Source organism: Malaclemys terrapin, chromosome 7 (genome assembly GCF_027887155.1).
Source record: "Malaclemys terrapin pileata isolate rMalTer1 chromosome 7, rMalTer1.hap1, whole genome shotgun sequence".
Taxonomy (NCBI): Eukaryota; Metazoa; Chordata; order Testudines; family Emydidae; genus Malaclemys; species Malaclemys terrapin.
This window is the reverse complement of record NC_071511.1, coordinates 58595550-58650201: the sequence shown is the minus strand read 5'-3', so window position 1 is coordinate 58650201 and position 54652 is coordinate 58595550. Positions and strand designations below refer to the sequence as shown.

The following is a 54652-nucleotide window of genomic DNA, read 5'->3' as shown; positions in this document are numbered from 1 at the left end:
GTGAAAGGTGGATAAGGAACTGGTTAAAAGGGAGACTACAAAGGGTCAAACCAAAAGGTGAACTGTCAGGCTGGAGTAGGGCAACCAGAGAGCAAATGTGAAAAATCAGGACTTGGGTGGTGGAGTAACAGATGCCTATATAAGACAAATCCCTGAATATTGGGACTGTCCCTATAAAACCGAGACATCTGGTCACCCTAGGTTGGAGGGAGGGTTACTAGTGGAGTTACTCAGGGATTGGTCCTGGGGCAAATCTTAGTCAAAATTTGTTTTAATGACCTTGTCTCAAAAAGTGTCAGTGCTCTAATAAAATTTGCGGATGACACAAAGTTGGGAGTTATTGCCAGTACAGAGGAGGACTGGAATATCATACAAGAAGATCTGGATGACTTTGAAAACTGAACTAATAGAAATGGGATGAAATTTAACAGTGCAAAATGCTAGGTCATGCATTTAGGGACTAACAACAAGAATTTTTGCTGTAAGTTGGTACTTATCAGTTGGAAGTGACAGAGGAGAAAGACCTGGCTGTATTAGTTGATCGCAGGATGACTATGAGCCATCAATGTGATGTGGCTGCGAAAAAGGCTAATGCAGTCCTAGGATGCATCAGGCAAGGTATTGCCAGTAGAGACAGGGAAGTGTTAGTACTATTATACAAGGCACTGGTGAGACCTCACCTGGAATACTGTGTGTAGTTCTGGATTACCATGTTTAAGAAAGTTGAATTCAAACTAGAACAGGTGCTGAGAATGGCTACAAGGACAATCAGAGGAATGGAAAACCTACCTTATGAGAGGAGACTCAAAGAGCTTGGCCTGTTTAGCCTATCCAAACGAAGGCTGAGGGGAGATATAACTGCTGTCAATAAATACATCAGAGGGATAAATACCAGGGAGAGGAGGTATTTAAGTTAAGTACCACTGTGGACACAAGAACAAATAGGTATAAACTGGCCATCAACAAGTTTAGGCTTGAAATTAAACAAAGGTTTCTAACCATCAGAGGAGTAAAATTCTGAAACAACTTTCCAAGGGGAGCAGTGGGGGCAAAAAAACTAACTGGCTTCAAGACTGAGCTTGATAAGTTTATGGAAGGAATGGTGTGATGGGACTGCCTACATTGGCACGTAGCTGATTTGCGACTGCTAGCAGCAAATATCTCCAACGGCTAGTGATGGGACACTAGAAGGGGAGGGCTCTGAGTTACAACAGGGAATTCTTTCCCAGGTGCCAAAGCTACTGTGCATTGACGTAGTTGTGCATAGGTCTCCCCTTCAAGTTGTCTCCCACTGATGTATATGCACCGTTACGCTGACATAGTAATGCCACCTCCCCGACTGGCATTGAGCCATGGTTCATGTACATATGTCAATTCAGCACGAGTTGACCCTAACAGTCCTCCAGCAACTGTCCCACAATGCCCGACGCTGGCCGCTCTTGTCACAATTGTGAACTCCACTGCCCAGTGGTCATATAGACTGGAAGCCACCCTCTCCCCACACTTAAAACGTCCATGAATTTTTTAAAATGCCTTTTCCTGATTGTCCAACTGAATGAGCACCCCAGCAGCTCTCCAGTGTTGTGTGCAACTTCCCAGCTGACCATGCTGGCTACACACCTGGAGTAGTGAGGAGATACTGGGCCTGTGAGGAGAAGAGGCTGGGCAGGCACAGCTCCAAACCAGCCTGACCCTTCACACCACTGTGGATACCTCAGAGGAGCCGAGGTCACGGGACCCTGCCTTGAACCGAGAGGTGTAGGAGGAGGAGGAGAATGGGGACAGATAACCGGGGAGGGGGGTCCAACTGTGCCACGAGCCAGGATCTGTTTTTGTCTCCACCATAGTCCAGCCAGTCCCAGCAGTCGAGCATGGACAAGCCCAAAGCAGGGGAAGGAACCTTGGGTGTGTAAATACATTTCCCATGACAGTTATGACTCCCCCAATTTATCAGGACACAGCTATCAAATTTTCATTAATTGATTCATACTAGCAGAGATAGACAAACAACAAATAGCAGTAGAGTTATCTGTGTTTCATTCCCCTATGCGGAGGTGGGAGGGAGGCAACGTGGAGCAGTTTCTTTACGTACACAGGGATGTCCCTTGAATCTTCATGAGACATCTTGATGACACTTCCCTGGAGGTACTTTTCTAGGGATGCCAGCCTTATCTCTTCCTCCTGGTAGTACGCTTTCCCATGCCAGTTGGTGATAACTTCAGCTGGCAACATTGCAGTACACAGGCTAGCAGCACATGGGCCTGGGCAACACTGGGACACCACTAGCACCGTTGTTACCCTCAGGAATGAGATATCAGGTAAACCCACCACCTCATGGAGAATGGTGCCAGTATTCAGTGCCATTGCCTATGCTCAATTTCCTACATCCCAGCAATTCCCTCCTCATTTCCCTCCCCACTGGCAGGCCATACTCCCCATGGATGGTGCTGTGAGTGGCACTGCGGTCAAACACTCCAAAGGAAAAGTGCCAACTAGTGTGTCTTGTTTAATGCTTTCAGGGAACAAGGGAAGGGGGGAACTCTGAATCTTAAGTTTTGCTTTCCCTTCCTACTATACTGGCAATGGTACATCTGTGTGTTTTATCTGCAGCGGGGGCCATTGTGGCCTTGAGGACTTCCCCCTCCACACCCATGGAATGACCAATCCAGATGAGGAGAAAAAAGAGGAAGTGGGAGGAGATGTTCTGTGAGATCCTGCAAGCCAGCGCTGCATCACACCTTGAATAGAGGGCATGGAGGATGAACGTTGCAGGAAGCCTAGAGAAGAAATGCATGGAGAGGAGAAAGGACCACCAGGAAAAGAAGAGGAAGATGCACCAGGACATAATGGGACTTCTCCGGCAGCAAACACAGATGCGTCAGACTCTTGTGGACTGCCAGGTCCAACAATCCCAGAATTGATTCCCATTGCAGTCAGTGGAGAACTGCAGCATAGCACCTCCCTAAATCCACCCCTCAAGCATTCCACATGGCCTCAGGGCCCACACGCCTACCCCTCACCACTCCACCCCAGGGGAAAGCATGGACAGCCACAGCTTCACATACACTGACCGGAGAGAGCTACGGATGATGTTATGTGTAGCTACAATGGACATGGATGTTCCTTTCTCTTGTTTATTTATTAAGGTTCCTAATTTTTTTTTAATTAAAACGTATTTACTTTTAAGTTCTTCAGATTGTTCATTAGGTGCTTTTTTTTGTAACTGACTAAAACTCTTTAATTTTGAAAGTGATGCATCTTTTTTAGTTTACAACTCATGGCTTATAATGCCTGCTGGCAGTGAAAGTAGTGGTCTTGTACATTCACAACTGATAAGACCAGTGGCAAACGGTGTAGCAAAATGTACAGCAAGTATCCCAACATTGTTAGCTGAACTGGCAGTGATGTAGGCACAGATGTGCAGCAAGCATCACACACTTCCTAACTGGCCCCCAAACTGCAGTGCCAGGTTGAGCACAGTGCACCACAGCACTTTACTCTGGTTTGCTGTTAAAGTGCCCTTTCAAAGCCTCCCTAAGCTGTGTAACTCTGCATTGAGCTCGTCTGATAGTTCTTGTGTCCGGCTGTTCAAACTCAGCAAACAGCTGCTCCACCTCCACCCCGAGGCAAGTTCTCCCCCTTTGCTTCAGAGATGTTATGCAGGACACAACAGGCAGCTATAACCATTGGGATATTTTTTGCGCTGAGATCCAACCCGATAAGTAAACAACACCAGCGCCCTTTCAATCTACCAAATACACATTCAGCTGTCATTCTGCACCTGCTGAGCCTGTTGAGGCTCTCATGGAACCAGGGGAGTAAGAGGTAGACTGGATCCCCCAGGATCATTATTGCCATTTCAACATTGTCAATGGTAATCAGCTCGTCAGGACAGAATGTCCCTGCTTGTAGCTTTCTGAATAGTCCTGTGTTCTTAAACATGTGAGCATCACTCATCTTCCCTGACTAGCCAACACAGATGTCAATGAAGCATCCCCAGTGATCCACCAGCACTTGCATAACCATGGAAAAGAAGCCCTTTCTGTTGATGCACTCTGTGGCAAGGTGCTCTGGGGCCAAAATAGGGATATGTGTGCTGTCTATTGCTCCACTGCAGTTCAATAGCTGCAAAGCCATCCACTATGTCCTGCACATTGCGGAGAGTCACAGTCCTGCATAGCAGAACACAATTAATGGTCCTGCACTCTTGCATGACAACTGCCCCCACAGTGTATTTTCCCACTCCAAAATGACTTCCCAGTGACTGGTAGCAATTCAGTGTTGCAAGTTTCCACAGCGTGCTTACCACTCGCTTCTCCACTGGGTAAGGCTCTCGGTTTGGTGTCCCTGTGTTGGATTGCTGGGGCAAGCTCGGCATACAGATCCAGGAATGTGGCCTTGCACATCCGAAAGCTCTGCAGCCACTGCTTGTCATCCCAAACCTTCATTGCCATGCAATCCCACCAGCTAGTGTTCGCTGCTTGGGCCCAAAAGTGGTGCGCCACCGTCTGCAGCTGCTCCATGAACAGCAACAATCATCGTGAATTAGTTCTCCCTATGTCTCACCGCAAACTGACTCCCTGAAAATCGTCATGTTCCCCATAGTACTTCACGCAGCTCTTCAAATACCGGAGGATTGTGTGTCCTGTGCTTGCAACGCTCATGACAATCGTGCAGAACTGTGTAGGCTCCATGCTTCTGTCAGCGATGGTGGACAGCAACCAGTCCCACATGGGGTTTGTGGGAAATTGAAACTAGGCATGAAAATTATAGGGATAAGGATGATATTACGGGATGGAGATCACTGCATTATGGGACGTTGTCGCCTTGCACCCAGTCACCTGTATATGACTTGTTTATGCCCCACCATGCATTGCCAAAACTACCCAAACAACAGTGCGCTGAACAGTGGCAGGTTGCTTAGTGGGAGACCTCCATATAGCTCATCACCCTGTGCATTGGCACAAGCACTCTTGGCTAGTACTCACGGTGCTGACACAGGAAGCCCAGTATGCACACGCATAATCAACGTACTAACTCCCGCAGCTGTACACCAATGTAACTCACATTGGCAAAACTTTGTAGTGGAGACATGGCCACAGTCTACACAAGCCAGTGCTAACATGAGGCATACTGCCTCTCTCAAGGTACACATGCACTGCTTTGCTTTGATCACACCCATGTGGGGCTTGCACGTCCCCCTCCATTCACTTCATATCACAATCACAGCTCTGGCCAGCTGCTCCAACTAACTCTTCCACCATTCCATACAGTTAGCCCCACCTCAGTGAATGCAGCTGGAGTGAATACAGATGATTCCCAGCCCCAGGGAGGCAGTTACCATTGTGTGGGTGATACCTTAAGTCTAAATTGCCTGGTTTTCACAAATTTGCATTAAAAATACCTTAACCCTTCAGTGCCTGGTTTTTGAGAAGTTTAAGTTTCCCTGAACTCAGTGTTCTAGAAGGACATAATTGTTCTCCAGTTCTTTTCCCCACTATCCAGCCCGCACAGGTTCATAGACCGACTCTTGAGCTGAAGAAAGTATGCCATTTATTTGCTGTTTCAGTGAGTGATCAGTCCATGAAATAGGGCATAGCAGAGGGTTAAATGCAAGTGCACCCCCATTTTCAGGTGCGTGCCTTACATACATTGTTACAAAGCTATTCATTATATATTTGTAACCACTTTCTTGCCTAACACTATGATTAGTTTGCTAACTCTGTTTTTTTCCTGATCAAACTGCTGATGCCGGTGGTCACCTCATCAGGTTGCTAGCTCAGCTTTTCACCTGGCTGTTCTCTTTACTTGCAAGACAAGTTGGTATCTTTTCACATGTTCCAACTTCTAAAATATACATGCTACATATTACATAGCCTACAACAATATACTTTGGGACACCCTTAACTATGTGTTAACCAAGTTTTTTGTCAGTATAAGTATGTAATATTTCAGCTAACAGCATGCCTCCATGCAATATTTATCAAAACTGGGGAAGTCCACGGAAGTCTGGACCGCTTTAGAGAGATTCCCTTTATGATTAACTTTTATCCTCTCTGGACAAATACATGGGGAACAAAGGCTGGAGGGGCAAACACACATGATATACAAATAAAGGTTCAAGGGAGTTCATTCCTAGTTTGATATTAGGTCACTTTTGCTGGACAATGACTAATCTAGTTAATCAAGCGGAACTGAGGGAGGCTATAGGCTTGCATGCTCTGCACACTCTGTTCCACCACACAATATATAAAGTGTGGATTCTGAAATACCAGTAAACTCCCTGCTAGAACCCAGAATAATTGCTACACTCTGTAATGGAGCCTCTGGGAGCAACAACTATTTTCCTGGCAATGTGCATCTCTTGCCTTCTTTTCCTTTCAGCATGGAAAAAGATGTCTGGAAGTGGGAATCTGCCACCTGGCCCTGTTGCTTTTCCCATCATAGGAAATGCACTGCAGCTATATAAGAAGAACTTGCCCCAATCAATGCGAGAGGTAAAAGTATTTGTTTCTCATCTATTGTTTGGTTGTAGGTGGGGTTAAGCAGAGCGTAGCTCAAGCAGAACTCTGTGAAATGTCTGGCATTTACACAGTGACAATCCCATGTCACTCAACTCCTCATAGTTCAGTCTTAATTCCTCCCCCACCCCCGCAAAAAAAAAAAATCAATCTTGAATGCTAGATATAAACTGTTCATGTTAACGTATGCCTTTTAGTATAGGTGTCTCAGTCACAGGTAATCCAGAATATACCTGCCCAGCTTCACTGCAAGCTGTATAGACAATCACACTGTGGGGGGAGTGGTCTAGTGGGGTCTGTAGAGAAATGGCAGTCAGACCTGGTTTTTATTCCTACCTCTGCAACAGACTCTGGCTCCATCTACACTTGGAGCTTGGGGTCTGATTCCCAGCTCACATGGACAGACTTATGCCATCAAGCTAATGTGCTAAAAATAGTAATAGCTGCAGAAGCGTGGGCTAGCCACTCTAAGCATAAACCTACTTGTACCCCTGGGGTATGTACTCGGGGCAGCTAGCCCATGCCACTCTCTCTGCTACTGTGGCTATGCCACTGTTCTTAGTTCTAGCCCAATGAGAGCTGGCATGAGTAGGTCTGCTCGAGTTGGGAATCAAACCCGTAGCCCCAAGTGCAGATGTAGCCTATGGGTGCATCCAAGTAAGTCACCTAAGCTTCTCTGCCTCAATTTCCCCATCTGTAAAATTGCTGTAATGATATTTGCCTGCTTCACAAGGAGATGGTAAGGTGCCAACTGCAGGTCAGCTATGAAAAAATGGCTTTGTTCTGCCCATGCTATTGTTTCACTATAATTATCATCTCAAATACCATCATCTCACATGCGAATGGCAATCCACAGCCTGGGATCTGACTGCCAAGTTGGTTTCTTTCCTTCTTGCTCACCATCGCAAATAATAAAAGTTAAACAGGAGAAACTCTGCCCCCAGTTACATCTGTTCAACCTCATTCTCATTGAATCCTACCATAAAGAGTTACAGAAATGTAACCCCATTGTGGTTGATTTGCACAGGTGTAATGGATTCGAAATTAGGCAGTAAGTCTATTGGTAATGTAAAAGGGGAAACAGAATTTTACTCCACTCTCTCTCTGGCTCTGCAGGGATGACAGGAATAAGGAAAAACTGTCTTGTCATTATAAAGTCAGCAAATGTTGCTATGAATAAATGGAGGCAGGAGTTCTGTGGCATTAGAAGTGTCATTTGTACAGTCATTTTTCAGAATAGAACTGAATTGTCATTAGTTAAATAATGCAAATTGCTAGAGCTCACAAATGAAAGGACCTGCATTAATTCCAACTGCTATCAGGATGAGATAATTATATAACACAGATAGAATGATTCTTCTTTCACACTCACTCTATCTCTCTAGGATAAACACAGTGTTAACAGAACATTAAGATTAGAAACTGAAGCAAAAGTCAGGCAATTTCCAAGTCAGAATAGTAAACTCTGACTAGTATTATCTTAGCCGCATATGAGCTTTTTTATTAATTTGTAATTTGATCTGATCACATTCTTATTCTTAATTAAGTGGATTTATGTTAAAACGTGCTGGTTTTGTGTGTTGATTTTGACAGCTCAGTGCAAAGTACGGCCCGATTTTCACAATATATTTGGGCTCAGAGCGGGTTGTGGTGCTGTATGGACATGAAGTTGTGAAGGAAGCGCTGATTGATCAAGGGGACGAGTTCAGTGACAGAGGACGTATGCCAGTATTTGAAAGGTTGCCTGACAAAAGAGGTAAATTTCCAGTAACATCAGCATATAGAGCTGATGTTCTCTGTATGTGGGGAACAGAACTGAGACGACACAAGGGGAATGGTGGTAACATCTCACTACAGGTGAGTGAGAGGCAGTGACTAGGCCATTGCATAATAGAAGGGCCAGAATACAGCCAAGAGACCAGAGCTGGAGAGGCCAAGAAGGTCATGAATTCCTATCCTCTTTTTCCCCTGCTCAGTGGTGTAACAAGGCCCAGAGGGCCCTTGTCCAAGAATAGATTAGGTGGCCCCTTTTTCAAATCACAGGCCATAGCCCCCAACCTTCCTCCCTCCCCCACAACATCCCAGCCTACAACTCACCTCATCACCCCCAAAATCCACTATTTCCCCCCACACCTCTCACATCTCACCTCACTTGCCCTCAATCCCTCACCCTGCAGATCACTGATGCTTCCCACTCACCCTATAACACCTCAACAACTGGCCCTCCAGCCCTTCACCTACTGCCCCTGAGACCTTCCTGGCCACTCACTGGGGCCCCCGCAGTTCAGCGCTCCACTGCCATCCCAGGCTAGGGCTGCTCCGCCCAATCCTGGCTGCCCAGTGGTGCCCATCTTCCACCCCACACTCACATGGCCTGAGTCCAACTGGAGTGATGAATGGGGTTGTGACTTGGCGCACAGGGTTGCATCACCACTCAGGTTTCGGCTGGCTACTCCTCTGTCATGACAAAGGGCAGCCAGTCCAAACCTGAGTGCTCAGTTGCAGTGCCACTCAGAGCTGGCCCGGCTGCTCCTCCGTCCGACCCCATGCTCCAGGTGATGTGCTGGAGCACTGCTCCATCTGGTTGAGCCCCCATAAACTTCTGGGCATTGGCAACTGCACCACTTGTGCCATTGTAGCCATGCCACTGCCTGTCCTCACTAGACTAGGTATGTCCCAGGAGGGGTGGAGGATTATTTTTATTATTGTTTCACTTTGTTGCCTGAGCTTTAGATTATGTATTAGTTATATAGATTACTTAAGAATTCCCAGTTATCACTTTGAGGGTTGCCAGGTTCTTGCCCCCAAGATCAGGCCCAGAATTAGTAAAATTATTAAAATCATAGAATCATAGAATATCAGGGTTGGAAGGGACCTCAGGAGGTCATCTAGTCCAACCCCCTGCTCAAAGCAGGACCAATCCCCAACTAAATCATCCCAGCCAGGGCTTTGTCAAGCCTGACCTTAAAAACCTCTAAGGAAGGAGATTCCACCACCTCCTTAGGTAACCCATTCCAGTGCTTCACCACCCTCCTAGTGAAAAAGTTTTTCATATTATCCAACCTAAACCTCTCTCACTGCAACTTGAGACCATTACTTCTTGTTCTGTCATCTGGTACCACTAAGAACAGTCTAATCCATCCTCTTTGGAACCTCCTTTCAGGTAGTTAGACTCATAGACTTTAAGGTCAGAAGGGATCATTATGATCATCTAGTCTGACCTCCCACATGATGCGGGCCACAAAAGCTGACCCACCCACTCCTGGAATAATTCTCTCCCTTGACTCAGCTGTTGAAGTCCCCAAATCATGATTTAAAGACTTCAAGTCGCAGAGAATCCTCCAGCAAGCGACCTATGCCCCATGCTGCGGAGGAAGGCGAAAAATCTCCAGGGCCTCTGCCAATCTACCCTGAAGGAAAATTCCTTCCCGACCCCAAATACGGCGATCAGCTGAACCCCGAGCATACGGGCAAGATTCTCTAGCCAGACCCTCCGGAAAAAGTTCTCTGTAGTAACTTTTAATATCCCATCATTGACCATTGTTACTAATTACCAGCGATGGCATGTTATTGACCTATTGACTAAAATCATTTTATCCCATCAAACCATCCCCTCCATAAACTTATCAAGCTTAATCTTAAAGCCAGAGAGGTCTTTCGCCCCCACTGTTTCCCTTGGAAGGCTGTTCCAAAACTTCACCCCTCCGATGGTTAGAAACCTTCGTCTAATTTCAAGCCTAAACTTCCCGACGGCCAGTTTATATCCATTTGTTCTCATGTCCACATTAGTACTGAGCTGAAATAATTCCTCTCCTTCCCTGGTATTTATCCCTCTGATATATTTAAAGAGAGCAATCATATCCCCCCTCAGCCTTCTTTTGGTTAAGGTAAACAAACCGAGCTCCTCGAGTCTCCTTTCATACGACAGATTTTCCATTTCTTGGATCATCCTAGTGGCCCTTCTCTGTACCCGTTCCAGTTTGAATTCATCCTTTTTAAACATGGGAGACCAGAACTGCACACAGTACTCCAAATGAGGTCTCACCAGTGCCTTGTATAACGGAACCAGCACCTCCTTATCCCTACTAGAAATACCTCACCTAATGCATCCCAAGACCGCATTAGCTTTTTTCACGGCCATGTCACATTGCCGACTCATAGTCATCCTGCGATCAAGCAGGACTCCGAGGTCCTTCTCCTCTTCCGTTACTTCCAACTGATACGTCCCCAGCTTATAACTAAAATTCTTGTTAGTCATCCCTAAATGAATAACCTTACACTTCTCACTATTAAATTTCATCCTATTACTATTACTCCAGTTTATAAGGTCATCCAAATCTCCCTGCAGGATATCCCGATCCTTCTCCGAATTGGCAATACCTCCCAACTTTGTGTCATCCGCAAACTTTATCAGCCCACTCCTACATTTGGTTCCGAGGTCAGTAATAAATAGATTAAATAAAATCGGACCCAAAACCGAACCTTGAGGAACTCCACTGGTAACCTCCCTCCAACCTGACAGTTCACCTTTCAGTATGACCTGCTGCAGTCTCCCCTTTAACCAGTTCTTTATCCACCTCTGGATTTTCATATCAATCCCCATCTTTTCCAATTTAACCAATAATTCCTCATGCAGTACCGTATCAAACGCTTTACTGAAATTGAGGTATATTAGATCCACCGCATTTCCTTTATCTAAAAAATCTGTTACTTTCTCAAAGAAGGAGATCAGGTTGGTTTGGCATGATCTACCTTTCGTAAAACCGTATTGTAATTTGTCCCAATTGGCATTGACCTCAAGGTACTTAACTACTTTCTCCTTCAAAATTTTTTCCAAGACCTTGCATATTACAGATGTTAAACTAACAGGCCTGTAGTTACCCGGGTCACTTTTTTTCCCCTTCTTGAAAATAGGAACCACATTAGCTATTCTCCAGTCAAACGGTACCACCCCCGAGTTTACAGATTCATTAAAAATTATCACTAACGGGCTTGCAATTTCTCGCGCCAGTTCCTTTAATATTCTTGGATGAAGATCATCCGGTCCACCCGATTTAGTCCCGTTAAGCTGTTCGAGTTTGGCTTCTCCCTCGGATACGGTAATGTCAACCCCCCCTCCTTTATTCCCATCCATCACGCTGCCACTATTCCTAAGCCTTCATTAGCACCTATCAGGTAGCTGAAAGCAGCTATCAAATCCCCGCTCATTCTTCTGTTCTGCAGACTAAACAATCCCAGTTCCCTCAGCCTCTCCTCATAAGTCATGTGCTCCAGCCCCCTAATCATTTTTGTTGCCCTCCGCTGGACTCTTTCCAATTTTTCCACATCCTTCTTGTAGTGTGGGGCCCAAAACTGGACACAGTACTCCAGATGAGACCTCACCAATGTCGAATAGAGGGGAATGATCACGTCCCTCAATCTGCTGGCAATGCCCCTACTTATACAGCCCAAAATGTCGTTAGTCTTCTTGGCAACAAGGGCACACTGCTGACTCATATCCAGTTTCTCATCCACTGTAACCCCTAGGTCCTTTTCTGCAGAACTGCTGCCTAGCCATTCGGTCCCTAGTCTGATGCAGTGCATGGGATTCTTCCGTCCTAAGTGCAGGACTCTGCACTTGTCCTTGTTGAACCTCATCAGGTTTCTTTTGGCCCAATCCTCTAATCTGTCTAGGTCCCTCTGTATTCTGTCCCTACCCTCCAGCGTATCTACCACTCCTTCCAGTTTAGTGTCATCGGCATACTTGCTGAGCGTGCAATCCACACCATCCTCCAGATTATACAGTTGGGAACCCTGATGTGCACAGTTGCAACACTCACACTATAGGAACTCTTTTATATTTACAAACATCATTTATTAATACATTTAGTCCTGTCACAAACACCCCAACTCAGTAAGGTAGATAGAGATACTATGGAATGTACATCTGCACATCCATATACTCACACCATCCCTTGCAGAATAACCTGAAATGCTAGCCATCATCTTCCTCATTACCGTCACCTCCCTCATCATCACCAGTGACCATCATTCTGGCACCTCCCAAGGACTACATCTCTCTCTCCTACTGCCCTAGGTTGGGATGCCACTTTTATAGTATCTTACGCTGATGTTGCTATGTTTGATGCATATTCAGTAGGGGATTTCTTCCCTTTTCCTTATTTGTATTTCCTCACCTTACTAATGTTGGAGTGTCTTTTTCCTATAGATTGGTACATCAATGATCTCAACTTATTATCATATACGTCCATTCATTACCATAGCCTTTTGTTGTTAGGTATCACATTTGTTATTTTTGTCCTAACTGGTTATTTTGGTTCTTTCCAAGTTCCAAGTTGTGGTGTACCTGCTAAGTTTAAAAGGGTCTGAACATAGGAAAGCCCCTGTGCCAACCTGCTTTAATGCATCCTCTATGTTAAAGGTCACAGCCCTACATGGACCTTATGCTTTAGCTCATCACCATCTATCTAGGTAAAGGTCCCAAACATATGTATGCTAACTTTGCCTTACCTCAACATACAGGGTGTGGCCTGCAGGCCCCTTGTGTTACAGCCAAAATATACTCTAATATAAACCTGTTATAATAAAACAAATAATCAAACCCATAAGAAAATGAGAAATGTATAAGAAAAGATATATAGGCAAGCAAGCAGGCTCTTAGATGTATCTCGTGTACCTGTTATGTACGTCAGTTCATTGCCAGGACACTTCTGTGGTTGAATTATTTACCTGTGGTCAGAACTTCCCTTTAAACTCTATTTTCAACTCCCCAAATACTTCGGGTTTTCTGTTGGGCCGTTTATCTGTTCAAAATTCATAGGCCTCAAGCTTTATATTCACTTGCTGAAGCTGATATCGTACAGGATACAGGCCTGCAGGTTTCTTGCATTACTGCTGAATATAATGCAAAGCAGAATATAACAAAGGCAAACTAGTCCACTGGGGTACAACTTGGAGCTCGCAGTTTTTTGAGATTCTTTAGCAGTGAGGGAACAATAACTAGGGGAACACCAAGATGGCCTCTTTCGGAAAGTGGTTTGTTTCATTCATGCATTACAGTTACCCGCTCGTGTAGTTACTTTATTACACATTAAAAACTATATTAAAAGAAAGCAGCCTGCAAAGTCAAGTCCTCGAACGTAAGGAAATGCAGAATTAAGGCGCCCTGTGTGACTTTAAATCTGCTGCGTTGTGGCAGAATTATTAACTTCCTCATGGGCTTTTTTTATCAAGTTCATCACCTGAGCAATTCACAAATATTTATTAATTTATCTTCACAACACCGCTGGGAGGTGAGGGGATATTATCATCCCAATTTTACAGCTTGGGAACTGAGGCAGAGAGATTACGGTAAAACCACTAATTTTGGTCTCCCGTTTGAGATGCCCAGGAACAGATTTTTTCAGAGGACTCAGATTTATGTATGTTCAAAGCACAGCTCCCATTGACTTGAGTTGCTGTGGGGGTGCTCAGCACTCCAGGGGCTCAAGTTGGGCACCCAGAAAATGAAGAACACAAGGATAGTGACTACCTGAAAAAAATTTGGTTGAAGGGATTTGTCTAGTTGCATCACATAGGAATGCAGTGGCTGGTAGAAGGGTAGAATCCAGTTCTCCGGGGCAGCATTCTACTGCAAGTTCATGAGACCATCCTTTCTCTTCCTGCAGTTCTCTTCCTCATTCATGGCACTTCTCCCAGCTTCTGCAACAAATAAGGCCAGGTTGCAGAGACAACAGCCTCCTTCACTACAGTACTCCGATTCATTGACAAATCAGGTTCATCCTCTGCACTGAACGAGGCTGGGCACCCTGTAGAAAAAATAATGTGTGGCTCATAGAATTAATGACTGCATCATAAAGGCACAAGATAGGGTTGCCCCCACAATCTTAATTCTGGCATTTCCTAACCTTTGAGTGCTTGTCTTTGCAATGTTAATGTTGTTTTAAAATATTTTTGTGTGTGTAATTTCCTAGCATTTTCAAAAAGCAAAAATTCCATCATCTGGCCTCATATTGACACCCGCATGGTTCGTCACCAAGGTTGGAATCGTTAGATCCCTGGCACAGACCTCTGCCACTTGAACTAATGGAGTAACTGATAGCAATAGTAGGTTGTCCTTTTCTGTATGGAACAGTGGTAGATGGAGATGAGATATAGACTTTGCCAGTAGGTTTCACAGATATTTGTTGACAGCAGACAAGCGGTGAGTCTCAGGAATGTCGGGTTCCATTCCAGTCTCTAAGGGGAGTGTTCTCTAGTAGTTACAGACCCTTCTGCTTGTTCCTCCCAAGCTTGACCACTTTTGCCCTGTCCCCTCCAATCTATATCCCTGCCCCAGTCCTTTCTTGTCCCACCCCTGGCTCCTCTTCCCAGTCCCATTCTCCTTGCCTTCCTTACTCAGATTTCTCATCCCAGCCCCAGTCTCCTTGCCCAGATAATCCTATTTCTCCCCTCTGGGCTCCCTGTCCAAGGCCCAGTCTCCTCCCTGCCCTCATTCTAACTCTGTCTCTTTCTCCCTACCCCCAGAGCCCATCTCCTTGCCCAGTCAGTCCCAATTTTCCCCTCTGGCTTCTCGTCATTCCCATCCATCCAGGTTCCTTCTCCTAGTCTCCCCCTTTGCTGGCTCTTGTCCCAGTTTCTTTGCCAAGCCAGTCCCAGTTCTCCCCCTGCACCCTGCCTCCTTCTCAGATAGGTTGCCCATCTCCCCTTTTCCCCCTCACACTGATTCATGGTCCCAGTTTCCTTGCACAGCACCTGTGTTAAGGCTGTATCCCCACTTTGAACTTTAGGGTACAAATGTAGGGGCCTGCATGAAAACTTGTAAGCTTAACTACCAGCTTAGCTCTGGTCCGCTGCCACCATCCCAAGGCTAATTTCCTTCCCTGGGTAGCCTTGAGAGACCTTCACCAATTCCCTGGTGAATACAGATCCAAACCCCTTGGATCTTAAAACAAGGAGAAATTAACCATCCCCCCTTCTTTCTCCCACCAACTCCTGGTGAATACAGATCCAACCCCCTTGGATCTAAAACAAGGAAAAAATCAATCAGGTTCTTAAAAAGAAGGCTTTTAATTAAAGAAAAAGGTAAAAATCATCTCTGTAAAATCAGTATGGAAATTAACCTTACAGGGTAATCAAACTTAAAGAGCTCAAAGGACTCCCCTCTAGTCTTAGGTTCAAAGTACAGCAAACAAAGATAAACACTCTAGTAAAAGGTACATTTACAAGTTGAGAAAACAAAGGAAAACTAACACGCCTTGCCTGGCTATTTACTTACAAGTTTGAAATAGGAGAGACTTGTTTAGAAAGATGTGGAGAACCTGAATTGATGTCTAGTCCCTCTCAGTCCCGAGAGCGAACACCCTCACAAACAAAGAACACAAACAAAAACCTCCCCCCCCCAAGATTTGAAAGTATCTTGTCCCCTTATTGGTCCTTTGGGTCAGATGCCAGCCAGGTTACCTGAGCTTCTTAACCCTTTACAGGGAAAAGGATTTTGGAGTCTCTGGCCAGGAGGGATTTTATAGTACTGTACACAGGACAGCTGTTACCCTTCCCTTTATAGTTATAACAACCTGCTCATCCCCCAGTTCCTCATCTGATCTGAGTGAGTTCTCCTTCCATCCCTGCCAACTGGGTCCCAATCCCTCCTGTTTTCGTGGCCATTTCCCAGTCCCAGTCACTCCTCCCAGCTCCCTGTCCCAGTCTCCTGGCCCAATCAGACCCAGGCTCCTCTCCCTTCCCTGGCTCTTAGTTCCAGTCTCCTTTACCCCCGCCCCACTCCCAGCTGCAATTAGAGGGACAGTCTGGCTTTCCCCTCTAGTCCTGGAATAGAGCATGCTCAGGTGCTCTGTGAACATGGTGCATGCATAGAATGGTCAACACTAGGAGCTGAGAAGACAGAATGTTATGTTATTTTAGCCACTAAACCAGGAGTGGACAAACTTTTTGGTCCGAGGGCCACATCTGGGTGGGGAAATTGTATGCAGGGCCATGAATGTAGGGCTGGGGCAGAGGGTTGGGGTGCAGGAGAGGGTGCAGAGAGTGGGAGGGGGCTCAAGGTAGAGGGTTAGAGGGCTCAGGGCGGGGGGTTGGGGTGAGGGGTGCAGGAGGGGTTTGGGGTGTGGGCTATAGCCCGGCACAGCTTACCTTGAGTGGCTCCGGGGTGGCAGCAGCATGCAGTGGGGCTAAGGTAGTCTCCCTGCCTGCCTTGGCCCCGCCCCGCTCCCAGAAGTGGCCAGCATGTCTGGCAGTGGCTCCTGGGGGTGGGGTGGGGCAGGCGGCTTTGCCGCACACTGCCCTCGCCTATGGGTACCACCCCCAAAGCTCCCATTGGCCACAGTTCCCCATTCCCAGCCAATGGGAGCTGCAGGGGGCGGTGCCTGCAGGTGAGGGCAGCACATGGAGCCCTCTGCCACCCCCTCTCCCAGGGGCTGCCGGGACATGGTGCCGGCCACTTCCAGGAGCAGCGTGGGGCCTGGGCAGGCAGGGAGCCTGCCTTAGCCCTGCTGTGCCACAGGGCTGGCAATCCCACAGGCCAGATTGAAAGCCTTGACAGGCCGGATCTGGCCTGCAGGCCCTAGTTTGACCTCCCTGCACTAAATCCTCAGGTCTCTACTGAATATGTGCAAATCTTAATGTTCTTTTAACATAGTTTTTGGTGTGTAATTCCCTAGGTTTTTAAAATAGCAAACTGAAAAACCAGAAATTCCATCATGTGGCATCATATTGACACCTACATGGGTCACCAGCAGGGCTGGAACCTTTAGATCCACTGCAAAGACCTTTGCCACTTGAGCTAATGGAGTAACCGATAACAGTAGTGGGTTGTCATCTTTATATGTGGCCCAGCACTAGGAGCTGAGTGGTGCTGGTGTATGTCCAGTGATGACAATATCTTTGGAGACTTTAGTCACTAAACTCTAAGTCTCCACTGACAATATGTGAAATGCGATTTTTCAAGGGCTTATAACTTAGTGACATTTGGGTAGATTTTCATGGGGATGGCAAAGTCACACATTGACACACAGGCCAGCCCCTAGCCAAATTTCAAATCCCAGCTCTGACAAATGGGAGTGCTAGAGTTTCTCAAAGAAAAGGTCCCAGCATTTTTTAACATGGGCGGAACAACATATTTTTCCCTAACCTTGTTCATGGAAATGGCTGAATACTTTGGCTGAAATATTCAAAAAACGTTCAACATGAGGCACACAGAAAAAATTTAGCCCAAATGGTTACAATTTGGCAAACTGTGTTTCCCAGTTTACTTCTAATTTGTAGTTTGTGCCAGTACATATACTTTGCTCTAATTACTGTGACTGGAAGAATTCTCATTACTGTGATGAGCCACGCTCTGTTAGAGAACAAACTACAGGTATTGGACATGTTAATTGTGACAGGGTGCTGGCTAAGAAACTCCAATCAAGAAAGGGGAATTGGAACTGACTGAGTAAGCCCAGGCCTAGCTGGCCTCATTAGCTAGGGGCGACATAAAGGCTGGCAGGAAGGAAGCCAAGGGGAGAAGGAAAGGGGAGGAGCCAGAGAATAGAGGGAGTGGGAACTCATCGCTGCTGTCTGCAAGACTGAAGCTGTTTGTAGCTACAAGGTGGTGGGAAAGTAAACTGTAAATAAAGAGCACCTGTGATTACACCAACACAGAAGTCTCTAGCTGGTTTGTGGGCCCAGCAGGAGCAGAAGCTAGAGGGGCCCAGCTGCACCTTGTTACAGTAATGAATTGAATTATTTTTCTTCCTCATAATTGCTCTGAAACTGCAATGAGTTTAATGTGTAGGATATTGTGGTAAATAAACATATCAAACAGATAAAGTACGGTGTGATGACCATGTAACACAGTCTCCCAAGCAGAACACAGATACAAATAAAATTTGAGTTCAAGGTCATAAACTCAAAAGATTATGAACAGGATTATATGACAGGGTTGACTGCTATAGCAGGGGACTGGACTCAGTGACCCGGAAGGTCCCTTCCAATCTTATGTTCCTATGAAACTTTGAATAAACAATGTTTGGGTGGGTTTGAAAGTCTGGCCCCTCCCTCCTTTCTTTCCCTTTCTCTTCCCTTTTTCAGGTATTTCTATGGCCAGTGGGGTGCCGTGGAAGGAGCTACGCCGATTTACCCTCACCACTTTGAGGGATTTTGGGATGGGGAAGAAGAGCACTGAAGAGCGAATCCTGGAGGAAGCCCATTTCCTGGTGGAAAGACTCAAAAACACTCACGGTGAGGACCAACTTTATGTCTGTTGGAAATTAGAACTGAAGAGTCAGTTAAAGTCTTTCTGCTTTTCATGATATTAACTGTTTGGTTCAAACACCTTCTAACTAAAGCCTTTAGCTGCACATATAAATAACTGTGTTAATATAATATAAAAGTATGTGGGCAAAGGTCTAAAGATGACCTTTTCTGGCTGTTGTTCCCTACCCACTGATCTATGGCCAGTGAGCAAATGGAAAATGTTTGTCTAGAGTTGGCAGAAGCTAAGACAGTGAACCAGGTAAGAGTGGATCCATTTATCTTCAGTCTGCTGCGTTAATGAGACACCCAGGCCTAGAGTTGCTTATTCTGATTTTCATCTCTGCTACACGTCTGATACAAATTTGGCACCTACATTCTATAATGATGGGCTCCCACAGGAATGATTGGAAACCACTGTGTAAACGGACAGTGCTTTATACGTGACCCACTAATTATTACTATTTATATTCCAGTAGTGAGCACAGATCCCAAGATTGGGGCTTTATTGTGTGTATGCTATACAAACAGATAGGAAGGACTGTTCTGTACTGCAAGCAGCATACATTTGAAATAGACATGAAAAATAAAAAGTGGAGGAAGGAAGTGTGATGGATCTGCTAAGCAGGGGACTATATGGATGCCATCCTGGCAGACATGCAGGAAACATCTTGCCTGGTGTATTTTGATGGCATCATCACTGGGAGGTCATTTGAGCAGCACCCGCAGAACTTGGGAGCTGTGCTGGAGTGGCTACTCCAAGCCAACTTAAAGGTGAATTCAGCAAAATGCCATTTTTTTCTATGACAAAGTAAATTACTTGGGGCATATGATCTCAAGGGATGTTGGTGGTGAAGCCATCCAGTCCTGGTCAGTGCCGAGTGCTGTCACTGAGGAGCAGCGTTTCATTGGTCTGATTTCATACTACTGGAGAGTCATTATTTGTTTTGCCACAATTGCACAGCCACTGCTCAAGCTGGCAGAGACGAGGTGGATGTTTGAGTGGACTAGCCCTGCCAAGATGCCTTTCTGGAACTAAAGTGGAGGCTCGTGTCTGTAACAATACGGGCCTACTGAGATCCCCAGCACCATCCATTCTAGATACATGCCAGTGAAGCTCGTATTGGTGCTGTCTTGACTCAACCATATGGAGACAAGGAAAGAGTAGTTGCATATGTCAGCAGGATGCTGAACAAAGCAGAGCAGACCTACTCCGTGGCTAATATAGAGTTGCTGGCAGTGGTGACCTTCACAAAATATGTTTGCCACTTCCTGCTGTGGAAAGGATTCCTGTGAAGAACAGATCATGGTTTCCTCAGGGAGCTTCATAATTTCCATGATGCCCAAGGACAATTGCACTGGTGGCTGGAACAGCTGGCTCAGTTCCAGTACCAGATAAGACACCATCCAGGCTAACAGTACACGAATGTTAATGCTCTGTCCAGGAGACTGAGCCTGGACAGTGCTTGCAAGGAGGGTGGTTGTGAGAGGCAGGTGCCAGCTTGAGATAAGAACAAAAGCCAAAAGCAAGCTCACACCCAACCAACCAACCAACCAACCAAAGGGGGCCGCCTGCCAGACGAAGGTGCTGCCCCGAAAAAAGATTGTGATCGCAGGCATATTGGCCAGAGAAAAGGGGGCACTCGTGAGAGGTGGGTGCTGCCCCGTTACAGGGACATTTGGGGATGGAGAAGCTTAGCCAAAGGGTTTGAAGTTGATGCTACTGGCCTGGATGGTGCAGGTCGTTTAGGGACCATGGACGTCTTGTTATACCTGTAGGGCCCATAAGACAGATCATCCTACACCCAGAGCACCCATGGTTACCACCCAGACAAGCCACCCTCTGGAAATGGTAGCTATGGTTATTCTGGGAGAGTCAGTCAGTACACCCTTGTGAGAGAAGGCTACTTCTCTGAGTGGGCAGAGGCTCATCCACGGCCTGATCGAGAAGCACAAATGGTTGCTAACCTCACTCCTTGCATTCCAATGGCAAAAATTTTGAATCATGCTTATTCTAAGTGGTGTGTGACGTCCTTCAGATAAATAAGACCTGTACTACACCTTACCACCCACGGTCAGACAGGCTGTTGGTGTCAGGAATCAGGGGCTGTCGCAGAGTCCATCTCTGGGCAACCTAACGAGAGCAGCTGGCCTGTGATAGGCTGCCTGATTAGCTACACCACCTGACTGGTGGGAAGAGACAGCGGACCAGCTCTTAAGCCCAGCTGCAGCAACAGTTTGGCGGCTGCTCAAAGCATTTGCCCATGGTTGTGATAGCTCCTGCTCCTGCCTTGCCTCATTCCAAGTAACCTGGCTCTGATCTTTGGCTCCAATTCTTGACTTTTGACTTTGGCTCTGGCACCTGACTTCTGGGTCTGACCCTGGGCTCCTACTCTCCTAATCCTGGCTACCAACTCCTGCTCTGAGCAGAAGGCATGACCAGCCACACCCAGGTCTCTGCCAGGTGGAGCATCTGAACTGTACATTCGCAGCTATGTTGTAGATGCCAGTCAACAGAACTGGGACAGTTTTCTTCCCTAGGTCATGATGGCCTACAGGACTAATGTGCAGTCGTCCCCGGGGTACACACCATATAATATGTTTGGGCATGTGACCACTTTCCTAGCAGAATTGCTGGACAGGGTAGCCATGACAGATGAGTATACTAATCCCACAGAGTACCTAGCACTTGACAGGCTTCCTCAGTCCTGCTGTCCAAGCAATAAAGCCTCACCAGGGCCACCTAGAGAGAAGGAGCCCTAAGATTTATGGGGGACTGCCCAGATGTACCAGGAGGGTGAACTGGTTTGGGTCCACAGAAGGAAAAGGAGTTTGAGTGCTAAGTTGCAGCAAAAATACAGGGGCTCGTACAGGGTGGTCAGTCAGGCGTCAGAGGTATTTTGTGCACAATCCACTTCCTCAATGGAAACAGTCCTACATTACAACAGGCTAAAATCTACTTTGGTCCTTACCCAGCTGAAGATATGATCAACTTGTCACAGCAGGGCCGAGGCAATGACTGAGAAAGCCACAGTCAGCTGAGAGGTTGACTCCCAGAGCACCGGAGAGGACCAGGCCGGGGCGAACACTAGCATGTGTCTCATTGAGTAGCAGCAAACCATCATATGGCACAGCCAGGTGTGGCCTTATCAGAAGGAACCAAAATGGACGACAAAGAGAATCATCAACAGTGGGAGGTGAACCTATAGCAGAGATGGTAGAACCAGTACCGGGGAGGGAATTCTGTAGTCTGGGCTGAGGTGAGCCAATGAGTGAGCAAAACACAAAGGACCCAGCGATACAGGAGAACCTGAGGCCACAGGAAGAGCACAGAGCCCCCTGCTGGCACCAAGACTTCCAAATGGACTAGCACTATGTGTAAGGATGCATCCTTCCGCAGAGAGGAGGGCAGTATGATGAGTCTGCTAAGCAGGGAACTAGAAGTCCCATTGGCCACCTCCCTACTGCACTTGACACTTCCCTTTCCCCTGGTCAGGTACGGGGAGAGATCCTGAACCAGGAAGTAGCCAGACTATGTTGGAAAGCAGAAGCCACATGGCAAGCAAGGAGCTGTGGAGAGGTTGTATGCAGAGAGGAACCTCCAGAAACTGTAGACAGAGTCCCATGTGGAACAAGCTGCCAGACATTACAGTTGGGGGCAAGTCACTGGTAGGGTTGCCAGGCGTCTGGTTTTCAACCGGAACACCCAGTCGAAAAGGGATCCATTAAAAGTCATTAAAAGCCATTAAAAGTAGGAGCCGGCACTAGGGGTGAGGGCAGCGTGCGGAGCCTCCCTGGCCACACATGCACCTAAGGGCCACAAGGACCTGGTGGCTGCTTCCTGGGAGCCACGGTAAGTGCCGCAAGGACCCCGCACTCCGAACCCCCTCCCACATCCCTGCCCCAGCCCTGAGCCCCCTCCTGTACCTCAAACCCCTCATCCCAGAGCCCACACCCCTAGCCAGAGCCCTCACCCACCCTGCATCTCAAACCTCTCGGCCCAAGCCCAGAGCCCACAACCCCAGCCAGAGCCCTCACCCCCCTCCCACACCCCAACCCAGGGTGGGGAAGAGTGAGCGACAGAGTGGGGGATTGGAGCCAGCAGGGGGTCGGACTCGGGGCAGGGGTGTTCAGTTTTGTGTGATTAGAAAGTTGGCAACCCTAGTCGATGAGGGAGCAGCAGCAGCAGCTGGGCAGGGAGCCGTGCAGAGGAACCCCAATGAGAGACACTAATGGAGCTTGGCCTGGAAACCTGAAAGCTCCTATTTGCTTGGACAAAGACTGTGCTGGAGAGGGTGCACTAGGCACAAGCCCTGAAGGACCGTGACTCTCACCTGGACTGCCTCAGGGCCAAACAGCAACCACTAGGCCTCACTGGGAACTGTAACTGTTTAAGCCTCTGTACCTAGGGTATCTGCACCCTTTGCTGCCAGCCCTGACCCCATTCTCTTTCCCTGAGCCGTGTGACTGAGTGACTATTGAGCCCCATTAGGGCTAGTGCCTACAAGACCTAAAGCGCTTGCCTCCGAATCAAGTACACCTGGGGCACTATTGGTACGTTGGTTCTTTGGTGTAGTCCAGCTCCGAGGAGCCCAAATAATTACAGGATTGTTTCCCTTATTTAAGTAATAGAAAGCTGAGAGACAGAGAGATGAAGTGACTTGCTTGAGGTCACATCTGGGATGTCTGCAGTGGAGCTGGGAATTGTTCCCAGATTTCCTGAGACCCAGGCCACTGCCTTAACCACAGACCATCCTGCCTCTTGCAATATTTAATGCAACACTAAGGGCTACACTGAAGTTGGCTCTGCCCATCTGGTGAATTGTGAGTGGGAGAGGAGAATGCACTGAGACCCTTCCCCACCCCGGTACCACATTAGTGCTGCTGCTGCTGCTACTTGTGCACCCTGAGCCAAGGGACAGCTATTGCTGTTCGGAATGAGTCAAAGAAAATCGACGTGTGAGAGACATGAGCAGGGGTCTGGTGCATGAAGAAAATGCTGCTTCTGGATGTTCTCCATGAGCACTATGGTGTCAGGTAAGAGAAGTGAACTCTTGCCGATAATTCCCAGGAATGTTGTGCTGCTCCCTCTGATGCTGCAGCCCCAGGTTAGCTCTCAGTGATCAGCCCCGTGTGTTCCTTGTGTTTATGAGGAAGGGAGAACCTGAAACAGAAGCTAAGATGTCACTCGTGAGCCAGTGGGAAATTCAGCCTTTCCAGCTGCGTTAGCTGAGCTGTGGGGCCTGCTTAGTGCACTCCGAAGGCAGAAAGCAGACCCATCCCCCCTGCTGTTGTGCTGGGAGCCTTTACTCCTTCCCTAGCACAACGACAGTGTATTTACGCTGCACGGCCAGGGCTTGCAGTGCCAAGGGGAGATTGCTGCGCTCTGGGAGTTAGTGATGATGCTACAACAACACGTGCAATGGCTCAGGCAGAGCCCTCTGAGCAGGATCCTGTTGTGAAAGGGTTGGGATCCTTTCTGTGAAATGCGCCCCAAGTCAGACAGGCAGGTGTCACTCAGAGAGGCACTGATGGCCCCTGGTCAGACCAGAGTGTGCCAGGCAGAGAGCAACAGAGCAGATAGAGTGAAAACTGATTGCCAAGAAGAAAAGTTGCAAGTGTTTTTAATTTAGCGTGTGAGAGGTAAGAGTGGGGATTGGGGCAGCCCTAACCCACCCTCCCCAGGGAATATTGCTGTCAGCCCCACCTTGAGTTTTGCCCTGTGGTTGGAGATACATAACACGCCCATGCTGCCCATGACTCTGATGCTGACAATGAAGACACTGAATTAAAATTGATTCTTATTACTTTTGTTTTGCTCCAGGGCGGCCCTTTGACCCCACCCTCTTCCTCAACCATTCTGTCTCCAATGTCATCTGCTCCATCGTCTTTGGGGACCGGTTTGACTATGAAGATAAGAAGTTTGTGACTTTAATAAATCTCATAGAGGAAAGTAACAAGCTCCAGTGCTCTCCCTGGACAGCGGTATGTTCAGGGATTTATTCTATTCTTCTCCTTTGTACTGGGGGAGGGGACAGAAATTTCTTTCTTTAACTATTAATTTTCCATAAACAAGTGTTATTTCAGATTCCCATAATGCTTTCCTTCTCGTTAGGTTGCAGCTACTACCAAACCCAGCTTCAAACTTGTTTCTAAGGGTATGTCTACACTACGGGATTAATCCGAATTTATATAATTCGAATGTTGGAAACAGATTGTATAAAGTCAAATGTATGTGGCCACACTAAGCACATTAATTCAGCGGTGTGCGTCCATGTACCGGGGCTAGCGTCGATTTCCGGAGCGTTGCACTGTGGGTAGTTATCCCATAGCTATCCCATAGTTCCCACAGTCTCCCCCGCCCATTGGAATTCTGGGTTGACATCCCAGTGCTTGATGGGGAAAAAAACATTGTCGCAGGTGGTTCTGGGTACAACCTCATCCCTCCCTCCATGAAAGCAACGGCAGACAACCATTTCGCGCCTTTTTTCCTGGGTGAACACTGCAGACTCCATACCACGGCAAGCATGGAGCCCGCTCAGCTCAAGACAGCAGTCATGAACATTGTAAACACCTCGCGCGTTCTCATGGAGTTTATGCTGAGCCAGGACCAGAAAAACGAGGCGAGGAGGCAGCGGCGGCGGCAGCGCAGCGACAAGCGTGATGAGGACATGGACACGGACACGGACACAGACACACAATTCTGTCAAACCGCGGGCCCTGGTGCTTTGGAGATCATGTTGTTAATGGGGCAGGTTCTATCCATGGAACGCCGATTCTGGGCCCAGGAAACAAGCACAGACTGGTGGGACCGCATAGTGTTGCAGGTGTGGGACGATTCCCAGTGGCTGCAAAACTTTCGCATGCGTAAGGGCACTTTCATGGAACTTTGTGACTTGCTTTCCCCTGCCCTGAAGTGCCAGAATACCAAGATGAGAGCAGCCCTCACAGTTGAGAAGTGAGTGGCGATAGCCCTGTGGAAGCTTGCAATGCCAGACAGCTACCGGTCAGTCGGGAATCAATTTGGAGTGGGCAAATCTACTGTGGGGGCTGCTGTGATCCAAGTAGCCCAAGCAATCACTGAGTTGCTGCTACGAAAGGTAGTGACTCTGGGAAATGTGCAGGTCATAGGGGATGGCTTTGCTGCAATGGGATTCCCTAACTGTGGTGGGGCGATAGATGGAACCCATATCTCTATCTTGGAACCGGAGCACCAGGGTACCCAGTACATAAACCGCAAGGGGTACTTTTCAATGGTGCTGCAAGCACTTGTGGATCACAAGGGACGTTTCACTAACATCAACGTGGGATGGCCGGGAAGGGTTCATGACACTCGCGTCTTCAGGAACACTAATCTGTTTAAATGGCTGCAGCAAGGGACTTACTTCCCGGACCAGAAAATAACTGTTGGGATGTTGAAATGCCAATAGTTATTCTTGGGGACCCAGCCTACCCCTTAATGCCATGGCTCATGAAGCCATACACAGGCAGCCTGGACAGGAGTCAGGAGCTGTTCAACTACAGGCTGAGCAAGTGCAGAATGGTGGTAGAATGTGCATTTGGCCATTTAAAAGGTTGCTGGGGATCGTTACTGACTCGCTCAGACCTTAGCCAAACCAATATCCCCATTGTTATTGCTGCTTACTGTGTGCTCCACAATCTCTGTGAAAGTAAGGGGGAGACCTTTATGGCAGGGTAGAAGGCTGAGGCAAATCGCCTGGCTGCTGATTATGTGAAGCCAGACACCAGGGCGATTAGAAGAGCACACCAGGAAGTGCTGTGCATCACAGAAGTTTTGAAAACCAGTTTCATGACTGGCCAGGCTACAGTGTGAAATTTCTGTTTGTTTCTGCTTCATGAAAACCCGTCCCCTTTATTGACTCATTCTCTGTAAGGAACCCACCCTCCCCCTTCCCCCAGCTTGCTTTCAAAGGAAATAAAGTCACTATCATTTAAAAATCATTTATTCTTTATTAATTGATTATAAAAAGAGGGAGAGAACCCGGGTGGGGTTTGGGAGGAGGATCGGTGGGAAGGAAAAGGCCACTAAAAAAAGGTTAAAAAAATGACAGCCTTTTGCTTGGGCTATCCACTGGGGTGGAATGGGAGGGTGTACGGAGCCTCCCCCCCCCTGCGTTCTTACACGTCTGGGTGAGGAGGCTATGGAACATGGTGAGGGGGGAGGGGGTTATACAGGGGCTGTAGCGGCACTCTGTTATCCTGCTGCCATTCCTGAAGCTCCACCAGACGCCAGAGCATGTCTGTTTGCTCACGCAGCAGCCCCAGCGTTGCATCCTGCCTCTTCTGATCTTCCTGCCGCCACCTCTCATCTCGAGCATCTCTCCTCTCCCCACGTTGGTCCCTCCTGTCCTCACGTTGGTCCCTCATGTCCTCATGTTGGTACCTCCTGTCCTCACGTTCACTGGCTTCTTTCCTATACTTTGAAACCATGTCCTTCCACTCATTCAGATGAGCTCTTTCACTGCGGGTGGATTCCATGATTTCCACGAACATCTCGTCTAGCGTCTTCTTTTTCTGACGCCTTATCTGAGATAGCCTTCGGGACAGACGAGGGAGGCTTGAAAAATTTGCAGCTGCTGGAGGGAGGGAAAAAAGGAGAGAATTTTTTAAAAAGATACATTTTGCAGAACAATGCTTATACTCTTTCACGGTGACCAACACTATTCACATTACATAGCACATGTGATTTCTGTGCAAGGTCGCATTTTGCCTCTTAATATTGAGTGCCTGTGGCTTTGCTGCTAGAGATCACAGACGCAGGTCCGGGCAACAGAATTCGGCTTGCATGCAGCCATGGTAAACCATTGTCTTTCGGCTTCTGCGCCCTCCTTTCCCACATACCAAGCAAAGCCCGTTGAGTGCTGCGGTTTTCCTGTTAACCTTCAGCAGCAGAAAACAAACTAACCCCACCCCCCATCCAATTCTCTGGATGATCGCTTTATCCCTCCCCCCACCACGTGGCAGGTATCAGAGAAGATCCCTGCAGGAACCAAACTAACACTCCCATCCCTGCCATGAATTCTCTGGGATGATCACTTTACTCCTCCCCCCACCACGTGGCTGATATCAGGGAAGATCCCTGCTAGCCAAACGCGAAAAGCTCAGGGCCAATTCCCCCCCCGCGCTTGGCTAACTGCAGGGAAGGATTTCTTTTCAGCCACAGACAAAAAGCCCAGTAGGAACGGCCACCTCTGTCCCCTAATTAAATTCCCGTATTTCAACCAGGTTACCATGAGCTATATCACTCTCCTGAGGATTACACAGCGAGATAAAGAACGGATGTTGCTTGAATGCCAGCAAACACCGGGACCATACGCTGCCAGGTTTTGTCATGCAATGATACCAGATTACTTGCTGCAATCATGGCGTGGTCAAGTGTCCTACCATGGAGGACAGAATAAGGCTGCACTGCCCAAAAACCCTGTGGCAAGGCTTTTGGAGTACATCCAGGAGAGCTTCATAGAGATGTCCCTGGAGGATTTCCGCTCCATCCCCAGACACGTTAACAGACTTTTCCAGTAGCTGTACTGGCTGCGAATGCATCCCAAGTCCTCAGGGCAAAGTAATCATTAAAAAACGCTTGCTTTTAAAACAAGTTTTATATTTTAAAAGGTAAACTCACCTGAGGTCCCTTCCATGGGGTCATGGTCTTGGATACTGGCTTGGGGGAGGGTTGGAAGGATACTTCAGTCAGGCTGAGAAAAAGATCCTGGCTGTTGGGGAGAACGGAGTGCTGTGTGCTCTCCGCAAGCTCGTCCTCCTCCTCCTCCTCCTCCTCCTCCTCCTCCTCCTCCTCCTCTTCCCCGTCCGCAGAATCCTCAGGTGTAACTGATGAGATTACCCCCGCCTCAGAATCCATGGTCAGAGGTGGGGTAGTGGTGGCCAGAACTGCATGCAGCTCGGCGTAGAAGCGGCATGTCCGCGGCTCTGACCCAGAGCGACCGTTTGCCTCCTTTGTTTTTTGATAGGCTTGTCTGAGCTCCTTGACTTTCACGCGGCACTGATCTGAGTCCCTATTGTGGCCTCTCTCCATCATGCCCTTGGAGATTTTTTCAAATGTTTTGGCATTTCGTCTTTTCGAACGAAGTTCTGCTAGCACTGAATCCTCTCCCCATATAGCGATCAGATCCAGTACCTCCCGTACAGTCCATGCTGGTGCTCTTTTTTGATTATCGGCCTGCATGGTTACCTGTGCTGATGAGCTATCTGTGGTCACCTGTGCTTTCCACGCTGGGCAAAAAGGAAATAAAATTCAAATGTTAGCGGGGCTTTTCCTGTCTACCTGGCCAGTGCATCCGAGTTCAGATTGCTGTCCAGAGCGGTCACAATGGTGCACTGTGGGAAAGCTCCCGGAGGCCAATACCATTGAATTGCGGCCACACTAACCCTAATTCGAAATGACAATATCAATTTTGGCGCTACTCCGTTCGTCGGGGTGGAGTACAGAAATGGATTTTAAGAGCCCTTTATTTCAAAATAAATGGCTTCGTTGTGTGGACAGGTGCAGGGTTAATTCGATTTAACGCTGCTAAATCCGAATTAAAGTCATAGTGTAGACCAGGCCTAAGTATTGTTTAAATTCCCACACAAAAACACGTCATTAGCTCAGAATTAAATTTGCTTATGGATATTCACTGTCAACATTTTCGGTAAAGGAAGTTGCCAGTTAAAATGTTAACATCCACACCAATCACGTCACATGCCTTATTACATAAGCAACATGATAGTGAATGTGAACATATTTCTCACCTCCAAAATAAACTCCTTTTCACTTCCAGCTCACAGCCACTTACCTCCACGCCCCCTTCCTGAAAACCTCACTAAATGTACCAAATGAAGGGCCAAACTGTCTGCTGGCATAACTCATTCGAAATCAATGGAGTTACATTGGCAGAGAATGTGGGTCTCTTAAATTCGACCTCAGCACGACTAAAGTAAATTTCCCTTTGAAAATCTATAATGTGCTTTCACTTGGCAAGAAAATCTGTGTTCAGAGTTAAGATAGAGCACTTCAGTGTGATTTTTCAAGAAAAAGATGTGTCTATTGAAGATGGTTTTATTTTGAAAATAATGGAGAGTCTTTTAGCTAATGTAACTGAATGTCACTGAACTTTGTGTGTGGAATATATATGCATTGGGTAATGTGAGTTGGTAACATTTTCAGAGTTCTTTAGAATCCATTTAGAAAATGTGTCACAGAAGAGTCTGTGCTGCTGTAGTCATTTGAGTAAATACTATGAAGGAAGCTTCTCTACCCAGGAAAACCAAGATGTGGGTTTTTTTTTTCCATCTTTACAGCTGTACAATTTTTTCCCGACTCTCATGCATTACATCCCTGGGCCTCACCAGAGAATCTTTAAACACTTTGAGGAGTTGAGAAAGTTTGTTCTGGAGAGAGTGGAGATACACAGAGAGTCCCTGGAGCCCAGCTGCCCTCGAGACTTCATCGATGCTTTCCTCATCAAAATAAAACAGGTAGGTGATAGCCGCAGCCCTTCCCCTTTACTGGGGAGTGGGTTATACATATCAGTGCTATTTATTTGTTAAGGAACAACAGAGTACGTGGCTTTTCAGAAGCCCCTAAAGGGAGACAAGGAAATTATAATATAAAGGGGGAAGCCCTATTCACCTCATTCATGTAAAACCACCTTAGTGAACAGAAATGGCCCAAAGCACTGCAATAATGCTGCTGTAATCTCCAGTACTATGGCCCATTTCTGTAGGATTTGTATAACGATGCCAGGTGGGTCACATTTTGGGTAGAAGATGAGACTTCTTTGGCGTCTGACAATAGATCCAACGCTTTTACAATCAATTATCAACCATCTCTACCAAATCTTTCTGCAGGAGCAACACAACAGCCAGTCGGAATTTACCCCTGAGAACATGTTAAGAAGAACATTAGGCTTATTCTTTGCTGGAACAGGGACAACCAGTGCCACCCTGAAACATGGACTCCTGCTTCTTATGAAATACCCAGAAATAGAAGGTAACAGTCTCACTCTCACACACACACACACACATATACACACACACACAATGTCAAGTCTTGGGGAGATGTGAGGAGTGCCTGGCTCTCTAGATCAGTAAATGTAGGCAGAGCCTCCCCCATTAAATCACCAGATACCATCTGACCTGGGTTGGCAGTGACCCGCGTGACTGCCATGTGGTGGATGTTCTTTGATTCATGTGAAGTGAGTTGAAGATGTGTTGGGGGACTTTCTTACTCCACTCCCCTGCAGGCAGAAGTTCTCATCCAAAAAGCACCAGTACAATGGGCATTACTTGTCCCTATATTGGCCATCTGAGCAGAGGATCCAAAGGCTGAATTCCTCTCTCAAATCCAGATCAGCGTTCAAGTTCTCTGATAAGGGAAGTGTATGTGTATGTCTACACTACAATTAAACATCTGTGGCTGGCCCAGGTCAGCTGGGTCTGGCTCATAGGTCTTGGGCTACGGGGCTGTTTAACTGCAGTATAGATGTTTTGGCTTGGGGATCCTCCCTCTTCGTGGGGTCCCTGAGCCTTGGCTCCAGCCTGAGCCCTAACGTCTAAACAGCCCCGTAGCCTGAGTCCTGCGAGCCTGAGTCAGCTGACATGGCCAGCCACGGGTGTTTAATTGCAGTGTTTGTAAAAGAGAAGCCTGCACTGCCACTAACCAGGCAGTGTCTGTTCTGTGGGTAACAGATGCTTTCACATTCCAGGGCTGTCAAACGGGCCCCTTTCCCCTGAATGAAGGCAAAGGCAAAATGTTTTGCCCTTGGATTTAATGGGCTTGTAGAGGACAGGATCATGTAAGGGCTTAAATCAAAGCTCTGCCAGTGCTAAAAAAACAGCTATATCCAGTGCTAATTCCAACTTCATATTAGCAGGGCCATCCCTAGCTATTTTGGTGCCCTATGGAGCCCCAACGCGGGGGGGAGGGGGGGGCTGTGTGGGGCCCCGCCACAGGCCTCCACGGGAGGGAGGGGGTTAGCTCCAGGCCTCCAGGGGGGAAGGGGGAGAGGGGTGCTGGCCACTTCCTGCAGGAAGTAGAGTGACCTGGCCCCAGCCTGCTCCGCTCCCCTGGTTCCCAGGCTTGGAGGGAGGGGGGAACTGCCCCCCAGCACTCACCGGCGGCACGGCTGGGAGCCAGGGGAGCAGAGCAGGCTGGGGCAGGGTCACTCCACTTACCGGTAGGGTGACCAGACAGCAAATGTGAAAAATCGGGACAGGAGGTGGGGGGTAATAGGAGCCTATTATAAGAAAAAGACCCAAAAATCAGGATTGTCCCTATAAAATCGGGACATCTGGTCACCCTACTTACTGGTGAGTGCAGGCCCGACCACTTCTGGAGTCCTCAGAGGAGTGTGGGTGGGGCTGGGGCAGGAAGAGGTGGGGCGGAGCAGAGGCGGGGGCCCTGGGGAAGAGCCGGAGCAGGGGCTGGAGCAGCATGCAGCTGCACAGGGCACCAGGAAATTTGGTGCCCCAAATTTTCTGGTGCCCTACACAACTGCGTACTTTGCCTATGGGTAAGGACGGCCCTGCATATTAGCAAATGGCCTTGCAGGGGGAGATGCTTTGGGACTCTCTTGCTTAGTAGATATTTAGATGCACTGGTGATAATTTTACATTGTGCTCTAGTTAGTAATAGAACCAGGTATGAACAATATCACTGCCCAGTAATTACATTGTTGGCCCTTTGTCATAGATACGAAGTACAGTAGTTTCTGTAACACAAAATTTGACCTGTTTTGTTATATTCCCAATGTCCATCTGCTGAGACTTGTGTTTTGGGGGCAGAGCAACAGACTGTTGGGCAAATCTATGGGAATCCTGTTCTTTAGTCTTGGTGTTAAACCTCATTAATTTGATGACAGAGAAAGTTCACGAAGAGATTGACCGTGTGATTGGCCGAAGCCGAAGCCCCTGCATGGCGGACCGAAGCCAGATGCCCTATACAGATGCTGTGGTCCATGAGACCCAGAGATTCATCTCTCTTGCCCCTCTTGGTGTCCCACGTGCTGTGACTAGAGACACTCGTTTCAGACAATACATTATCCCCAAGGTCAGTTCTCGGGGAAAGGGCCAGTTCTTCGTTCACAACAGAAATAGTTTGGCCAGTTTTTATGTGGTCGGAGTTTTAAATAATTGCCAGGAATGTACCAATTATATTGAAATTTTCTAAGCCCCTGTATGCAGACTTTCATAGTCTGCAGGTTAGGGTTTCCATCCAGAAGAGGGTTTGAGAGCCTAGTTGCGAAGCAGTAAGCTATGGAATAGAGAATAACTTTAGCAATGATGTGCAGCTAAGATTTTGGTATCACACCAATGCGTGCAATCATTCCCCTCTTTTGGGGAGCCAAAGGGGGGTGTTTCTGGGGAAACTTCTTGACACTGTTAGGTCAAATCAAAACAAAATAGCGCATGCAAATGGGTAATGAATGAATAAATTTAAAAAGGATCAGAGTTCCCCACACCTTTGCCCATTTCTGGAATTGAATGCAAACCAGTACAGATAAATACACAACACAAAACAAACCACGCTTCAAGGCTGAGGTTTCTGTAAAATTGAGTCGGGCTCTTACTGTTAGTCGGATGATGCCAGTTACTGAACTCAGTTCAGCCAGCAAGCCAAAAAAAAAATCAGAAAAAATATTCATTTAGCTTCTGAAAATCTTTGCAATTTGTCAGCAAGTTGGAAAAATCTGGTCTACCTCAGAAATCTTGGTTTGGGTTTTATCCCCCTTCTTTAACGCTTTAGCCCAGTGGATAGGGCACTTTCCTGGGATGTGGGTGACCTAGATTTGTACCTCCACTCTGGAGCCGGGACTTGAACTCAGATTTCCCCAGTGAGTATCCTAAGTACCAGGCTATAGACTATGCTGGGGTGAGTCCTCAATCTCTCTTGCTGAAGCTATTCTGTTTTGTATCAATACTTAAATATTCAGTGAAGCAGGGACTCAAGCACAGTTCTTCCCCCTCCTAGCTGAGTGCCCTAATCACCGGCATTTAGGTTATTCTGTTCTCAAGTCCTCCTGGTCAAGCAGTTCCACTTTGTATTTTCATTAGGCCAAAAACCTGGGAGTTAAGAAATGTGGATTGAAATCTTCCCTCTGCTTGATTCAGAGGAGGGATTTGAATCCACATCTCCTGCCTCCCAGGTGAGTGCCTTTCTCACCAGGCTATAGAGTCATTCTCGCTGGCTCAGTGGATGTTTAAATGTTAATAAAAAGTGGAACAGCTTCCTAAGGACAGATTGAAAGGAGCCTATCCTGGAATATCTGAGATCTTGGAGGTTAGAATCCTCATTTTGGATGGGGGGGGGAAGAGCTGAGTTCAAATTGCTGCTCCAAATTGGGGATTCAAACTTGCATCTCTCACATCCCAAGTACCTTAGCCTCTGGACTAAAAGTTATAGGAAGACACACACCCTGACTCATATGTGTTTTCTGAACTTTTTCCCAGACAAAACTAATTGGGTCAAATTTGCAAATAGTTTCAGATCAGCTGAAACTGCATTTCTGGTGGATAAACTGTATTTGTCTGATAAATTTTACCCAGTTCTAATCTCCACCAAACTCTGAACCTGTTGAGGTGTTAAAATGCACCAGAACTCTCCATACTCGGGGCGGGGTTGCTGAGTTTCACTGTAAAATTGCATGGGGCTTTTAGCTTAATTATGAATTATGGGGAAACTGTTGGTGTGATCAATACAGTATCTTGACCAGGAAACCTCAAATGCTTCAGAGCATCAGCTCAGAGGTGCAAGTGAAATTTCTAGATCTTAGCCAAACTCTCCCCAAACTTTTTGATGTTGAATTCAGGATAATGATCAGATAGGAACAACCTCTCTGAAGAGATTTCAGGATTTCCCTGTGGATGGGACTTCAGTGGGATTAGCTCTTCTCATGGAATTTTAATATTTCTACTTCTGGTTGAAAACATGAAGTTCAGGAGCTGCAAGGAAATAAAGAAAAATCAAGATGGGTCCCACTGTCCAGCTCTGAATTTTGAAGGTTTCTCTGGTTTGGATAGTATCCACTTTAACTCTGTTTATATGTTTACTAATTTAGGGCACCACTATATTCCCTGTACTGCAGTCAGTCCTATATGACAGCAAGGAATTTCCAAAGCCAGAGCAATTTAACCCAGGGCATTTCTTGGATGAAAATGGTGCCTTCAAGAAGAGTGACTTCTTCATGCCTTTTTCTATAGGTAAAGTTATCCATGTTTATTTCAGATCTCAGACTGTCTTCTAGCTTTGCCTTGATGACTCTACTGGCTCACACTGTCTGCAGAGGGTTTTCAGGTGGTCCATGAAGAAGGGTCTCTCACTCTAGTAAAACATCTATCAGTCTTTAAACCGTGTTACTTCCTGCTAGCTGTCTGAAGTGACTTTTCAGACGCACTACACATACTCCTCTCTTTGCTCTGCTTGGTAACTTCATGCTTTTCTGGTGTCTGTCTGGTGTAAATGAGTGCATGATCAATTATTCCTTCATCCATCTACTCATGATCCTGCCCGCACCTCCTTACTTGTTACACAATAACCACCACATTACTTACCCCTTAACACTTATTAGCTAACTTGGGAAGTGCATAAACTATTCCTCAAATCCCACATCTTCCCAACCTGGATTTAAAAAGATCGCTTTATATATGGAACTCAAACCTTAAAACAATCTTTGAATGGCTTCTTAAGCCCCAAATGCTTTCCTACCATCCTGAACTCGGAGTGACTTCCATTATCCTCCGTCCATAGAAACAGCATGTAAAATGCTGCAAAGAAAGATCTCCAGCATCTCTTCAATATTCCTTTTTCATTGCAGGGAAACGGAGTTGCCTGGGAGAAGCTCTGGCTCGGATGGAGCTATTTTTGCTACTGACAATGATTTTGCAGAACTTTACCTTGAAGCCTCTCATTGACCCCAAGGATATTGATATAACTCCGATGACATTAACCTCAAATGCCCCAATGTCCTACCAGCTCATTGTTATTCCTCGGTAAATACCTTGAAAAGTCACCTCCATTTCCTGAGGTGATTAATTTGATTGTCTGTGATCTTGAACTCCTTAATACAGTGACAGAAATTAACTAATTGCCATGAAATGCACAGACAAATTAGTCAACTTTTTAAGTAACTAGGATTTAACAAAATTAAGTGTTATACCATAAAATAACTACATAATTGACTCTAATGGCATGTACAATAATCCTGCAGTGTTCTCAAATGGGCTCAGGTGTGAATCTATTCTCAACATAAGCTGTTTTTAGTTCATTTGTGGTGTAGTTGACACCCATGAAAGCTTCTTTGACAGCTGTAAAGGCTGCTCTGTTCACAAGGAGCTAGTAACAATGTCCAGCATTTTGGGTTTGTTCAGCCAATGCTAGTGAATTATGACGATGACATTCTGCTTCGGTGGGGAGAGTTTCTGTGGCATGGGACTGAACTGGCGTTTGCACTCCCCACTTTACCCAAGCAGGTTCAGATAAATTCAGTAGGATTAATCTTTTACTCTTCATACAGATTCTTTCTATAATTTTTGTAACTCAACTCTGGCGTCTTAAATCTATAAAATAAAATTCCAGGAATGTCCGTCTGTGCGTCACTCTGAAACCTAACATGTCTGCGGAGTCAGTGGGAAGGGAGGGAAGTGACAACAAGCGTGGTTGAGCTCCTTTTGTTCAGAGTATCACCCGGTGGAAAAATCATTAGGTTTTGTGGTTTGTTACCATCCAGTTTTTAAATTCTCAGCTATTTTGAATTTATGAATTACTCCCACAGGTACAGTAGGGCATGTATTTAGGCCCTGCCCAGACTCCTAGACCATTGTAATATTCAGGGAAACTCAACCAGTCACCACCTTTTTTCTACAGCTAACTTGCATGCAACAAATTCATTGGCTGTATGAGGAACACTGCATAGAGGGTGGATTACTTGGGCCAGCTGACAAACCCGTAGGCCCAGCTGCCCCCTGTGCAAATCCACATAGCTCTCCCAGCACAACACAACCACGCACAAATCAACACAGCAACACAACCAGCATACACAATAACCCCAAACATCACATCCAAGCCGAGAATGTCTGTAGAGTCAGTGTGAAGTGAAGGAAACAGCTACAAGCATGGCTGAGAGCTCTTGATGTTTAGAGTATCTCTACTTTCAGTCATCATTTGGATGTGCTGCCTGTTACAGTGCAGACATTTTTGGCTTTTTTGCACACATGACATTAGGAATTATTCCTGTGCGAGGGAGTTCAGGCTCAGATTGGTTGGTCCTGACAACTACATGGGTAAGAGAGACCAAGAGATCAAGATGGAAGGGAAAAGAGAGGAAGCTGATCCAAGAAGAAGTAATAGGATGTCCTAAAGGAAGGCATGTTAGCATGTGGTGTGATAGAGGATATGGCACTGAACAGAGCACTTTGGAGGGAGATGACTCATAAAGTGGACCCTTCTGACAGGATTAATGCAGGGAAAAAACCTTACTTACATTACACACAGAGGGTATGGGAAGATGGAAAGGTGGATGATGAGCATGATGTGTTACCCTGCATTTAAAGACTCTTACACCATGGGGCCTTGTACATACATCACCCTTAGGAGATAGGTTAGAACCTCCCTTCCTACTAGCTTCTCTGTCCTCTCCCATCACTTCTCCTTCCACAACTGTCGGCTTCATGCCTTCTAGTCTGTCCCTGGAGGAACATTCCCTGCACCCTTGTTCATCAAGTGCCCTCTCTCTTCCCCTTCCAATCTCTTATTGTTGCCCCTTCCTTTGAGGAATCCCTTCTCTTTGCTTTTCCTCATCAGTCATCCCCCACCCCTGCACAGCTGCCAGGATTTATGCAGCTCCATGCGTGGCACAGATTTCTCTCACAGGATCCCTTCAAACAGTGGGAGGCAGGAACTGACTCCTTGTTTCCCTCAGAAGGATGTGTGTGTGGCGGGGAAGGAGCGTCTTGTGGGGAGCGAAATGTAACTGCAGATGTGGTGTCTGGGCAGGAGGGGGGCTGAGGATTATTGGACCTCTGTGGTATTTGGGGTGGGCATGGCTACGGGTTCAGAGGAATGCTGGGAGGCTGCTCGGAACTGGGCCTGGGTGTTTTGCCAATCAAAGCAAAAAAAAATTTTCAGCGCTCCCCTCGGAGCTGGGGTAACCAGATAGCATAGGTATGGGGGGGTAATAGGGTCCTTTAGAAGACAAAGCCCCTAATATCGGTACAGTCCTGATGAAATCAGGATGTCTGGTCACCCTACTCAGAGCAGCTGTGGTGGGGGAAAAAAAACCCAGCTGAGCAGCACAGAGGTATGGTGCCACCACCTCCCCAGAAATTGGTGCCCAGGGCAACCACTTTGTTCACCTGCCCTAAAACTGGCTCAGGAAAGCTTGGAGATGAGTGGGGTTTGGTGGAGTTTCCCTCATTGTTCTGCTTCCCGTTAGCCTCCCCCAATCAATCCCTATAGCCTGGGCCTGCCCCCTCCAGCACTTCAACCCTTGAAGTTCAGTCCCTGGCCCAAGCCCAACCCCACATTTCAACTTCTGCTTTCCCAAGAGCCCCCATTAACCCCTCGTTCTCTCCCCAAGAGCCCCCACTGCCCCCACTCAACAGCTCATCCCCCTTAGCTTGTGCCTGCTCCTCCCAGTACAGGGGGCGCTGACACCGACACCCCCGCCTTGTGTAAACTGACCTCTGAGTAGGTTTCATTTTATAGTTAGAAATACATCCAAGGGGTACCCTATCCCCAAACCACTGACCAAGATTTAGCAATGGTCCATCACAGAGGTGGTATAATTTACTCAGCAGGCGAGAACTGGGAGGAGGGGGTTACACTGTGATAAAATGTTGTTTAATGGTAGGCAAGATAGTAGAACTGGTTGTAAAAAAGAATAATATAACAGGGATTCTATTTAAATTGGAACAAAGAGAACTGGATTCCACCTACCTAGAATAACATTTTAACCCTTCTGCCAGGTGGAGCCAGCAGCAACCAGGGCCAAGTTCAATATCTAGAGCAGTGGTTCCCACACTTTAACAACCTGTGGACCCCTTTCATTAAAATGTGAAGTCTCGCGAACCCCCTCCAAAAATGAATGTTTCCAGGGATTTTCTCATTTACCTGAGTATAAATTATAAAAGCAGTGATCTTGGAAATATAAAATTTGTTTTTATGGCATGCTTATTACACACTATTATTAATTATTATTTATCATTACAGTATTTTTATTACATTATGAAAATGGCGACACTCTTCCAAGATCTCACTTTCGTAGCTTGTATCACTTTGAATAAGCCTGTTATAAAACAAGACTCCTATGTTTCATCAAGGAGTTTCAGATGTGAAACAGCATGAAGGTATTTAAGAAGCCAATTCAGAGAGTTCCTCCTACACAAGCATTCAGGTCTTGAGCAGTCCAGGCAAACAACGCACATTACAACAAAGTTTAAACTTGTTCTTTATAATAATTTTAAAAACAATACTATTTAATTTTAAAAATAGCAAAAAATATCCACCTCCCTTTCCATTTCTTATAAGGAGTCTTGAAGTTTAAATCTCCTCAGTGTGATAGATAGACTTGCTTTGATCTGTTTAGCTCTTGGAAGTCCAGGGGCTCCGGGCTGCTGGCTCCGTGCTGCCCAGGGTTCCTAGGGACAGCTCTATCCGCCATTAGGGAATTTTTTCCCAAGAACCCCCTGTAAGATTTTGCAAACCCCCAGCGGTTCATGAACCCCAGTTTGGGAACCACTGATCTAGAGGTTCCTTTTCAACAATAAAACACAAAACTGGCTCAAGCCCCCACCCAGTAACTTGGGAAAATTACACACCACCCCTGGGTGCCTCTGAGAGGCAATACTTCCCCACTTGTAAGCACAGAGTCTGGGTGTAGAAAAGAAATGAAAGGAGAGAAGTCACCCAACATTAATTAGGGAAAGTGCCACAAGCAGGATTCATAAACATAAAACTGTGAGCAGGACACTCACCCCAGAGTGTGTGGGGCAGTGCCTTCCACCTCATGTTCTTGAATCCTACAACCAAAAGTTCCTTTACTGTACCCATTTCTGCTCCCTCACCAGACCCCACACACAGTGGGTCATCCTTGGTCAGTGAGGACCCAGGGTTCAGAGGTGCATCTGTGTGAGTTCATAGAATCATAGAATATCAGGGTTGGAAGGGACCTCAAGAGGTCATCTAGTCCAACCCCCTGCTCAAAGCAGGACCAGTTCCCAACTAAATCATCCCAGCCAGGGCTTTGTCAAGCCTGACCTTAAAAACCTCCAAGGAAGGAGACTCCACCACCTCCCTAGTGTTTCACCACCACGCATTCCAGTGTTTCCACCCTCCTAGGGAAATAGTTTTTCCTAATATCCAACCTGGACCTCCCCCACTCCAACTTGAGACCATTGCTCCTTGTTCTGTCATCTGCCACCACTGAGAACAGCAGAGCTCCATCCTCTTTGGAACCCCACTTCAGGTAGTTGAAGGCTGCTATCAAATCCCCCCTCATTCTTCTCTTCTGGAGACTAAACAATCCCGGTTCCCTCAGCCTCTCCTCATAAGTCATGTGCTCCAGACCCCTAATCATTTTTGTTGCCCTCCGTTGGACTCTTTCCAATTTCTCCACAACCTTCTTGTAGTGTGGGGACCAAAACTGGACACAGTATTCCAGATGAGGCCTCACCAATGTCGAATAAAGGGGAACGATCACGTTCCTCGATCTGCTGGCAATGCCCCTACTTATACAGCCCAAAATGCTGTTAGCTTTCTTGGCAACAAGAGCACACCGTTGACTCATATCCAGCTTCTCGTCCACTGTGACCCCTAGGTCCTTTTCTGCAGAACTGCTACCTAGCCATTCGGTCCCTAGTCTGTAGCAGTGCATGGGATTCTTCCATCCTAAGTGCAGGACTCTGCACTTGTCCTTGTTGAACCTCATCAGGTTTCTTTTGGCCCAATCCTCTAATTTGTCTAGGTCCCGCTGTATCCGATCCCTGCCCTCTAGTGTATCTACCACGCCTCCTAGTTTAGTGTCATCTGCAAACTTGCTGAGAGTGCAGTCCACACCATCCTCCAGATCATTAATAAAGATATTAAACAAAACTGGCCCCAGGACCGACCCTTGGGGCACTCCGCTTGAAACCGGCTGCCAACTAGACATGGAGCCATTGATCACTACCCGTTGAGCCCGATGATCTAGCTAGCTTTCTATCCACCTTATAGTCTATTCATCCAGCCCATACTTCTTTAACTTGGCGGCAAGAATACTGTGGGAGACCATATCAAAACCTTTGCTAAAGTCAAGGAATAACACATCCACTGCTTTCCCCTCATCCACAGAGCCAGTTATCTTATCATAGAAGACAATTAGGTTAGTCAGGCACGACTTCCCCTTCGTGAATCCATGCTGACTGTTCCTGATCACTTTCCTCTCCTCTAAATGTTTCATAATTGATTCCTTGAGGACCTGCTCCATGATTTTTCCAGGGACTGAGGTGAGGCTGACTGGCCTGTAGTTCCCCGGATCCTCCTCCTTCCCTTTTTTAAAGATGAGCACTACATTAGCCTTTTTCCAGTCATCTGGGACCTCCCCCGATCGCCATGAGTTTTCAAAAATAATGGCTAATGGCTCTGCAATCTCACCCGCCAACTCCTTTAGCACCCTCAGATGCAGCGCATCCGGCCCCATGGACTTGTGCAAGTCCAGTTTTTCTAAATAGTCCCGAACCACTTCTTTCTCCACAGAGGGTTGGTCACTTTCTCCCCATACTGTGCTGCCCAGTGCAGCAATCTGGGAGCTGACCTTGTTCGTAAAGACAGAGGCAAAAAAATCATTGAGTACATTAGCTTTTTCCACATCCTCGGTCACTAGGTTGCCTCCCTCATTCAGTAAGGGGCCCACACTTTCCTTGATTTTCTTCTTGTTGCTAACATACCTGAAGAAACCCTTCTTGTTACTCTTAACATCTCTTGCTAACTGCAACTCCATGTGTGATTTGGCCTTCCTGATTTCACTCCTGCATGCCTGAGCAATATTTTTATACTCCTCCCTGGTCATTTGTCCAATCTTCCACTTCTTGTAAGCTTCTTTTTTGCGTTTAAGATCAGCAAGGATTTCACTGTTTAGCCAAGCTGGTTGCCTGCCATATTTACTATTCTTTCTACACATCGGGATGGTTTGTTCCTGCAACCGCAATAAGGATTCTTTAAAATACAGCCAGCTCTCCTGGACCCCTTTGCCCTTCATGTTATTCTCCCAGGGGATCCTGCCCATCTGTTCCCTGAGGGAGTCAAAGTCTGCTTTTCTGAGGTCCAGGGTCCGTATTCTGCTGCTCTCCTTTCTTCCTTGTGTCAGGATCCTGAACTCGACCATCTCATGGTCACTGCCTCCCAGGTTCCCATCCACTTTTGTTTCCCCTACTAATTCTTCCCTATTTGTGAGCAGCAGGTCAAGAAAAGCTCTGCCCCTAGTTGGTTCCTCCAGCACTTGCACCAGGAAATTGTCCCCTACACTTTCCAAAAACTTCCTGGATTGTCTGTGCACCGCTGTATTGCTCTCCCAGCAGATATCAGGGTGATTAAAGTCTCACATGAGAACCAGGGCCTGCGATCTAGCAACTTCTGCTAGTTGCCAGAAGAAAGCCTCGTCCACTTCATCCCCCTGGTCTGGTGGTCTATAGCAGACTCCAACCATGACATCACTCTTGTTGCTCACACTTCTCAACTTTATCCAGAGACTCTCAGGTTTTTCTGCAGTTTCATACCCGAGCTCTGAGCAGTCATACTCCTCTCTTACATACAACGCAACTCCCCCACCTTTTCTGCCCTGCCTGTCCTTCCTGAACAGTTTATATCCATCCATGACAGTACTCCAGTCATGTGAGTTATCCCACCAAGTCTCTGTTATTCCAATCGCATCATAGTTCCCTGACTGTGCCAGGACTTCCAGTTCTCCCTGCTTATTTCCCAGGCTTCTTGCATTTGTGTATAGGCACTTAAGATAACTCATCGATCGTCCCTCTTTCTCAGCATGAGACAGGAGTCCTCCCCTCTTGCGCTCTCCTGCTTGTGCTTCCTCCCAGGATCCCATTTCCCCACTTACCTCAGGGCTTTGGTCTCCTTCCCCCGCTGAACCTAGTTTAAAGCCCTCCTCACTAGGTTAGCCAGCCTGCTGGCGAAGATGCTCTTCCCTCTCTTCGTTAGGTGGAGCCCGTCTCTGCCTAGCACTCCTCCTTCTTGGAACACCATCCCATGGTCGAAGAATCCAAAGCCTTCTCTCCGACACCACCTGCGTAGCCATTCATTGACTTCCACGATTCTTCGGTCTCTACCCAGGCCTTTTCCTTGCACAGGGAGGATGGACGAGAACACTACTTGTGCCTCAAACTCCTTTTTCCTTCTTCCCAGAGCCACTGTAGTCAGCAGTGATCCGCTCAAGGTCATTCTTGGCAGTATCATTGGTGCCCACGTGGAGAAGCAGGAAGAGGTAGCGATCCGAGGGCTTGATGAGTCTCGGCAGTCTCTCCGTCACATCGTGTATCCTAGCTCTTGGCAAGCAGCAGACCTCTCAGTTTTCCCAGTCGGGGCGGCAGATAGATGACTCAGTCCCCCTGAGGAGGGAGTCCCCGACCACCACCACCCTCCTCCTTCTCTTGGGAGTGGTGATCGTGGAACCCCCATCCGTAGGACAGTGCATCTTTTGCCTTCTAATCGGTGGAGTCTCCTTCTGCTCCCTTCCCTCAGATGGGTCATTTAGTTCAGCTCCCACCCAGGGAAGAAGGCACCTTGCTTGCCCTGCCATCTGAGTGCTTGCCCTAGCTGGCTGCTCGTGCTGGCTGCCAGTTTGTTGCTCCACTGGCCAGGCTCCCACCAGCTCACTGCTCCTGCTGGCTGCCTGCTACTCCCAGTGACCTGTCAGTCACCTTCTTCTATGCTGTAACCTCTGCTGGTCAGTCTGTTCATGATTTTTAGCTCTTTGTAGACTGGGCAGAAACATAGTCCCACCACAACTGATTTCAGCTCTGATTGAGCATTTAAAATAACAAAGAGGCTCCTAATGAAGCCTATTTAGCTCTGTCTTTGAACAGTGGAGAGGAACAGATTAATCCAGACTAAGAACCCTTGGGGAGAGTCCACATTCCCTGGCTGGGACACCTGTCCTCCACCCCTTTTACTCGAGCCCCTGGCTTAATGAGGTCCTTTCAGCTGATGGTGACCCACTCATTTAGGACAGGTTAAGCAGAATTCTGCTCCCCTTTATTCATACAATAATGACAACAACATTGGTAACAGCATTTCACCACCCTTGCATTCAGTACCAAAGTAATTTGTAACTCAACACCAGCCAAAGTTGATTACTTTGTGCAACACCACTCTATCTACTGGATATCTAAGCCGAGGAGGTGTGTTCATGTAAATACAGTTTGCTCCTGAAGTCTCTCCCCCTTCCAGCTCGCTGTCAGGGAAGAATTCATTCAGACCCTGCTTACACATTAAATATATGAAGAATAGATATACTAAAAAAAAAAAAAAAGTTTCAAACACACACACTATAACTTACTACTAACTATACTTAACTAAATATAACACTCTAAATAAAAAAACATGTCTCTATCTATCTCTGTATGCACAGGCTAAGTGGAGTATTTTGCATTTATCCTTATTGAATTTCATCATGATTACTTCAGACTGTTTCGCCAGTTTGTCCAGGTCATTTTGAATTATAATCCTATCCTCCAAACCACTCGCAACCCCTCCCAGCTTGGTATCATCCGCAAACTTTATAAGTGTACGCTCTATACCATTATCTAAATCATTGATGAAGATATTGAACAGAACTGGACCCTGAACTGATCCCTGACCACACTGGATATGTCCTTCCAGCTTGATTATGAACCACTGATAAGTAAGGCTCAGATTTTGTCATGGAAGACCATGACCTGTCTGTAATTTTTACTAAAAAAAACCTTGACAATATGGGGAGGGAGAAGGGTCCAGCCTAGCTGCTGTGGGGTCCACCTGCACTCCCCCGCTACCCACTATGACAGGGCTGCTGCAGGGGGTCCCCCTACCGCCTGCCATGGCTGGGCTGCTGGGGGGGGGGTGTCGCTAGCTGTGGCTGGGTTACTGCGGGGGGATTCCCCTGCCCTCCCACACCACCTGCCATGGCTGGGCTGTTGGTGGGGGGCTCCTGCCACATGCCATGGCTGGGCTGCTGTGGGAGGGTCCCTTTGTCCTCAGCTACCATGGCTGGGCTGCTGCAGGGTCCCCTGCCACCCACCATGGCTGGGCTGCTGCGGGGGGGGGGGGGGGGGTTCCCCTGCCCTCCCCTGCTGCCTGCCGCAGCGGGGCTGCTGGGGGGGACTAATGCCACCTGCCATGACTGGGCTGCTGGAGCGGGATCCCCTCACTGCCCAGTGAGATTGAGACTTGTCTACACTACAAAATTTCGCTGGCATAGCTATGTTGGCCAGACATGTGAAAAAAAAATCACATGCCCTAGTCGGCACAGTGATGCCGGCAAAACTTCCAGTGCAGATGCAACTATGCTGGTTTAGATAATCTCATGCAGTGTAAATACAACTATGGTGGCAGAAGAATTCCTTCGGTCAGCATATGCTGTGTCTCCATCAGGAACTCTGCTAGTATAGCTATGCCCACATAGGCTCCGTAGTGTAGACATTCAGATTGTAAATTCTTCTTGGCAGGTGCTTCTCTTTGTTATATGATTGTACAGCACCTAGCACAATGGGGCCCTGACCCATGAAAGGTGCCTAGCGTGATGGTGCTGCCTGTGATGGAGCCAGCTGAGGTCACTCAATTAGGGTGAACTGCAAACAAAACTGGGCAGACAAACCCCAAACGCTGGTGGATATTCCAATACTTAGATTTACCAAGCCAGCACAAAACAGCTTCTATATTACCTTACAGGTTACTCAGAAGTCCAAATAACACAGTTCCCTTAAAGTACCCAGCCTCAGGCTTCCATCCAGACACACATGTCAGATATCATGATGATTACTGAAAATCGTATCTCATCATATAAAAGAAAAGATTCTCCTGATCCCAAAGGACCAAGCCCCAGACCCAGGTCAAATGATAACTTAGATCTTACCCAAAATACACGCTATAGCCAATTCTTATTAACTAAGCTAAAATGTATTAAAAAAGAAAAGAGAGAGACTGTTGGTTAAAAGATCAATATACATACAGACTTGAATTCAATTCTTGAGGTTCAGACACATAGCAGAGATGAGCTTGTAGTTGCCAAAAGTCCTTTAGATATAGTCCATGAGTTATAGTCCAATGTCCATATTCAGGTTGACTCCAGTCAGTGACTGGGGATCTCAATCCTTAAGGTTTCCCCCTCTTGAAACCCAAAGTAGATCTGAGATGAAGAAGGATTGTGTCCCAGGGTTCTTATACATTTCCAGCAGCCTTTTGGCCTGAGAAAACAATAGGCTTAACTCTCCTTCTCCCAAACATCCTGGCAATTAGCATAGGGTAATTTATCCATTAAACAGTTCAGATACAGGTTACCACAACCTTCAAAGAGACATATAGACAATAATACTATTTCACTCAAGTGTCTTCCTAAATGTTAATATTCCTTTTTTGATCTTTGAATCAAAGCTATAGCAATAGCCAAGTCTTGTTTGCTTACATCACAAGACCTGAGCAAACCTCTACCCTTCTATCTCTAACAATGCAGGCTGCATTTCAAAGCTCTATTCACTTACATATCTTCCTAACAAGTCTCTAAAGTTCGGCCACAGGTCAGATCAGTCTGTGAGTTAATTAACTCTTTCTGGCCCTGTCACCTTTCAATGAGATATTATATTTTATTACACTCATAACGTCACACCTAGGTACTACCAGAATAAGAAGAACTGACCTTGGGGATAATGTATTGTCTGAATTGGGTGTTTCTCACTGCATGTGGAATGTTCAGGGGGATGACAGAGATGAACCTCAATCTCATGTACCATGGTGTCCATGCAGCATATCTGGCTTTGATTTGATATGCAGGGAATTTGCGTTTGGCCAATCACACCGTCAACCTCTTAATGAATTTCTCTGTCATTAAATGAATGACATTTAAGACAATTTGTAAAGAACGTGCTTCCAAGCAAATTGCCCACATTTTTGCCACTTTGTCTGCAAAATATCTGCTTAGGCAGATGCAGACAGGCAATAGTACAAACCTGGCTAATTTTATGTTCTAGAAGCTACTATCTATGATACCTAGAACAAAGTGCCAATAATGCAACTACGGAGCAGTGATATGACTCATGCCTGGTTATATTACAGAATAGAGCACAATGTGATGTCATTGCCCGTGCACATAAACTGCAAAGCAAGAGAGTTGAAAAGCACCTTTCTCAAAGCCAAACATCAATGTGAGTGTGAAGGAAGCCCATGAGGTGGGAATTTGCTGCAATTTGAATAGCCTCCAGCATCGGCAGAGCTTTGATTCATGATCCTGACACCTACAAGCTGATTAAATCCAAAGATGAAAGGACTTTGCCTTTATTTGAGGTGAAGGTGCCCATCTGCCAGCCCTACAATGTGAAGGTACCTGTTATCTGCAGAGCAGGAACAGCTCAGGTAGTGCCAGTGCAGGCTTCTCTTGCCCAAACACACACGTCCCTTCTTCCTGAACACTGCTCTGGAGATGATCCCTTGTGCCATGCAATACCCACATCTCCACAACACGTACAATTAGGTGTGTGTGCCAGAGTGCGTGTGTGTGTTAACCTTCAGTCCCTGGGTATTTCAGGAGGATCAGGAGTCCATATTTCAGGGTGGGGCTGGTTGTCCCCGTTCCCATGAGAAGTAAGTCTAATGTGTGTCTCACCACGTCATCGACATGAAACACCAGCTGGCTGTTCTGTGGAAGTGCATGGGACAGCCTTGTGATTGCTGGCTTTAAACCTACAGGAATTTAGCCCCATAAGCAAAATAAAAAAGGCTTATTTTCTCAGCAATATGTAGCCCACTGTGATGGGGTGGCTTGCCCTTTGCGGGCTAGAGGCCTGGGATCAGCCAACCCTGATTATTAAGGAAGCACACCTGAACAGGGGTCCCCTGGGTCCCCTACAAAGAGCAGCAGGAAGGGGTGGGTGGTTGTTGAGGGAGATCAGAGGCTACTAATAGTGAGTAGGCTCCAGCAGAGGGTCCTGGGGCTGAGACTGCAGGGAATTCCTGCAGAGAGCAGACTGGGGGGAGATGAGAAGCCCTGCGACTGAGTTTTTTGTTTTCTGCCAGTAAATTAGACCCTGGGAGAGGGCATTAACAGCAGGGAAAAGCCTGTGTGGAGTTTAGCTCAGGAGCCTCTTGAAGGGGGAAATGGAACTGGGTTGCAGGGCTGCCCTGTGTTCACTCAGGGGCGCCATGACATGGCAACTTGTTCAAACCCACTTAAATCTGGCGGTTACACGAGCATTTCTGCAGGGCTTTGGAGCACTGCTCAGTGTCGCCATCTTTTTTTTTTTTTTTTTTAAACAGACGAGAATTGGAGCATGACTGTAACCAGGTTAGTTTACATATTTTGCTGAAGCTGTTGCTGCAAAATATTGCAGGGAACTAGCAGGCTGGGCTTCCCCTAACTTCGGTTTTGTTCTATTAGTTACAGTCCCCAACCTGTGATATACAAAAAAGTAGAGACAAGGTAGGCGAGGTAATATTGTTTATTGTCTCATTATCTTTTACCTTCTATTATTTATTTACCTCACCCACCATGTGTCTCTATTTTCAGAGTAACAGCCGTGTTAGTCTGTATCCGCAAAAAGAAGAACAGGAGTACTTGTGGCACCTTAGAGACTAACAAATTTATTAGAGCATTATCCTGGGACCAACACAGCGACAACAACACTGCTAACACAGATAGTGTGGGATGATGTCAAGTTACTGAGAAGGATTAAGATGTGGGAGGATATCTGTTGGCTCCTGCCTGGGACATGATTCATTAAAGTAGATGATAGCAATGCCATCTGGAGGCAAACTGTGGAAGGTACAGTGGTCAGTCTTCTGCTGGGACCTATTGTATTTGAGTTTTGCATTTAAGATGATCTGAGTATTATATTTTTATAAACAGTCGGCGGGGAAACACCTTGGTCAGATAAATGATTCTATGAAAAGGATATCATGTTCCCATAGAGTAGAACCTCAGAGTTTCGAACACCAGTGTTATGAACTAACCACACACCTCATTTGGAACCGGAAGTATGTAATCAGGCAGCACCAGAGACCAGAAAAAAAAAAAGAAGAAGAAGCAACTACAGTATAGTACTGTGTTAAATGTAAACTGCCAAATAAAAGGGAAAGCAGCATTTTTCTTCTGCATAGTAAAGTTTCAAAGCTGTATTAAATCAATGTTCAGTTGTAAACTTTTGAAAGAACAACCATAAAGTTCTGTTCAGAGTTACGAACGTTTCAGAGTTACCAACAACCTCATGCAATCTCAAAGTTACAAACATTCCCAAGGTGTTTGTAACTTTGAGATTCTGCTGTATTTGTTCCCCCATCATTGCTAAAGACCTTTAAGAACCTGAGGGCCTCAAGTGAAATAATATTAAAAATAACCCTTTGTTCATTGTGGGTTATGCTTAGTCTAGCGAGGACCATGACAGGGAAATGTGGATATTTTCGGCAGCATATACTTAGAATAAGTGATGGGGCTGGGCTAGCAATTAGATATATACAGAATCCAGAAACATATCTCCAGTGGCCCTCCAAAAAATATTTCTGACATGCACCCAAAACAATTTCAGATCTCCCAAACAAAATCAATGAACCAGCCAGTTTGAAGTGGTTCTGCACCCCACAATAGCTCCTCTCTCTGTCCATGCAATGGAGAGAAGAGCTCACTTAGGGGGCTTGAAGCTGGCAGCCTCTCCCTCCATAGTTTGCAGTTTAAAGTGCTGCTGGGCTGAAGCTGATAGGTGCTGGCAGCCCTCCCCTGCAAAGGCTTTTTGTTTCTTTAAAGGAATGGAGGAGGGGATTTAACAGGTGGGGCTTATCTCCATTTGCCCCTAGTTATCAATGGTCACTGCTCCGACCTTCTTTGTCTCTCCAGCCCTGCTATCCTGGATCTTGCACTGGCTTAGCAACTCTTACAGTGAGATGTTAAGAGCCATGCGTCGTGAGCCAGTGGCCTAGTTAAGGAATGGATGGCATCGTTGTTGGGACTTTGTATCCAGAGACTAAGATTTTCAAAGCTAGTGGGTCCCAAGTGGTTAGCCAAACTTTAGGGTCCTGTGGGTTGTTTATGTGAGAAGGAGAAATTGATGATGGAGCCAGGTATCTTTGGAGCAATCCTATTTATTTACTAAGCATGTATGAAGTCCTGTTTCCCTGAATGCAGGAGGAATCAAACAGGAGAGCTTCTTTGCTCACAGTTCCAAGCCTCTTTCAGACAGCACTCAGCCCCAAAGGCTCTCTAGGCTCTCTCACAGACCCAGGTTTACAAAGCAATTTAGACATACCCAGGGTCTCTACTACAGCGACTTAGCTGCAGTTGTAGGGCCTGGAGTGTAGATGTACCCTAAGTGACAGTCTGTTCCAAATAACATTATGAGCAAAATTTGTCTACTGAGCTACACAGAGTGACTCGTGCTTATCCATGCACAGCACTGGAGTTGCATAAGGCACAACTAGAAGAAGAAGGAATTCGCACAGGTGTTGCTGAGGACCCAATGTGGTTGGCAGAACCGTTACTATTGTTATTGATGTAGGAGCTGGGAAGTGCAGTGTTCCTTGCTGTTAAGAAAAGACAAGGCTCAAGTGTAATAAGACTCATAGACTTTAAGGCCAGAAGGGACCATCATGATCATCTAGTTTGACCTCCTGCACATCACAGACCACAGAACCTCACCCACCCACTGCTGTAATAGACCCCTAGCCTCTGGCTGAGATACTGAAGGCATCAAATCATGGTTTAAAGACTTCAAGTTACAGAGAATCCACCATTTACACTAGTTTAAATCTGCAAGTGACCCGTGCCCCACACTGCAGATGAAAGCGAAAAACCCCCATGGTCTCTGCCAATCTCATCAGGGGGAAAATTCCTTCCTGACCCCAAATACAATGATCAGTTAAACCCTAAGCATGTAGGCAAGACCCACCAGCCGGTCGCCTGGGAAAGAATTCTCTGTAATAACTCAGAGCCCTCCCCATTGGAGATATTTGCTGGTAGCAGTCACAGATTGGCTACATGCCATTGTAGCAGTCCAATCGTACCATCCCCTCTATAAACTTATCAAGCTCAGTCTTGAAGCCAGTTAGTTTTTTTTCCCCCCACTGCTCCCCTTGGGGGGCTGTTCCAGAACTTCACTCCTCTGATGGCTAGAAACTTTCGTCTAATTTCAAGCCTAAACTTGTTGATGGCTAATAAACACAAAAGGGATCCTTTACTGAGGGCTGCTGGGTGCACACAGACATTAGGTGCCTGACTCCCTACTAAGGGTGCTTCACAGCCTTGTGGCAATGCAAAGGGTTCATGCTGCCTTTATGGCCCCTTGATGCTATCCCAGAGGTGTAAAGCAGCTTGAATGCAACTGGAAATTGGGCCCAGGCCCTCCATAGCGCTCTAGCTTCCAGGTTTTGCACCAGCTTAAATCAGTTTCAAAATAAAAGCCCACTTCTAGTTAAATCAGTGCAACTTTGTGTGTAGATAAGGTCTTAGACTCTGGAGCAAAGCTGAGAGGGTGTATTCTGGGTTAACTGTGAATAAAATCCCCTGTAATACAAATATCAGAGGAGTAGCCATGTTAGTAACTCCCTTCTCTTCATGTGCCAGTATATTTATGCCTGTATCTGTAATTTTCACTCCATGCACCTGAAGAAGTGGGTTTTTTACCCATGAAAGCTTATGCCCAAATAAATCTGTTAGTCAATCCTTGAGGGGGCCACTTGGGGATCTGGGGCAAAATCAGTACTTGGTCCTGCTAGTGAAGGCAGGGGGCTGGACTCGATGACCTTTCTAGGTCCCTTCCAGTTCTAGGAGATGGGATATCTCCGTTAATTATTATTATTATAGTCTTTAAGGTGCCACAAATATTATATTAGCATTAACAGTTTATTTAGTCAAGATGAAGGATGTTTGTGAAAACCATTTTTTTTAAAGCCTGAAATACGATGAGTTGAACTATCTGGGATTGCCACTGTGCGAACACTGGAAATGTCTCAGTTCTACTTGCATCAGACTCAATTTTATGTCCACCTACAACAAAATAACTAAGAAGGACTCTTGCTGCTTATCTTCTCTATACTTTGGGGCAAGTTCTTAATAGTCAGGTGCAGCAGGTTCCCTAGGATGGGAAGAGTGACAGGGTCTGGTGGCAGCTTCCCATTTCCAAACATCTTTCTCCATGCTGAAAAGAAGGCAGAGAGACAAACCACCAGGAAAACAGTTGTTGTTCCCAGAGGTTATATTCTGGGTTCTAGCACAGAATTTATTTTGTATTTCAGAATCCAGAATACAGTGCAAATAAGGGGTACAGGCAATTGGCAAATAGCAGTTCTCAGTTCATCGAGATAAACAAGATTAACTCCTGAGTAGCAAAGGTTACCTGACATTATCAAGCTAGGAATGAACTTCTATGAACTTTTATTTGTATATTTACTGTGTTTGCCTTTCCTGTCTTTATTCTTTTATGTATTCCCTTTCCAAACCAGCCCCACACATGTGTATCAAAAGGGTATTACATCAGTGCTTCAGAATCTGGGCTAAATGGAAATCAAGGTGCTGGTTTTGCTCGTCAAAAGCCCTGGATGGTTTGAGGCCTAGTTATCTGGGAGCCATGCTTCCCAGTTGAGATCAATGGAGGCTCTTGAGCTGAAAAACTTACTGATTTGTCCACATCCTTCTTAAAATGTGACACCCAGAACTGGACCCAGTACTCTGCACGAATGAGAGAGACCAGAGAAGAGCTGCAAAAACGGTTTTGAAACCTGACCTGTGAGGAAAGGTTAGGAAAACTGGGCATGTATAGCTTTGGAGACTAACTGGGGATCTGACAACTGTCTTCAAATATGTTAAGGGCTGTTATAAAGAGGACAGGCACCAATTGTTCCTATGTCCACTGAAGGTAGGACAAGAAGTAATGGGCTAAATATGCAGCAAGGGAGATTTAGCTTAGGTATTAGGAAAATCTTTCTAACTAAAAGGATAGTTAAGCTCTGGAATTGGCTTCTGAGGGAGGTTGTAGCATCCCCATCCCTGGAGTATTTTAAGAATGGGTTAGACAAATACCTACACCATTCCTGACAGGTCACCTGGCCTGCCTCAGTGCACGGGGCTGGACTTGATGACCCCTCCACGGTCCTTCCAGCCCTGCATTTCTGTGATTCTGTGGGACAGTGTGGCTGGCATCTCTCAGGCCCCATTAGCCCTGGGATTTGGACCGCCTCCGCAGAGCCTTTCTTTAACTTTCAAGACATGCTGCAAGGCCCAGTTTTTCTAGCAGGAATTTGGGGAGAAGACAGTTTAGGGATGGTGGAAAGGAGTAATTTGTATCATTTTTTCAGAGTTCTATTGGGAACATCATGGGGTGATAAGCTATTTATTATTACATTTATATTAGATTGGGACAACAGATGTAAGAGCATCCAGAGAGGAGGATGGGCCCCTGCAGAACAACTGACTGCCTTTATAAATCACTATATGTATAAAACAGAAAACTGTCTCAGTCCACTCAGCTTAATTTGTATAACTTTATAATTAGGTGACGTATTCAGACAGCTCTTATTAATCATGTATCAAAGGGGTAGCCATGTTAGTCTGGATCTGTAAAAGCAGCAAAGAGTCCTGTGGCACCTTATAGCCTAACAGACGTATTGGAACATGAGCTTTCGTGGGTGAATACCCACTTCGTTGGATGCATGCACGCCCACGAGCTTTCACCCACGAAAGCTCACGCTCCCATACGTCTGTTAGTCTATAAGGTGCCACGGGACTCTTTGCTGCTTATTAATCATGTGACCATTGTGTTTAGTTCACTAAAGTCTGTTCTGTATTTTCAGTCATTATCTCTTTTTAATCAGTCTGTATTTGTTTCCTGCAAACCTTTGGTTGATGTCTCCCTGCTGGTGTTTATCAGTTCATGCTGGTTCGCCACAGGTCAAGCTAGTTCAGGCACTGAAAGCTGTTTAGCAGTTCAGATGGCTCTGGCTAATAGTTACATTACTCTCATAGCTGCTGGAGAGGCCTCAGACGCCTCGTTAATCATTGCAAAGTCCCCCTTTCCTAAACAGAAAGGCCACTTATAGGCATCTCTGCCCCATCACCCCATAGTACACTGCCCACACAAACCTCTTGCTCTATCTTGGGGCTCACTGTTACCTTTCTGCAGCTTCCTCTTCCTTCCAAATGTTGCTGCTTTTTACAGTTTTATCTGTGTCTTAGATCATTTAAATATATATTTGAATTGAATACAAAGTAACCATCTAGATTTGGGAAATGCGATAGGTATATGACTGCCCACTTACTGCCTTGGGGGTGAGTGGGAGAAAACGTATGCGGTTAAAAGGTTTTTGGGTCACAACCCACGCCCTCCCCAAAGACTGAAGACAATACTTCAGAGCTTGAAGACAACTTGTACTGACCTGAGATACTGGGATTCTTGTGACTTTCCAGGAAAGCTGGGCCAGTGGTTGGGGTACTAGTCTAGCTTAGGTTCAGTTCTGTTCTGCCACAGACTTCTGTGACCATCAGAAAATCACTTGGGCTCGCTCTGTGCCTCAGTTTTCCAGCTGTAAAATGAGGATAATCCCTATATCACAGGGGTGGTGTGAGAACACATATGTTAAAGGCTGGGAGATGCTCAGTAACAGGGCCCATATAAACTGCTTTAGATTTAGACATTTATTTATTTCTCCC

General features: G+C 46.5%; 1 protein-coding gene across 1 annotated transcript; it reads left to right on the top strand.

Annotated features, from left to right (window-relative positions):
* Positions 1 to 6203: 6203 nt before the first annotated feature.
* LOC128840644 (cytochrome P450 2H2-like) lies at positions 6204 to 36370 on the top strand. The gene is made up of 9 exons (XM_054034913.1): positions 6204 to 6497; positions 8115 to 8277; positions 18609 to 18758; positions 24595 to 24755; positions 30090 to 30266; positions 30639 to 30780; positions 32651 to 32838; positions 34847 to 34988; positions 35603 to 36370. Exons 1-9 carry the CDS (start codon positions 6318 to 6320, stop codon positions 35779 to 35781), a joined length of 1482 nt encoding a protein of 493 aa, XP_053890888.1. The 5' UTR covers positions 6204 to 6317; the 3' UTR covers positions 35782 to 36370.
* The last annotated feature ends 18282 nt before the right edge of the window (positions 36371 to 54652 follow it).

What these genes read in the sequence shown, in the direction of transcription:
- LOC128840644 (XM_054034913.1), top strand. Translation starts at nt 6,318, where the DNA reads ATGGAGCCTCTGGGAGCAACAACTATTTTCCTGGCAATGTGCATCTCT. An exon ending in GACAATACATTATCCCCAAG is followed by an intron (nt 32,839 to 34,846) that starts GTCAGTTCTCGG and finishes TTACTAATTTAG; the next exon opens with GGCACCACTATATTCCCTGT. An exon ending in CTTCATGCCTTTTTCTATAG is followed by an intron (nt 34,989 to 35,602) that starts GTAAAGTTATCC and finishes TTTTCATTGCAG; the next exon opens with GGAAACGGAGTTGCCTGGGA.